Source organism: Pelobates fuscus, chromosome 6 (assembly GCF_036172605.1).
Source record: "Pelobates fuscus isolate aPelFus1 chromosome 6, aPelFus1.pri, whole genome shotgun sequence".
NCBI lineage: Eukaryota > Metazoa > Chordata > Amphibia > Anura > Pelobatidae > Pelobates > Pelobates fuscus.
In genome coordinates, this window is record NC_086322.1 from 24,809,881 (window position 1) to 24,881,969 (window position 72,089).

Below are 72,089 nucleotides of genomic sequence, written 5' to 3' on the forward strand. Positions count from 1 at the left end.
TTGGTTTAAAAAACCACGACACTTCTCAGGAGCCCCACCATAGCGTACTGGGGGGGTAATGTGAGAAGAAGCACCCACTGTGGCTACCTCTAGACCTGAACCGACAGGAGAAACAGGGGTATTACGTATCTCCTCTGGTGGGTTATTGGCACAAGCTAATAGAGCCTGAAGCGCAAGCGCCATCTGATCCATTCTGTGATCCATGGCTTCAAACCTAGGATCAGGAGCAGCCAGCTGACTGTTTGTACTTGCAGGATCCATTGGCCCTGTCGTAATGTCAGGATCGGGACAGGGATCCAACACGCAGAGTACAAACAGTAGCCAGATACGTATACCGGACCTTAGAATGGCCGGACTAACGTAAGTAGTACAGTATAGAATGGTCAAAGACAAGCCGAGGTCAAGGGTAACAGAAGACAGGTAAGCGAGAGACAAGCCGAATCAAGGGTAACAGAGATAAGCAGAGTAAGGTAAACAAGCCGGGTCAAAACCAAAAGGGATAATAGAATACACAAGCACTGAGTGACTAGAACAAGCTAGAACCACGACAGGTCAATGAGCTAATGAAAGAAGCTCTGTTAAATACCCTGTTCAGAGCAGTAACCACGCCTCCAAGGCGTCCTGATTGGTCCTGCAGCCATTGACTGACAGGTTGTTCCGGGGGAGTGTCCTGATGACTACTTCCTGCCTAGATGCTGTAAAAGGCAGTCACTCCCTCGCGGCCGGCCTAGCATGACCGGATAGACCGCGGGGAAGGGAGCCATCAGACCGTCTGGATGGAAGAACAGCTAAGTCTCTACCTCTTTCGGAGGTAGAGACCACAGGTACCCTGACAATATGTCCCTTAATTTTTTGCGAGTTGCATTTAATGTGTTATTTAATTTTCTTTTGCTCTACACATGATTGTTTGCTGCTCCGGCATCCAAAGCAATATATACTAGATTAGCCACATAGACAGATCTTGCTTTCAACCTCATTGTACTTTTTGATATCAGGATGTCACTGTAAGTTTGTTTAACATGCACCTATTTAGCAAACGCCAAGACGAATAATGCTATGTTTAACTATCTATACAAGCGAGAACCTACACCGTTATATATTGTCTTTAACATGTACCTATTTAGCAAACGCCAAGACGAATAATGCTAGGTTTAACTATCTATACAAGCGAGCACCTACATAGTCATATATTGCCTTTTCTAATATTAACATGTACCTATTTAGCAAACGCCAAGACGAATAATGCTATGTTTAACTATCTATACAAGCGAGAACCTACACCGTTATATATTGTCTTTCCTAATATTAACATATGCCTATTTAGCAAACGCCAAGACGAATAATGCTATGTTTAACTATCTATACAAGCGAGAACCTACACCGTTATATATTGTCTCTCCTAATATTAACATGTACCTCTTATGTTTACCGATCTATACAAGCGAGAACCTACACCGTTATATGCTATGTTTAACAAAGTTTTAAAAAAAATGTGCCTTTACCTCAATGCCGCATATGTATAAACCTGTGAACTTACTGTGATTATGTCTGCTGTTGTGGGAACGTACATCATTTTGTCAAACCATGCACAACAAAAATAAAGAATTAAAAAAAAAAAAAAAATACACCTACCATTAAAATTATAGACTGATAATTTCTTTGTCAGTGTGCAAACGTTCCAAAATAGCAGGGGTTTAAATACTTTTTCCCCTCACTGTATCATGTCCTTGTGATGTGATGTTTCGTATTCTTCTTGCACCATATCATTTATCGTGTAGTAAATGTGCTATAACAAACAGGTACAATGTAGGGGTGGGGGTATACCATGGACAAAAAAGTGCGAGAGTGCTCGTCTCATTTGGATAGAAGGTCTTACTCTTACCCACTAAACTGCTTATAATACTGACCTAATGATTCCAAGAGACCGCCATGTTTATTCCAGCAATGCCCGAGAAAGTATCGGTTAAAAAATAAATGGAGAAAGAAGAATGCATACTAGAATAATTTCTCTAAAAACACTGTCATTGCAAAAAAAAACTATAGAAATAAAAAAAGAAAAGAAAAAACAATTAACCAAAATATAATGTATAATGTTTTCTGTAATTGGTTATACAACTTCCAAATTATTGACAAATCCTATGAGAACGTTTCACTATCTCCTATATCTTGGTCTTCACGAGTATTTAATACCCTGAATGCAACATTGGCCATTCTAATACTTAATGGGTTAAGACAGAACTAAGAATTATTACCCAAACTTCTCCTTTCATGTGTCCATTAAACTGAGCCACACATTCCTAATCTCAGCAAGGTTAATATTTAGCATCTTTAACTTGGGCAAAACCCCTTTGACAAGCGTAGCCTCACCAGCAGGAGGGGAAGTTCGTGACCAAATGATGAGCCTATAAATAGATCTCGGGCCATATGCCTTGCGTTATACCAGTGTTGCAGAAGTATGTTTGTAATCTGTAGCAGCAAAGGTACGGAGAGGTAGTTCACTTTGTAGAAGGGAGCGATTTATTTGTCAGAATGCTTGTTGTTTTTTTGGAAAGTGTTCTTCATTTTATATTGCAATGAACCCTATCTAAATAACAAAAGCCACGTGTTTTCTATTTGCCTCGGTACAGTGTCACACAGCATGAGCCAACAAATGTAATGCGCGGCTAAGAGAGACAACATCGTTTTCTGGTTCTTCCAAAGTCCAGTGCTACACATTGAATGATAAGCAAGTGTTCTTTATTAGTTCCATGTACCGGTATTGGAAAGGTTTTGTTGAGCAATACAGAGTGGAATTGCAAATCACAGAAACATTTTTTAGGATCATTGAACCTTTCTCATTCCATGCAGGATTATCCCATCCAGTCTCATGCCTTCGGTTAGTAAGTAGTAAATGTTTTAGATTAAGGTATTGGTTTACTTTCATACTAACTTGGCCAGGTTCGTTGTGAGTCACTTGCTGCATTTTTCTAACTGTTGACGGCAATTTATTTTGTGATGCGCCTGATTCAATGGCACAAAACCCGGCTGAATTAATGTACGAAGTAAGTGCTAACTTGCAACAGATAACCATAAGCTCCGCATCAATAATTCTTTCTAATTATGTGCCATACAGTAATATTTATGCAAAATAATTAAAGACTGACAAGACAAATGAAGACTGTATTCTTCCTCTGCTCCCTTTAATTTGGGATTCATATTGCACTAGGTGGATCCTCTTTTCTTACAGACCTACCAGTGGGCTGGTTCTGGCACACTATGACCAATTTGGCTAGAAGCACAGTTTAATAACCACGCAGTGATTGGGAAGCAGGGTGATAGGTTCACCTGCTATCACTGTACGAAATTCTAGTTAAAACCATTACTCGCCTGTATTCTGAAGTGCAAGCAGTCAGAGGCTGAGTGAAGGGTAGTGAAAAGGAGTATATGTATCTTCCTTTAGTAGTTTTCCAAGAGGGAAAATGAGGACAGAGAACCGCTCTCTCGTCATCTCTCCTCCCTGAAATATTAATGATGGCAATTGTAAGCAGCCGGTCCTATCCATCTTGGGCAAGCTGCACTATCTGTCTTGGTGCTCCTCTGAGATTAAGGGTCCTGCACTGCACTTAGCTTAAGGTATCCTTTGCATTCATATTTTTTAAATCTATGGATAGGAACTTGTACATAGGAACCTTTATCTCTCCTATAATTCTTTCTCCACAGATTTAAAAAAGTAGATCCTAAGTATGTGTTTGGATGCTGGATAAGTAATGTTCAACACTTTATACAAATCTCACAGAATTAGCAATGAGCACCGGACTTTGTAGAAGACAAAATGAAACCTATTTCTAGGTGATTTTGTATACGCTGCAGGAGAGAGCTTCACTCCGGCAGTCCATGAACACCTGTCCAGCACATGAGGCCTATCTAATCAGAAGGAATGTATTACAGAGCACATCGTTAGACTTCTGAAAACAGATCCAGTGTCTAGATTAGACTGGTTTAGCCCATCTTAGAGCTAAAATAGGATCACGGTATGCTACATTTAAAAAAAAAAAAAGATTGATGTGGAGCAGCGGCGGAACTGCTGCCGGTACATTTGCACCAGGGCCGTCTGTGTGTCAGTGTGTATATCTGTGTCTCAATGTGTGTATGTGTCAGTGTGAGTATCTTAGTGTGATATTTGTCAGTGTCTGTATCTGTGTGTCAGAGTGTGTCTATTTAAAAAAAAAATACTGAAAAAAACAGACTGCGCCAAATAAGAAATACTAGATACACTAACGCTGCAGTGGCTGTGAGCTTTGGCAATCAGGTTGATAAACCCAGATGGATGGAAATAGAAGAATCCAGAATTTTACCGGTTAGACTGTCGGAATTACCCTGGTTAAACTCTAAGAAAAGACCTGGAATTACAAAGTTATTTTTATCTACCAAGACTACACTTAAGGCCTGGGATATTGTTTTTAAAAATGATCATTCTCCCAGCCTATATAGAGCAATGCCTATTGAATTATTGAAAGATTATATTCCAACCTTAAAAATAGAACTGTTGAAGGAATGCTCTATAACTAATCTTGACAATTTTTTCCACGGCAATGCTATTCTTTCTTTGGAAAAATTGAAACTTAAGTATGGATTAACGGATGTATGTGAGTTGGAATGTAAGGTAATCATTGACAAATTGAAAGAACAATATAAAGTACCTGAAACGGATAAAAACTATAAAACGCTTGAGATGTCTCCATTAGAGAAAGCTTTTTTATGCAGCCCCACTAGTAAAGGCACGATATCCTTATGCTACTCGTTTTATAACGCCAAGCCCCTAGTTAAATTAAAACACATGTTGTCATGGGAGACGGAGTTGGGTGCCCAGTACGATCTAGAAGAATGGTTCGGTTTTTTTAAAGCTTTAAAAGGTATTTCGTATTGCACCGACCACTTTGAAAATCATTATAAAATTCTATATCGTTGGTACCTAGCCCCGTCTAGATTGCACAACATGAACAATATGTATTCTGACCGGTGTTGGAGGGATTGTGGGGGTGTGGGCAATATGGCCCATATTTGGTGGTTCTGTCCTAAATTAACCAAATATTGGAAATTGATTCACGATCTAATTATTAAAGTGAACAGGACCATTAGCATTTTAACCTCGGAACTAGCCTTATTTAAAAAACTCCCGGAATCCATTAATAGAACAGACAAAATAATCATAGGTCACATTTTGATCGCTGCTACATCCTGTTTACCTAGACATTGGAAGTCCCAAGATGTGCCATCTCTCAGGGAAGTTTTTAATTTGATTCTAGAAAACAAGGCACACGAATTATCACATAGAGCTCATATGCGTGGTTTCCCAATATTAAAATATAATTGGGACAAGTGGGAAGAAAAAATCAAAACAGCATACGGTCTTTGACATATTTGTTATTAAAGTGCATTGATGTAAAAACATAATTTTTTTTATTTTTGCCATATACACTGTTATGCCTATTGTAATACTGGATGGTCATTCTTTTCCATTTCCAAGTTTCCCTTCCCTTCCTACCCCCAAATACAATGTTTATATTCCTGTTGTTATACAAATATGTAAAACTTTAATAAAAATTATTTGAAAAGAAATACTAGATAATCATATATATATTTAGGCTGGGCTTGTAGTTGTGGGAGGGGCATGGGGTCCCCCTTATAAGGGCCTCCAATCCTCTCTCACATACCGTTATTGGTATGGCTAGTTGAGTTGTGACTACTTCCGGTCACTCACAAGTCGCCATTTTTCAAGTTTACCTGTATCCTCGTGGTCCAGTCTCCTGGCCTGCTTTCCAGTTTTCTTCACTGCTTACCAACTGCTGAACTTCACCTCCAGCCTGACCCGTAAGTCGGGGCGCAACCCGTTGCGTCACAGTCGCGTTTTCATGGCATCATCCCGGTTTGGGTCTATTCCCTTCACTTATTGTTTCACACGCTTACATTCGTTTGTCTCGGCCCGTTCAGGCATATATTGCATGTACAGTTATTCTCATATGCTGAACTTTGTGGGGCCTTTTTGGTTCTTTTACCCGCACGAACAGTGACCACGTTTAGTTACTTTTTCGCATACAAATTCTACACGTATTTTTAATTCATGCAAACAAGCATTCTTTCAGTTCTAGGAGTCATACGAGCACTCAGTTGCTTAGCGTATACGCGCAAATCTTCCCGATTGCCTTAAAACATTAGTTTTATTAAATACACGAATATCAGATTGTTGTGCGAATGAGTTTTGTTATATGAAATTCTAACGGTTGTTTCAGACTTGTCCCCTACGGGTGTAGCTTGTTACTGCAGTTGATTGTGTATTAATTCTTTTACCCTAGATAATTAAGTTATATTATACATAAGATGGTTCTTCGGTTATTAAAGTAAACATACAGTCAGGTCCATAAATATTGGGACATCCACACAATTCTAATCTTTTTGGCTCTATACACCAACACAATGGATTTGAAATGAAACAAACAAGATGTCCTTTAACTGCATACTTTCAGCTTTAATTTGAGGGTATTTACATCCAAATCAGGTGAACGGTGTAGGAATTACAACAGTTTGTATATGTGCCTCCCACTTTTCAAGCGACCAAAAGTAATGGGACAATTGGCTGCTCAGCTGTTCCATGGCCAGGTGTGTGTTATTCCCGCATTATTCCATTTACAAGGAGAAGATAAAAGGTCCAGAATTAATTTCAAGTGTGCTATTTGCATTTGGAATCTGTTGCTGTCAACTCTCAATATGAGATCTAAAGAGCTGTCACTAACAGTGAAGCAAGCCATCATTAGGCTGAAAAAACAAAACAAACCGATCAGAGAGATAGCAAAAACATTAGGTGTGGCCAAATCAACTGTTTGGAACATCCTTAAAAAGAAAGAATGCACCGGTGAGCTCAGCAACACCAAAAGACCCGGAAGACCACGGAAAACAACGGTGGTGGATGACCGAAGAATTATTTCCCTGGAGAAGAAAACACCTTTCACAACAGTTGGCCAGATAAAGAACACTCTCCAGGAGGTAGGTGTATGTGTGTCAAAGTCAACAATCAAGAGAAGACTTCACCAGAGTGAATACAGACGGTTTACCACAAGATGTAAACCATTGGTGAACCTCAAAAACAGGAAGGCCAGATAAGAGTTTGCCAAACAACATCTAAGTAAGCCTTCACAGTTCTGGAACAACATCCTATGGACAGATGAGACCAAGATCAACTTGTACCAGAGTGATGGGAAGAGAAGAGTATGGAGAAGGAAAGAAACTGCTCATGATCCAAAGCATATCACCTCATCAGTGAAGCATGGTGGTAGTGTCATGGCGTGGGCATGTATGACTGCCAATGGAACTGGTTCTCTTGTATTTATTGATCATGTGACTGCTGACAAAAGCAGCAGGATGAATTCTGAAGTGTTTTGGACAATATTATCTGCTCATATTCAGCCAAATGCTTCAGAACTCATTGGACGGCGCTTCCCAGTGCAGATGGACAATGACCCGAAGCATACTGCAAAAGCAACCAAAGAGTTTTTTAAGGGAAAGAAGTGGAATGTTATGCAATGGCCAAGTCAATCACCTGACCTGAATCCGATTGAGCATGCATTTCAATTGATGAAGACAAAACTGAAGGGAAAATGCCCCAAAAACAAGCAGGAACTGAAGACAGTTGCAGTAGAAGCCTGGCAGAGCATCACCAGGGATGAAACCCAGCGTCTGGTGATGTCTATGCGTTCCAGACTTCAGTCTGTAATTGACTGCAAAGGATTTGCAACCATGTATTAAAAAGTGAAAGTTCGATTTATGACTGTTAATCTGTCCCATTACTTTTGGTCCCTTAAAAAGTGGGAGGCACATATGCAAACTGTTGTAATTCCTACACCGTTCACCTGATTTGGATGTAAATACCCTCAAATTAAAGCTGAAAGTCTACAGTAAAAAAGCACATCTTGATTGTTTCATTTCAAACCCATTGTGGTGGTGTATAGAGCCAAGAAGATTAGAATTGTGTTGATATCCCAATATTTATGGACCTGACTGTTTTAGATTTTCTTGGGTACGATTGGATCTGTATATATTATCTCTATCTTTGGACGCCCAGCAAAGTTGTAATTTCTAGGTTGGTCACAATTTTAGTATATAATCATGCCTTAATCCTACACCTTTCTTTGTTGTTTATGCTCATGTTTCACTTATTTAGGTAACATGCTTTGTCCAACCTTTTTCATGCCATGGTGCTCATCATTTCTGGCAGCATTTGCCATTATTTGCCTCGTGTCCAACATTAGGGTAGGTTACTTTAAATTTATTTGGGTCAACGTTCTCAGACACTATTCTAAGTTTTCTCAATTTTAGGTTGCTGTACCCCATTAATACTATCCTTACTCTACTCCTATCGAACCTACTTTCAGGCTTTACAGACTCAGGTATGACAAATTACTTTTTCAGTCTAAATAATGGCCCCCTATTAGTAGATATTACTGTCTATTAGGGATCTAGGTGCCCAATATAGTAAGTTTTCCGTCCTTTATGCCATAGGCTAGTGGTCCCGCGAAACCAACACCCATCCTCATACTCGGAGGTATACTCCCATCAGTCCATAGTTGCATAGTTGTAAAGAGAGGGCCTCACCTGTCATTCCCATACTAACTTCTGCTTTAAATGTCACAGAGAGGCCAACACCCTGCCACAACTTTCAGTGGCCTCCACAATCCCCCTGGCCAACACATAGTTAGAGCCTCTCAAGCCACTTGGCAACTAGCAGGGCCTCACCTGTCACTTTTAGTGGAATTGTTTTGCCACTTGGCAATAGCTTGTCTGCCAGAACCAATTGGGTTTTCACACTATATGGTACTTATATATTTCAGTATGTCCCAGGCTCCCGATGTCCCAGAAGAACTGTCCCTTCCCAGCACCCCTGCTAAATCTGGTACTCCTTCCTGCAGAGCAGACACAAATAGTCCATCTTTGCTCAGATTGTGGACTATACCACGTATCACTGCTGAACTCCGCAGGAGAAATATCCCATTCCCGGCTACTGCCAGGAAAGCAGAGTGTTCAAACTTCTGAATGTTAACACAGACAACTCTGATGCTGGGGAGAGGCCCAGCCGCCTGATGTCCAAGCCATGATGACATCATTATTATCATCCATTGGACTGCCATTGGACTGCCAGCACCCTTACCTTGCCTACTAGACCCGCAGATACTATCCCAGCTGCACCTACAATCCTGGGTAATTCTCAAGATCCACCGAGAACCCCTGAGGCTATTAACCCATCGCATATGATTCCAGGTCATCTTAAAAAGGACATCCTGGAGAGCATTATTGCTCCTAGGATGTAATTGAGAATAGGACATATGCGTGTGGGGATATTTCAGTGGTGCTTAAAGCAAGAGACCCGAGGTTGAGTAAATAATTATCTTTGCCTGAATTTGTCCTAGCTGTCGGGATATATAGTGATGTTTATTGTTCTGTTTCAGGGCCGGTGCTTGGATTTTTAGGTACATAGGCGAAGATGCATTTTTCCGCCCCCCCCCCCAAAAAAAAACATCTTCACCTATGTGCCTCTTAACCAGCCCCTCTCCCCTCCCTGACCATTAATGGTCCCTTCCCTGTGCCTTAGTGTTCTTCTCCCCTACCCCCTCTTTTCCCTGTCTCTTGGTGTTTCTCTCCCATTCCCTCCCTGTCCCTTGGTGCACCCCACACCCCTTTAGTGGTCACACTCCCCTTCCTGGTGTGTCAGTGTGTACAGAGTGTAGCGGAGCGGAGCGCGGTACAGGAGCTTCAGTTTTCTGTACCCGGCCGAACTGACAGGGAGTGCTCTCTCTGTGAGCACCTCCTGTCAGTCTGGCCAGGTACAGGAAACAGAAGCTCCTGTACCGCGCTCCGCTACACTCTGTACACACTGACAGTCACACACTCAATGACAAACACACAGACGTCACTGACAGACACAGACTCATTGATCTGACACACACTCATTCATTGACACTGACAGACCCACACTGATTGACACTCATTGACAGACACACTGATAGTCACACACAGACTCAATGACAAACATACTCTCACTGATTCGACAGACACACACTCATACACTGACAAACACACTCATCATACACTGACAGACACACTCATACACTCACATGCACACACACAGACGCACTCACACGCTGTCACTCACAGACGCACACACTCTGTCACTCACAGACACATACTGTCACTCACAGACGCACACACTGTCACTCACAGACGCACACACTGTCACTCACAGACGCACACACTGTCACTCACAGACGCACACACTCTGTCACTCACAGACGCACACTCTGTCACTCACAGACGCACACGCTGTCACTCACAGACGCACACACTCTGTCACTCACAGACGCACACTGTCACTCACAGAAGCACACACTCTGTCACTCACAGACGCACACTGTCACTCACACACAGACACATACACTCACACACACACATACACACAGACACATACACTCACACACACACACACACACACACACAGACACATACACACATACACACACTCACACACACACAGACACATACACTCACACACACACAGACACATACACATACACACAATCACACACACACATACACTCACACACATACACACACACACACACACACACACATACACTCACACACATACACTCACTAATTATTAAATAAATAAATATTTTCCACCCAGCCTCCCTACCTGGAGAGCTGGTGTGGATGAAGAATCCTTCCCTGGGGTCCAGTTGGGCTGCTGGATGGCGTGCTGCTGTGCTGAGATCAGACGCGGCGAGGGAGCTCTAACCTCTCTGCTCTGCTCCCTCGCGCGCTGCCTGTCTGCTGATACCGCGGGAGCCGGAATATGACGTCATATTCCGGCTCCCGCGGTATCAGCAGACAGGCAGCGCGCGAGGGAGCAGAGCAGAGCAGAGAGGTTAGAGCTCCCTCGCCGCGTCTGATCTCAGCACAGCTGCACACAGCACCGGGGGCCAAGATGGTGGCCCGGCAGGAGGGAGAACTTCCCTCATGCCGGTCACTGAAATCTTGCGCCCCCAGAGCCCGTGCGCCCTAAGGCGGCCGCCTGTGCCGCCTTATGGGCGCGCCGGCCCTGTTCTGTTTGTACCTAAAAGATAGATGAACTGGATGTGTACATGAATAAGCTGGTGGAGCTGGGGTACAAGTACGGTGGCTGCAGTTCTGACCCAGTTCAACTTCAGTATGGACTGGATTAGACTGGACATTGAGTTATTCTGCAGACACTTTGCAGGCCTCAGGACCCTGGATTGTGCAGTTTGCACATCTACTTATCACTCTACAAACTTATGCCCCAATTCAGCAGAAGTGTCACAGGGCCAATCAGTACCTTTCACCCCCCCCCCCCAAAGTCTACCAAGATAATCAAGGATAAACTGGGTAGGGACATTGTGTTTTTGGGCAAATCACAATAATTTCAATGCGGGTACCTGTGGTTTTTGTGCATGCAGACTGTTGCACATTTGTTCTCATTGTTTCCAGGCGCATGCCAAATCCATGTGCCCAAATAAAATGTACTCTAAACTCTACCTCACTAGTATTAATATTGTATGTTCCACCCTTCTCAACACTATTAAGGTTCCACCCTTCTCAACACTTGGTTCGCTTTTTAGTTGAGGGTTTATCACGGGTGTTTCACATGGGTATCATTCACTTGCAATCTGGTATGCTTTAATAAAGTGATAAAGACTGAATTGGAACAGGGATTTGTTCTCGGACCTTTTAGGTCCCCCCCTTTCACCTCATGGAGAACAAATCCTATTGGCATTGTCAATGGCAAATACTGACCATTGACCTATCGTCACCACATTCCTCCATTGTTCCGATACTAAACTCCCTCATACCTTCAGAAGAGTTCTCTTTACAATACTCCACCATTGACAATGCCTTCTGGGCCATTCTCGCAGCAGGGGCCGAGGCATGGCTCAGTTAAAAACAATATTGTCAATGCATTCAAATTACTTCCTATTCAGCCCTTACTGTGGCATTTGCATGGCATTAAGTGGCATGGTTTATATTATTTTTTCTCCAGGCTCACGTTTGGTTCCAAGAGTAGCCCCAAATGATTCTATATTTTTGCGGAAACCCTATGCTGGTGGCTACTAATGTGTGCAGATGCCCGACTGTTATACATTACTTAGATGATTTCCTGACGACTGAAGACAACTCTCACTCCCTCACAGTCTTACAGCTGCAATTGGTCTTTTTGTATCCCAGGGTATACCAGTCTCCCCAAAAAAGATAGAAGGCCCTGATATGGTAATTCATTTTTTAGGAATTCAACTAGACTCGGTTAATATGCTGTCCTGTCGTCCTCATGATAAATTTGAGAGAACCTTGTCAAGTATCGATCTTTACTTATGATTGGGTTCCTGCAACCGGAAGGAACGACAGTCTCTGCTTGGCTCGCTCAATTTTGCCATGAGGATCATTCCACAAGGCAGATCTTTTATTTCACGACTCCTCTGTTTGTTCCCTAACCTTCTCTCAGACAACACACGCATCACTTTGGACCCTCACGCAATGGCAGACTTACTCAGGTTGCGCAATTTCTTGCTAAATTGGAATGAGAAAGCAATATTTATCCCACCAATCTCTGACAGTTTCCCGACAATTTGGTGATGCTGCGGCCAATGCAGGATTTCCTGCCATCTGTGGCAATCACTGGCCCTGGGGTCCGTGGCCTGTTGAAGTCGAGTCCCTACAAGGTTTTTCTAAAACTTCAGCATTATTTGAACTTTACCCCACAGTGGCAGCAGCAGTTACCAGGGCTGGTCGCTCAGTCAGATGCTTCTCAGATAACCTTGCTACCTGCCACATTGTCAATAAAGTTCAGTCATCATCATTGATTGTCATGAGGGTTTTGAGGAAACTCACTTGGGTGGCAGCCACTCACCAGTTTTTCTCACATGTATTCACATCTCGGGGGTCACTAATATATCCGCTGATCACCTGTCTCGTTTCCGCTTGCAGGCATTCCACCAGACTCTACCTACTGCCTCCCGTCTAGCCACTCCTGTCCCTCCATTCCAAGACATGTTAATGGATTAAATGTATTATTGTCACACACATGAAACCTCACCCACTTGGCACTCTCAGATAGCATTAGCAAATCATACAACAGGGCTTTTCACCAAATTCACTACTGTTTTTAAAATTCATGACAAGTTTGCAATGGAGTCTTTATTAGGTTTCACTTGTTTTTGCCACCTTAAGCTAAAATTATCTTAGAACACTATCAAACTCTACCTAACAGACATTCAACATCACATGCTGGTACTGCACCCTAACAAAACAGGATTCTTATCCTCTTATCAAATTAAAACCTTGCTGAAAGGGATACAGAAATACGACAAAATATTACCCCCTAAGAGACTACACATCCAAGGTAAACTGTTCCAATCCCTATCCAATTTATTTTATACTTCTCCTTTCGAACCAAATACCAATATGGGAATCAAAACTGCCATATACCTAGCCTTTTACGGTTTCCTAAGACCAAGTAAATTCACGTCTATGAATCTAACTGACACAGATTTCCTTACAACTTGGAATATCAATAAAACCAGGGTTCCCTACATCCTGTCACTCAACCATTCTAAAACAAGTCAGATCGGACCTCCTATCAATATACCATTCTACCCTACTTATAACAGATGGAGCCCAGTTCAGGTATTAGATACATACTTCAGCAGCTTTCATAAATTATTTCACCAACCACTTCTTGAGCTAAACGGTTTCACACTCACTACGTCCAAATTTATGCTGCACAGTCGTATGCTATTAACTAGGCTTGGCCTTAATTCAAATCACTATTCATGCCACTCTTTCCGCATAGGGGCAGCCTCATCTGCCTCCTCTAATAACACTCCAGCACATATAATCAAAGCCATGGGATGCTGGGAACTTATCCAAATTATTTATGTATTGTAGAACAAATAAAATGTTGTATAGTACACTTCTTTTTTCCCTCTCTTATTACAGGTCTACTGCATTGCCGGTTCCAGCACACCACAACCGACTGGTGTTTTTAAACTGTTATTATTACTATTCATATGTTATTACTAGTTATATGTTATCTAACCATTAATGCAATGTTGCCCCTCCCACAAATTTAAGGCTGGGCCTGTAGTAGTGGGAGGGGCTTGGGGTCCCCTTAATAAGGGCCTCCACTCCTCTCAAATACCATTATTGGTCTGTTGGTCTGGCGAGATGACCCTCCCACCACTCCCTCTTTTCACATCACCCTCTATAGGTGGGCCCTCTTTTATTACAATCCTACTGCATTGTAGGTTCCGACACACCACAACCGACTGGCGTTGTAAAGCGCTACGGAATCTGTTGGCACTGTATAAATGGCGATAATAATAATGTTATTATTACTATTTATATGTTATTACCATTTATATGTTAGCTAACCATTACGGCAATATTGCCCCAACAACAAATATATATATATATATATATATATATATATATATATATATATATATATATATATATATAATTATCTAGTATTTCTTATTTGGCGCAGTATTCTTGTTTAGGTGCTGGTCCATGCTCTTGTTCTCTCTCGCCTGGACTATTGCAATACTCTTCTCAGTGGTCTTACATGTTCCCAGATTTCACCGTTGCAATCTATAATGAATGCAGTGGCAAGGATCATTTCCCTGTCCGCTCGCACTTCCCATGCCTCCCCGCTCTGTCAGTCCCTGCATTGGCTTACAGTTAGATATAGGGCTCAATTTAAAATTCTGGGGCTTGCTAACAAGTCCCTACATAATGCTGCTCCAACCTACCTATCCTCCCTAATAAACAAGGCCCCTACGCTCTGCCAAAGACCTACGTATATCCTCTGTCCGTACACCAACCTCTAATGTTTGCCTCCAACACTTTTCCAGGGCTGCACCTCTTCTGTGGAACTCCCTTCCCTTCTCCGTAAGAATTTCACCCAGTCTCCACTCATTCAAAAAATCATTGAAAACTCTCTTCTTCAAGAAAGCATATCAATTAAACTGTTAGTAGGTTTTTATCCCCCACCCCCATGACTCCTCTCCTGCAACTGTAAAAAATTACCTAATAAGCCCTCAGTGAATTCTTTTCTAACAACCTACTTCGTATCCCTACTTTTACCCTTTGTGTCACTATACCCACTCCCTCTAGAATGTAAGCTCATTGAGCAGGGCCCACCCCCTCTGTTCCTGTACATCCAGTTGTCTTGTTACAACTACATGTCTGCTACATGTCTTAGGTAAAAATAAGATAAAATACACTCACGAGGAGAGAGCTTCCAATCAGCTCTTAGATAGGGATCTGAGCGGTACAATCACGACTCAAGGATAAATTTGGAGCTTTCCTCTTTAGATGTTCACAATGTAAACGGTATATGAAAGGAATAAAACGAGATATGGTGCTCACTGTTTCAAACAATAGTACTTAATGAAAAATATATAAAATCTACTCAAAATTTCAAGAGCACCTTTTGCTCAATGATATTAGCTTGGGTGGTATGGCCCCCACCAACGATATTTGTAGGAAGATGTGGATGTTCCTTTAGATTAATAAAATAAAATGCAGGATAGAAAATACATAAAATATAAACATAACATTTTGAGGGTAAAAACAATATTTTCTGTAATATACAACACAAAATAAAAACGGATTTAAAAAAAAAGTCATTCTATATAATCACAACACATTTCACCCATAGGCTTTTTCAAATGTGTGTATATGTCAGTCTGTGTGTCATTGTGCATGTGTCAGTATGAGTAACTGAGTGTGATATGTGCTAGTGTCTGTATCTGTGCGTCAGGGTCTGTGTATATATCCGTCTGTGTGTTAGTGTGTGTGTCAGTGAGTGTATCTGTGTCTTGAGGTGTATGTGTCAGTGTGAGTATCTGAGTGAGATGTTTCAGTGTGTGTATCTGTGTGTCAGGTTTTGTGTATATGTATCTGTGTGTGATTGCATGTGTTAGTGTGTGTATCTGTGTGTAAGGTGTTTGTATGTGTCAGAATGTGCATTTGTATTTGTCAGTGTGAATCTGAATGTGTGTGTCCATGTTTATATGTGTGTATCTTTGTGTTAATGCCTGTGTTCTCTGTGTAAGTATGTATGTCACAATGCATGTGTATATGCATACATCACAGCAATCAAACACATTTCTTCAAACACCAACACCAACACTACACACAAAAGCAAACCTGCATTTAAAAGCTTACACTACATACAAACACACCTCTGCAGTCAAACCAAAAACTACACACAAGTACACTATTAAATTTAATGGCAGCAGTACATACTAATACACCCTTACATGCACACACATATTATATATAAAAACGTGTTACATTCAAACACACAATCACTGCTCACAAATACAATCCTGCAAGCATGGACAAATGGTAGATCTCCTGTTGGGCATAGTATTGTGGGAGTTGTATGACAGATGGGGATCTTTTGTCTACCCTTGCTGGACCTAATTTCTTGCACCAGGACCCTCTCTGCATTAGTTCAGAAAATGCTGTGGAGATGTGAACATTTTTGGAAAATGAAAGCAGAACCCATCAGGATTCGATGTCTTGCATTGATGGACCTGGTGAAAGTTGGAGTTAAGTAACATATGATGGCCTGTGCAACACAGTAGAAGTAACATATACATTGCTGTGAAATTATCACTATGAACAGCTATTCACTGAAGGTGCTGTAAATGTTCTTTGAAGGACCTCCTGTTCCTGCACCTCTAGTAAATGTTCTTTCAATGGCCTCATGTTCCATCTTGGCCATCCTGTTGTACTATGTAATTATGTTTATGCATTTAGTGTGTGTTACATGATAAAAAAAGTAAATTGTATACTACACACTACAGAAATCCGCTGTTCCTCTATTATTGAATGTATCTTCCTGTCCATCTTGCTCCTTTCCTTCCACTGTCTCCATCCTCCTTTCCTTAACACTGCATTCTAGTTTACTGTTGCTGAAGGACATATAAAGTTATAATATTTCTATACCATATTTACAGGCAAATACACAGCATTGCTGTCTTATAACTGGCTGAATTTCGAATGTTTTATTAGATCTTCTTCACTAGTTTCAATAGTAAATTATGTACCAGATGCTGGTCAACATGCAAATGTTTTGTTTTCAACTTTCTCATACTTCCCAAGTGCCCCTAATTTTAAATAGCATACGAGACCCCAGCATTAACATTACTGCACAATTGTCTTTATTAGTATTTAATTTACGAACACATAATGGGTTAAGACAGCTCTCTGAGTTATTACCCAAACTTCCCCTTTCATGTGTCCATTAATCTGAGACACACATTCCTAACCTCAGGGAGGTTTACACTCTACATCTGTAACAATGGCAAAAACCATTTGCACCAGCAGGAGGGAAGATTCATGGACAAATGATGAGCTTATAAATAGATCTGGAACCATATGTCTTGCATTACACCAGTATGGTAGAAGCGTGTTTGCAATCTGTAGGAGGTACGGAGAGGTAGTTCACTTCGTAGGAGTGAATGATTTAGCCATCAGAATGCTTGTCATTTATATATACCATATATATATCAAAGGCCAATATTCTTTTCTGGCTTCCTTCACCTCATGTGAAGTAGGGTGGTGGGAACTGTATATCGATTAGGGGCTTCACAATTGGATCTTACCCCATCCTCTGCTTCCTAGCCTATGTGAGGTTGGACAATGCTAACAACTTAGGAGGCTAGGGTATACTTAAGCCACTTAGCCCAATAATAAATTTACCATTCACTGCCCAAATACCAAGAAGAAACTAAGAAACAATATTCTCCCTCTAGTCACCTCCTTAAATATCCAACCCGCTTACGAAACAAAGGAGGAATGAGTTGGGGTCATTCACCAAGCATCTACCCAACATTTTGTTCCCTCCATTTGAGCACACACGGATGGGAAATTATGATCCCAGTGGATTTTGTTTTTAGAAATTAGTCTAACGTATGTAATCTATGAAGGATTGATATCAAATCTCCATTTGCTTTACCCCCAATACTTAATTTTCTCCTACAATACCAACTTCCTACTTGCATTTTTTTTTTTCTTTTGGATCAACAGCAAAAAACAGGTGTGAGGAAGGCTGAACTTGATGGACGCAAGTCTCTTTTCAGCTATCTAACTATGTAACTATGTAATATTCATCTACATCCAAATCAACTTTAGATGGTTTATCTTCTTAGTTTAAGACAAAAATGTTCCAAATTTATAGGTAACATCAACAATGGCATAATTGTGGATTGTTATTTCATCAGTGAAGATCCATGGATAGAAGGAAACAAGAAATATTCACAGGCTCGGGAGTGGCAAAGGTAGGAGGCAGAAAGTGTCTCATGTTCATGTTGACAGTCAGATTGTGATTGTTAATGCTTCTCTAGCAAGTACATTCAGCTATTAAAACTGTCTTGTGATTAATGGAATGCTTTAATAAGAGAATAATAATGTACTATAAAAAATCTACTGCTTTGAATATATGTCTACTGGTCTGTTTGCTTGTCTGTGTATCTGTCTGGCCATCCAGTTGTTATGATGTTTACAAACTGAGCATTTATGGAATGGTCATTCTTGTTCTGATTAGAACTGTTATCATCCCTCCACTTTAAGTAAGGTATGAAGTAAGACCGTGCCCACAGGTTTCAGAACTTGTTTATTGCCTAAAGAGACACTATATGCTACTAAATAGTGATGTCGCGAACACAACATTTTCGGTTCGCGATCGGCGGACGTGAACTCCCGCAAACGTTCGCGAACCGGCGAACCGGGCGAACCGCCATTGACTTCAATGGGCAGGCACATTTTAAAACCCACAGGGACTCTTTCTGGCCACAATAGTGATGGAAAAGTTGTTTCAAGGGGACTAACACCTGGACTGTGGCATGCCGGAGGGGCATCCATGGCAAAACTCCCATGGAAAATTACACAGTTGATGCAGAGTCTGGTTTTAATCCATAAAGGGCATAAAGCACCTAACATTCCTAAATCACAATGGATATGGATTGACACCTGACATATGATATATTGACACATTGACATATGGATTGACACCTGTCCTCAGAGCCCCTGATACACACTGACACAGAGCAGAATAGGGACTGTTCCCCCTACATAGGGTCACTTGGCAGATATGGATTGACACCTGTCCTCAGAGACCCTGATACACACTGACACAGAGCAGAATAGGGACTGTTCCCCCTACATAGAGTCACTTGGCAGATATGGATTTACACCTATCCTAAGGATCCCTGATACACACTGACACAGAGCAGAATAGGGACTGTTCCCCCTACATAGGGTCACTTGGCAGATATGGATTGACACCTGTCCTCAGAGACCCTGATACACACTGACACAGAGCAGAATAGGGAATATTCACTAAATGCCAAACATTGTTATACAGGAGAATATTCAGTAAATAAGGATAAGGGGGGGGTACTGTCCTCCCCCCCAGCCCCCACCCCTGCGCGGTGGGTTGGGGCCATACATCACAATGGGGGGGGACCTACTGTCCTCCCGCCCACCCCCACCCGTGAGCGGTGGGTGGCTGCCATAAAAAAAATTAGAGGGGGGGCCTACTGTAAGGGTTACGCCCGCTTCACAGTGACAGACCAAACTCCCCGTTTAACGCACTGCAAACAACCGCAAACAGTCCATTTGCACAACCGCAAACTCCCCATTTGCACAAGGTTGGATAACAAGCTAGCCATGTCCGTTCCTTGTCCTCACTGATGTAATTGAAGGTCTCTTCCTCCACCCAGCCACGTACAACACCAAGGGTCCCCGAAAGTATACTAATAAACTGAAAAAAGAAAAAATCTCCCAAGAAGGAGATCTAAAACTGGCATAGGAAAAGGTTAGACAACTATAATAAAGTGATACCTACAAATCCTAGTGAGCATAGGTGTATAATAGAGGGTGAAAGGGAAAGCAGAGTAATGCTTCCTAATACCGTGGTTAGTACCCTTTGTTAAAGTAAGTTGAGTAATGGACAAAAGTCTTTATTGTATCATTTATAAATAACAAAGGGATACTATACTCATTCCCCTATAGTGGCTAATTGTGTAATAATGGTAATACTATTACCTGTTATATAATATTGGCAGGGGCAAGGAAATTTCCTCTAAATAGATGGGTATAGGCAGAGAGTATAGAGACCGGAGTGATAAAGTGTCAATAAGGTGATATAAAGTTAAATGTATCACAGACACACAGACACCCTTTCTCTTAGCTAGTTTCCAGAAATGCTGGATAGGTAGAAGGGCTATAAAGACTCAGAGAGGTCTAAGAAGAATCCTCTAAACTAGCCCTAATCTCCTTAAACACCTTCAAGGGTGTTCTAAGCTAAAGCTCAATCTAAACGTTTAGATGACTGCCTGATTTCCCATCACAGATGCTGGTTAGGAATAACAGTGTGCAAGACAAAGAGTGGTTCTAAGTGCCCATAGTGCAGTAAAGTGTCCCTAGTGAAGTGAAAAAGAGAATAACGAGCTGGTGCCCAAGAGACTAACGAGCTGGCGCCCTATCAGGGGACGTGTATATGGCATCGATTTTAGGAACCGGGAGATGGAAAAAGATGCTTGGTCGGTCCTCCTACTTCAAATTTGGGGCACTGCGCGTGCAATCTAATGTGCCACCAGATAGGAGTGGTGTGTTAAGTAGTACTATTCCTATCAGTTTAATCCCTGTTATGTGCCTTTTTTTTGGTTTGGTTTTTGAAGCTACAGTGCAGCACCAGAGGGCAGAAAAATTCGGCATGTACACATGCCTGAAAATTAGGTATTGTTGCAGCCGCTGCTATAGTGTAAAGCATACTTTTTAATTTATTTTGCAAATGATGCATCCTTTCCGACTTGTTGTAATTTGGTAACATTTCCGACACTTTCTGCTTATACCGGGGGTCTAGTAGCGTGGACACCCAGTACAGGTCATTCTCCTTCAGCCTTTTTATACGAGGGTCCCTCAACAGGCACGACAGCATGAAAGACCCCCTTTGCACAAGGTTGGATGCCGAGCTACTCATTTCCCGTTCCTCCTCCTCAGTGATCTCAATGAAGGTATGTTCTTCCCCCCAGCCACGTACAACACCACGGGTACCAGATAGGTGACAACGAGCACCCTGGGATGCCTGTTGTGGTTGGTTTTCCTCCTCCTCCTCAAAGCCACATTCCTCCTCTTACTCCTCTTCCTCACAATCCTCTTCCAGCATTGCTGCAGGTCCAGCAAGCGATGCTGATAAGGCTGTTTCTGGTGGTGATGGTGACCACAACTCTTCCTCTTCCTCTTCATGCTCATCTACGGCCTGATCCAGCACTTTTCGCAGGGCACGCTCCAGGAAGAAAACAAATGGTATGATGTCGCTGATGGTGCCTTCGGTGCGACTGACTAGGTTTGTCACCTCCTCAAAAGGACGCATGCGCCTACAGGCATTGCGCAAGAGCGTCCAGTAACGTGGCAAAAAAAATTCCCAGCTCCCCAGAGGCTGTCCTAGCACCCCGGTCATACAAATATTCACTAACGGCTTTTTCTTGTTGAAGCAGGCGGTCGAACATTATGAGTGTTGAATTCCAACATGTCGGGCTCTCACAAATCAAGCGCCTCACTGGCATGTTGTTTCGCCGCTGGATATCTGCGAAGTGCACCATGGCCGTGTAGGAACGCCTGAAATGGCCACACACCTTCCTGGCCTGCTTCAGGATGTCCTGTAAGCCTGTGTACTTATGCACAAAGCGTTGTACGATCAGATTACACACATGTGCCATGCACATGTGTCAACTTGACCAACTTCAATGCCGCCAACAAATTTGTTCCGTTGTCACAAACCACTTTGCCGATATCCAGTTGCTGCGGAGTCAGACACTTTTCCACCTGTGCGTTCAGGGCGGACAGGAGTGCTTGTCCGGTGTGACTCTCTGCTTTCAAGCAAGTCAAACCCAAGACGGCGTGGCACTGCCGTATCCGGGATGTGGAATAGTACCTGGGGAGCTGGGAGGGTGCCGTTGATGTGGAGCAAGATGTAGCAGCAGAAGAGGAATCAGCCGAGGAGGTTATGGAAGAGGATGTAGTAGGAGGAGTAGAGGAGGTGGCAGCAGGCCTGGCTGCAAGTCGTGGCGGTGTCACCAACTCCTCTGCAGAGCCACGCATTCCATGCTTGGCAGCCGTCAGCAAGTTTAACCAATGCACAGTGTAGGTGATATACCTGCCCTGACCATGCTTTGCAGACCAGGTATCAGTGGTCAGATGGACCCTTGCCCCAACACTGTGTGTCAGACATGCCATTACTTCCTTTTGCACAATCGAGTACAGGTTGGGGATTGCCTTTTGTGCAAATAAATTTCGTCCGGGTACCTTCCACTGCGGTATCCCAATAGCCACAAATTTTTTGAACGCCTCAGACTCCACCAGCTTGTATCAGAGGCAGACACACAAAAAAAAATGCCACACTGCTGAGCTCTGCAATGACAGCATTCTGGTGGTGGACACAGCATGCGTTGATTGGTGTGCTGTCGGGCTGACCCCGGGTGCCGATGCATGCTGTCTGACTGTGCCACTAGGTCCTTGCGACGACCTCCCCCTGCTTCCAACTCATCTCCTCCTCCTCCTCTCTGTCTCTCCATCTGAACTTTCGCCCTGTTCTTCTTCTTGCCGAGCGGGCACCCACGTGACATCCATGGACGCATCGTCATCATCAACCGCTTCACTTGTATCTGACAACTCAGCAAAGGAAGCAGTGGCAAAGTGCACTTGCAGAGGTTGGCAGAGTACACGCTGAAGGCCTGACACCCGCTCTAAGGACACTGACTGCTATTAGCTTACAGTGAAAAACTTTTTTTCTTTTTAAAGGCATGCTATTGTGACACCAGATATGAGTGGCAAAGTACACTGGCAGAGGTTGGCAGAGTACACGCTTGCAGACAACTAACTGCTATTCAATCTATTACAGTAATAAAAAAAAAAATTGTAAATGCAAGCTTAAGCTATTGTGACACCAGATATGAGTGGTGGCACTGGGCAAGTGGGCACAGTATCCACTGTGAGCCTGACACAGAAGCTGGCAGGCAGGCAACTGCAATTATATTACACAGAAGAAAAAAAAAGCAGACTGATGTTCTAGCCCTAAAAAGGGCTTTTAGGGTCCTTACAGCAGAGATCAGATTAGTCCTTCAGGACTGTAGTGGACACTGAGTACCCTAGCCTAGCTATCAATTTCCTTATCAAATGAGCAGCAGCTACACTTTCCCTCCTCTATCTAAGAATGCAGCTTCAGAATGAATCTAAAATGGATGCTGTACAGGAGGTGGGAGGGTCTGGAAGGGAGGGTCTGCTGCTAATTTGCTGGAATGTGTCTGCTGACCGTGAGGCACAGGGTCAAAGTTTACTCAATGATGACGAATAGGGGGGCGGATCGAACCGCGCATGTGTTCGCCCGCGGTGGCGAACGCAAACACGCTATGTTCGCCAGGAACTATTCGCCAGCGAATAGTTCGGTACATCACTACTACTAAAACAACTTTAGTTTAATGGAGTGGTTTTGGTATATAGATAATGTCCCTTGCAGTCTAACTGTTAAATTCTCTGCTATTTAGTTGTTAAGGCACTTTGTTTATGCAACCATAGTCACACCTCTCCTGCACGTGACCTACATACATTTCATGATAGATCATAGAAATCTAATGTGTAAACCTTTATTGTGCATTCTGTTTAATAAAAAAAAATTAAATCTCCTGCTCTGTTAATAGCCTGCAGGAGTCTACTGTGTGGGATTTCAATTAACACAGCAGGAGATAAAATATTCTAAAGTAAACACACTGTGCTGTAAGATCTGATTGAAAATGCAATAATTTTTTCCTGCAGGTTGTGTGAGTCACAGCCAGGGAAGGTGTGGCTAGGGCTACAGAAACAAAATTGATTTAACAGAGAACTGAGTGAGACTGTAAGAGCATAATCTATACGCAAAAACTGCTTCATTGAGCTAAAGTTGCTCTGGTGCTTATGATCAACAAGGAGATTTGAACAGCTGAACGTCTCACCAGAGGGCAGTCATTCTCCTGGAGGTATATATGGTTACATCATTACGTAACATAAGAAAATGGATATATTTCAATGGCTGTACGTTTTTGCAACTCAAGTTAACCACCCAAATTGCAAGACATAAGCAAGACCTTATAATTTTTAATAAAAACTTCCTTGCTCCAGCCAAATGATAACAGGACTGACCACCTCTTTTTTGTTATCTTGAACAGCTTCATCCTTATGAGCACTGCTGCTCAGAACAGTAGTTGAGGGCAAGAGTTTATTTTGGAGGACGATGTGTGTGTGCGTGCATGTTCTCGATTAAATTATGAGTGTAGTGGTGAGTGTGTAGAACATTTACCAAACTGAATGATGGTATTGTCATCAGTAGTGTTGCAGTAGGCTAAAGAAAATATAAAACTACTAAAAATGGAAGCATTACAACATCAATAGATTTGTACAGACAAAGGTAGGATTTTTAAGATCGAAACTGCTGGACAAATGACCTTTTTTGTACTTACTGGCAAAAAATAAAATCTATCCATATGCATATTGAGATCGTTAAAAAAAAAGGGCTGAGGTTTGTTTTTTGTGGTAGAACCTTACTGGTCTATTCACACCACAAAGTCTATGAGTTGTTTTCAGAAAATAAAGACTTTCCTTACCAGAAGTGGGATTTACTCATAAGAAGAGGAAATGTTTAAGCATTAACTATAGCACAAGAACAGACTTTATTCTCAGATATTGTGTTTCTGTAAATGCAGTGTGTATACTGATTAAAATTACTTGGACCTCACAAGATCCACTTCTGGCTTCAATACAAGGATGAACCTTTACTCTGAGCTAGTTATCCTTGAAATATATAACATTTAGTAGAATTGTAGAATTTATTCATCCTGAAAAAATTTGGTTCAAACAAACCAAATGTCATCCAAGTGTTGTTTCGGTTCAGATGAATTTCATCCGTATATTTGTTTTTGGAAAAATAAATCAGGCAAACCAAAATGATGCATAATTGTGTCTATGTGGGGTTTTAGTAGTTGAGCAGTAGCTAGCAAAATACCAGGAGGGGCTTGTCACTGTCCCCACATGCCCAATCTGTGGGCATTGGGTGGTGGTACAAATTAAATAAAGGGTGGATATGTTACCGTCTAATCCATGTACCCAACTGATAAAACGTTGAAACGTTGCTATATATCTGCTGTGAGCTTTAAAAAAATGGCCACATATAAAATGTCCTCTGGAATTGCCATAAATGTTGCCTTATCCATCTTTTCATTAATCTTGACCAGTTTTGCGTTCCCTGCTAATGAAAGCAGTGAAGTTTGGTGCTACCAACAACATGGTTCTCTGGATGATTAAAAATGTTGGCTTGGTGCCGCACATAACATTTTGTGCTGGAATTCATGAGTTCAGTTTATGGTCTCATTAAACCAGAACACCATTTTTTCTGCATTATTTCCGTGTCTTCCATATGTCTTTTGGAAAACTCCAAATGGGATTATTTTGGATTCAATGGATTTCTTTTCTATGTGCTTCAATAAAGACCACCTTCATTGAGTATCTGTATTCTAATTAATTATCCCATGAACTCTTTCTTGCATACAAGCTCTCTCTCCACCAGTTACCATTGGACATTTGATTGGTACTCAGACTAATATTATCCTACTGTTTATTGAGTTTTAGTGGTAAGCCTTCCCTAAGTAGAGTCACAGTTATACCATATAATTTCCAATTTTTAATAGATCTAATGAAGGATGTTTACTACTTGATTTTGTATTTTCATTATCCAACCTTCACAGATGCTTCTCTTTTATCCTGAATTAAATTCCAGCTAGGGACTGCTTTGTCTGATGTATTTTGCTATGCTTGACAAAAAGGCAGAGTTACCTCTGTCAATCTTTATCAAGCCCTGAAGAAGACCCTGCAGAAGAAGACGGTGACTACCATGAGGGACAGGTTCAGGTAAGTAAAACTCACCTTTCCTTGGCCACTTTAGTGCAAGCGGCAAAGTCACCATCTGAGGACTTTGCAAAATATTCCTAGACACCCGTAAAGCAAAGTGCGCCTCTATCTATTATATTGTTAAGATCATTTTGTTTGGTCTACTGTGATACAAAATATACATTGCAAGGCTCTTGCTGACAAGATCTCTCGCAAATTTCAGACTCCTCTTACCATCATAGAATACAAGTAAGGAATGTTCAAGGAGGAAGAGAAAAACATTACCTAACAAGTAGACCAGGTAAACAAAGCATACCGAGAACTCAACAATAGACACACTTAAACAATATTAATATGTGATGACTGAATCTTTCATATGTTCATTGTTTGATTAATGCTTTATATGTTTACACATTCAGTGAATGCTATTGCTATGTGGATGCAGCCAGATTATTCACTGCAAATATATGCTGCAAACGCCCACCTATAGACTCCATCAGAGCTGTGAAGGAGAAGGAGCATGGCCTGATACACTAGTAGTTACAGAGATGTCAGTAAACTAATAAGAGCAGATAAACCCCTGCCCAATAGGAACATCACTTCCCGGTGTAGTGAGAGATCGCTACCGAAGCTGCAAAGTCCTGGAATCTGCAGTCAAGGAAAGTCGCGAAGGGAAGGCTGCTTAGTATTTTTAGTAATACCTTATCTATTTCACTCCAACATGTAGTGTGCCTTTAATATTGTTTTAATATTTAGCTTAATAAAAGTTTGCCATAAAACGTAAACAAATGGAATCTGCACACAAAGAACGGGAAGTAGCTGAACGGGAAACATTCTCCCAGTCAGCTTTCAGTTCGGCTAATTTTAATTTGAAATTCACTTTGCACTGTGAATCTCACTTTAATTAATAACTCTGTTGCTCCACTATTACAATGGAAGTGCCTGCAAAATGGCAATAGTTTCAGCTGTAGGATGAAGAGGTCTGAGTGGCTACAGTGCTCCTTTAATCACTATCCCAAAAAATAGTATCCCCTAGTCAGCCCCTCTGAGGCCCTACAATTTGTTCCCTGTTGTCTGCCTTATCACACACCTTTTGTGCCTTTCACAAACTACACTATATCTAGTTCAATACACTATATCTGGTGCACTACACTATATCTGGGTCACTACACTATATCTGGTTCACTACACTATATCTGCTGCACTACACTATATCTCGGTCACTACACTATATCTGGTTCACTACACAACACTACAGGTCTGAGTGGCTACAGTGTTCCTTTAATCGTTATCACAAAGTATTATTCGCTAGTCAGCCCCTCTGGGGCCCTACAATTTGTCCCCTGTTGTCTTCCTTATCACACACCTTTTGTGCCTTTCACAAACTACACTATATCTGGTTCAATACACTATACCTGGTGCACTACACTATAGCTGGGTCACTACACTATATCTGGTTCACTACACTATAGCTGGGTCACTACACTATACCTGGTTCAATACACTATATCTGGTTCACTACACAACACTACAGGTCTGAGTGGCTACAGTGTTCCTTTAATCACTATCACAAAGTATTATCCCCTAGTCAGCCCCTCTGTGGCCCTACAATTTGTTCCCTGTTGTCTTCCTTATCATACACCGTTTGTGCCTTTCACAAACTACACTATACCTGGTTCAATACACTATATCTGGTGCACTACACTATAGCTGGGTCACTACACTATATATGGTTCACTACACTATATCTGGGTCACTACACTATATCTGTTTCACTACACTATATCTGTTTCACTACACTATATCTGGGTCACTACACTACATTTGGTGCACTACACTATATCTGGATCCCTACACTATATCTGGTTCAATACACTATATCTGGTTCACTACCCAACACTACAGGTCTGATTGGCTACAGTGTTCCTTTAATCACTATCACAAAATATTATCCCCTAGTCAGCCCGTCTGCGGTGCTACAATTTATTCCATGTTGTCTTCCTTATCACACACCGTTTGTGCCTTTCACAAACTACACTATATCTGGTTCAATACACTATATCTGGGTCACTACACTATATCTGGTTCACTACACTGTATCTGGTTCACTACAATATATCTGGTTGAATACACTATATCTGGTTCTCTACACTATATATGGGTCACTACACTATAGCTGGTTCAATACACTATATCTGGGGCACTACACTATATCTGGGTCACAACAGTATATCTAGGTCACTACACTATATCCGGTGCACTACACTATATCTGGGTCACTGCACTATATAAGGTGCACTACACTATATCTGGGTCACTGCACTATATCTGGTTCAATACACTATATCCTGGTCACTAAACTATATCTGGTGCACTACACTATATCTGTTTCAATACACTATATCTAGGTCACTACACTATATCTGGTTCACTACACTATATATGGTGTGCTACACTATATATGGTCCAATACACTATATCTGGTTCACTACACTATATATGGTGTGCTACACTATATATGATTCAATACATTATATCTGGTGCATTCCTGCTCTCTCCCTCTAGTTCAATTTATTAAAAAAAGGACATCACTTTTCATTGCCACTATGAGTCTCAGATGTCTCAACATTACTGCCCCTGTTTCTCTCCAAACTACATAAACTGGAATGAGTAATGCATTGCTCGCCATTAACTGTAATACGTGTAGAAAGGGGGAATCCCAAATAGTCTAACACAGCTGCTACTTCAGAGTTATGAGCAAAAATCTACTTTCCAAAAAACATGTTTTCAGTATTCATTCTGCTTTTTCTTTTTCTTTTTCAGGGTTAACCACCACCCATTTAGGTCAATTATTAATTAAAGAATATCTGCACATTACATCAGCTGCAATCATTACCTGTAGTTTGTTAAACTAAGCCCAACAAATAGCTATCACGTTTGTTCAACTCTTGAAGGGCAGATTCCTGGGGAAAACCTTAGGTCCTACAAAAAACCTGGCTGGCTCTTATTGTTTAGATGAAAAGTTTCTGCAATTCTTCAATGTGCGCTAAGTAGTAGATTCCTAAATAAACTGTCTAAATATCTCTTTTAGAAACTGCAGAAATGCGTATTAATATATAATTTTAAAGAATGCTTTGAAAGAAACTCATACGGAATTCATACTGAACTCATCAAATGTCACAATTACTATTCTATGAACTGAATGTTGTTAAGAGGTGGTTTTTGCAGTGCTCTTCATTCACCACCTTGACACCACCTTGACTCTATCGGAGAGAAAGGTTTTGAGATCACAGTTATTAGATGCACAGACCACATCATAGATAGGCTCCTGGCTTGTATATCTATTCCAAGTCCAGTTACACAAAAAGCTTAAAAAGTTCACACTTAGCTACGTTATTCCTTAGCTTTCCATTACCTTCTTCGGTTTTTAGCTTGTTTTATGGTCTATGTGTTCTCTTTTTTAATCAAGTAGAAGGCCTTTTTTGATTTCTGTTTCAAAAAACTCCTATGTCATGAAGACAACGAAGTACTAAGGGGTCAAAAGCAAATCCCTATTGAGGAAGATGTAGTCAACCTGTTTGTTTGTTTTTTCTTTGAGTCTAACACATACATTTTCCATTTGCTCTTCACTTGGCCGTTCTACGCACAATTACAATCATCTTTATAATAAAAGAGTTCCAATGGAAACCAACGGAAGTCCTTTGTTGATGTGAGAATTTAGTGATTTTATCACAGCCAAGAACTTTTCCCTTAGAATTAGATTATTTGTTTATGTTTTTTTAACTAAATGTTGGGTTGACCTAAAATATTAACGAGGTATATCTGGACACATCAAAAACTACACGTCATTTTACAGTAAGGAATGAAAGTCCCAAATGCAGAATTTAGCTTTTTAAACTGTTATTTTAGTCTGATAGCGTGACATCTGTAATATATTACATTATGGAAACTGTAGCAATCATCAGATTTTATCTGAAGGTTTCTTCTAGCTAACGTCTCAATGTGTATTTGTCTGCAGTCGAGTAAAAATGGGTAAAATAGGACAGATATCGCAAGAGGTACGCTCGATTCTGACTGAATTGAACTAACCTGTTCATTTTTTACATAAATTGTGCATTAATAATGTTGAAAAAAATAAATAAATTAGAACCAAACAAGTGCATGAACTATATATTTTTTTGGCAGCCAATTCCAATTATTTGGTTGCCTCCTCGCTATTCCTTTAATAAGTAGGACGTGCCTAAGCTTTCTCGGCCAATCCTAGTTCCCCCATTTCATTCCTACAGGAGACTTATAAAGGATATATAAATTGACTTTGAAAAATCTCTTCAAATATAATTTTCTCTTAATAAATTTATTTTTCCCTATTGTGTTATTGGGTTCTGAAGTAACAGTCTCTCAATCTTCCACTTGATTAAACTCTACTAAATCATGTACTTGGTGGAGGAGTGTAATGGAGCTAAGCATAAAACGCACTTACCTGAGCATTATTTCTGGGGGTGGGTGACATCAAGATCAGTGATGCACCCAGTGCATTGATGTATCATTGGGCATCTCTTTGATGTTTGAGTGCATGCAACACTCCGATATTACTTTCACAATGCCGTACGGTCGCGTGATGTGCCTACCAAGGTGATAAACAACAGCTGGGCAAACAATGAATATAATTTTATAAAGAACAAAAACATTGTTTTACTTAGCTATTGGGGAGTGGATAAAACTGTAACAGTTCCACTCTGAGACTGGTAAAAGGTACCAAATTAAACGTCAGTACGGCTGTAACTTCGGCATATATTGGTCACTGCAATTCACGCCAGGCGTTGTAAAGCTTTCAGATATTTGTTATATTATATAGAAAATAACTAGAACGTGCAAATGTAAAGAAAAAATACTCGAGTTGAATAATACATATCCCAACAGGATTACCTCACTTTATATTGTTATGAACTTAATTTGTTTGTTTTAATAAAATTAACTAGTCTAATAATTTCAATAATTATTGGTTTCATTAAAATTGTTAGCTTGTTCTTCCCACACAATACGGCTACACCCCTACAAAGTTACAGGAACATGTCTCTTGCCAAACCTTTACTGTATGTCACATGCAATGAAAAACAACCTTTAATTCGATTAGATTGCACTGTTTAGATAAATTAATTATCATTTAAAATGTTGTGGCGGAGGGGTAGATATGCTGTAACTCAGGCCATATAGGATTCTCCTTTTCAAGCTGTGAATATATAAGTTAATTAAAAGAAATGAATTACCTAAAACTAAACCAGCTAAAAAAAACTTTATAACGTATTTTTTTGTACTATATTTACACTACAAGTGCAATGACGTTCAGGATACCCTATTGAACCGCATTCGGGCTCAAACTGTGGGAATTGTTTAATTTTTTTAGGTAAAATAAACCAGCAGATTTTTAGTGACAGATAGATGTCAATGTATATGTAAAGGCATATATGCATGAAATTCCCAGATTTTACTAGTAACATGACGTAAAGTCATGATTTTATTAAAGACACGGAGGCGAGTATTATGCATAACTCTTTCTTTATTTCCTCAGCAGCAAAGATAGAGGAATATAAATATTGTCAAAATGAAAGAAAAAACTGTATAGGCATAACAGGCAGCCGATCACATGGTAGAGGAAGTAGCTATATAAGTCCTGTGTCTCCCACAATCCCCCTCTTTCTTGCGAAAACCGAAGACCAGATAAGAAGAACGATGTCCCACTTGACCAACACAGGAAACAGGAACAATGCGATAACTTCAAGCTAAAAAAAGACAGAGAAATATGGTAATTTCCAAACTCAAAACTGTAGACTTACCAAACATCACTGTGAGGAGTCACAAACAAAAAACTGGATTCTGAAATATAAAATATAAATAATTAGTAACCATAATAAGACGTACAAAACCATCCAATCATATAAATAAATACATACCTAATTGAACAACAAACCCGTAGAGTCTCAAGCATCTCGTATCCCAAATCCACACGGGAGGGTGGGAGGGAATAATACTCGCCTCCGTGTCTTTAATAAAATCATGACTTTACGTCATGTTACTAGTAAAATCGGGGAATTTTATTAAAGACACGGAGGCTCATATTATGCAAGTTCAAAGCTGTGCTACCACTCGAGATGCGATGTGTTCAATAGGTCTGAAATAGAAGTCTCTAAAGGTCGATTCTCGGGACCAATCTGCCGCCCGCATAATATCTTCCAGACGACATCCGACTGAGGAGGCTTTTGAAGCCATCGCGCCTCGTACAGAATGAGGCGTAAATACAGAGGTGTCTATACCCGCAGAGGATAACAGTCCACGCACCCAACGTGCCAGGGTAGGTGTCGAAACCGGCCGATGAGGCGACTTAAAAGATATGAACAAATCGTGTAGATCGACAGAGCGAAGGGAACGCGTAACATCCAGGTAAACTCTGATGCAATCCACTGGACAGAGCGCCGGACAACCAGAAAACCTGGGATATGAAAATGACTTGGATGCAGATTTGGTCCTCCTTGATATGTCAAAAATAACACCCTCCGGGGTGAATGCAATGGCATCCCAATCCAGGGCCCTGACGTCAGAGACCCTCTTGCAAGAGATCAAACAGAGTAACATTACCAACTTGGATGACAATCATTTCAAAGTCAGCTCTTGGTTAGGGTACCATGATGAGAGGAACTGCAACTGCATTACGTTAACGTCCCAAAAGGCAGAGAAGCGAGGCCGAGGAGGACGAGCAAGGCGAATACCCTTGAGAAGACGACAAACAAAAGGATGTCTGCCGACAGGGGAACCATCCAAACCCCTGTGTCCGGCCGAAATAGCTGAGCGGGAGAGGTTAATCGTGCGGTATGCCTTGCCTGAGTCAAACAGGAACGTGAGGAATTCCAGGATCAAAGGTAGAGGGGCAGATACGGGATCCACTGCCCGTTCCATGCACCAACCAGACCACGATCTCCATGAAGTTCGATAGGCAGTTCGTGTGCCTGGGGCCCAGGCGTTATCGAGGAGCAGGAGAGTTGTCTGCGGAACGTCTGGGACAATCCAAGGTCCCCTGAAAGGAACCATGCTATCAGGGGCAGCTGGTGTTGCAACACTAGCCCGTGTGTCACGTCTAAACATTTGTTATGAAGGAACACAACTGCAGATTTCTTATAGTTTGAATATTTATTATCAAAAGTAAAAGGTATTGACTTTAAGTCCAATTACAGGTACTGTAGCTTTAATTAATAAACGATAACTGAAGTCCACAATTACAGGCACTGTAGCTTTAAGTAGTAAACGATAACTGAAGTCCACAATTACAGGCACTGTAGCTTTAAGTAGTAAACGATAACTGAAGTCCACAATTACAGGCACTGTAGCTTTAAGTAGTAAACGATAACTGAAGTCCACAATTACAGGCACTGTAACTTTAAGTAGTAAACGGTAGTAATTAGCAAACACAGAATCAGAAAGAGTCTCTTTAGTAGTATTAATGAATTAGGTGATAAGAAGTTACAATAGCTGTTCCATAGACTTTAACTGAAGCGATATAGATGCAGCTAACTGAGACAAAGTATGAGTTGAAGTTAGCTGTAACGGTTTTGTTTTATCGAAGGACTTTGAAGACAGGAAATAACAGCTTTGAAATGCAACGCTTATCACAGAGGTTTTACTTAGCTTCCGGCACATAGAACACTGGTTCCCGAGATCTCCTCAGAGGCGGCTATCCTGGAAGGAGAGAGTTCAGCTTTAGTCGTGGAAGAGGAGAGGTGAAGGGAATTTGAAGTCTTCTAGTCCGGTCCGGTAACAGAGGGTTTTCACAACGATGTTGTAACCGGTTCGTGAGTACGGAACGTAGTTCAATAATCCAGCGTCGATCAGCTGGTGCGGTCAGATTAAATAGGGAGACCGTGTCATAAAGGGGTGTGGCTAAGCTCCGTGGAACCAGGAAGTAAGAGGATACCATAGTTAAGGCATGACAGTACCCCCTCCTTAATGAGCAACCTCTGGGTGCTATTGACTTGGTTTAGAAGGGTAACGCTTGTGAAATTTGGAAATCAATTTGTCAGCATGAACGACAGAGGAGTTTTCCCATGTATCTTCATCAATTCCATATCCTTTCCATCTGATGAAGTATTGTAAAGAGCCACGATGGATCCTTGAATCCAGTATACTTTGAATTTCGTATTCTTCTTCGCCCTGGACCAATATGGGATCAGGAGAAGTAGTGACATTTCTTTGGAAAGGGTCAGGATGATGAGGCTTTAGCAAGGACACATGAAAAACAGGATGTAGCTTCAAAGTAGGTGGAAGTTTCAATTTAACAACATTACGGTTGATAACCGATAGTATCGGAAAAGGACCAAGGAAAAGGGAACTTAACTTCTTTGATGGACGGTTTGTAGAGATGTTCTTTGAGGAAAGCCAGACAAGATCACCGATTTTATAAGAGGGTGAACGTTGTCTTTTTGTATCAAAAAACTTCTTTTGATTGGAGGAGGCCAATTCCAGATTTTCATGTAATTTCTTGAATAAAGAGGACATATGAGAGATTTGATTCGAATCGGAGAGATTAGATGAAGAAACTGTCTGAGCAGGAAATGAGGAAGGATGAAATCCATAATTGGATAGAAATGGAGTCATTTTGCTGCTGGTATGAAAAGAGTTATTGTATGCGAATTCTGCCATGGGTAACCATGTTATCCAATCGTCTTGTAAGTGCGAGCAATAACAGCGTAGATATTGTTCTAAGCATTGGTTGACTCTTTCAGTTTGTCCATCTGTTTGAGGATGATATGCAGATGATAGTTTACGTTGGATATGAAGAGTGCACATAATGCATTCCAGAATTTGGAGGTAAATTGAGTTCCTCGGTCTGAAATGATATCGTCTGGCAGTCCATGAAGTTTAACTATGTTGTCAAGAAATATTTTTGAAAGTTCAGAAGATGAGGGTAACTTCTTTAAAGGAATAAAATGAGACATTTTCGTGAAGCGGTCTACTACCACTAAAATGGTGGTATGATGATGAGAAGGAGGTAATTCCACCATGAAGTCCATAGAAATGGATTGCCAAGGTCGTTCAGGAATCGGTAAATTCAATAATTGACCGAATGGTTGTTGATGGACATGTTTGGATCTTTGGCATACAGAACAAGATTTGACATAAGATTCAATAGTTTGGTCTTGACGAGGCCACCAATAGTATCTTTTAGATAATTCAAGGGTCTTTTTTATACCTGGATGACCTGCCAGAGGAGAATCATGAATAAATTCGAGTACTTTAGTTCTGAAAGAGGGAGGTACGTAAATCCGGTCTTTAAAATAGTAGAGACCGTTTTTCTTGGATAATTTAATTGATTTAGGAAGTTCAAGAGCATCTTCACTGAGACCTTTAATGTCGTCAATAAGAGAAGATAAGATTCCAATAACTGTAGACGGAGGAGGTTCAATTTTAGTGTCTTTATGGATCCTGGAAAGGGCATCAGCCTTTTTGTTTCTAGACCCAGGTCTAAAGACTATTTGGAAGTTGAACCGGGAGAAAAAGAGATTCCATCTTACTTGTCGAGCAGACAGTGTTTTATTGGAGTGAAGATATTCGAGATTTTTATGGTCAGTATATATGATTAAAGAGTTCTGAGCACCTTCAAGAAGGTGTCTCCAGGTTTCTAAAGCCACTTTGATACTTAATAATTCTTTTTCCCCTGTAGGATAATTCTTTTCGGCAGGAGATAATGATCGTGAGAAGAAGGCGACAGGATGAAGAGGTTCTTGAGGAGTTTTGTGTTGAGAAAGGACAGCTCCAATTGCAAATTCCGAAGCATCCGTTTCAAGGACATAAAGATATGAAGGATTTGGAAGTCGAAGAACAGGAGCTGTTGTGAACTTTCTCTTTAATTCATTGAAGGCAGTTTGAGCCTTCTCGTTCCAATTGAAGGGATGTTTTTTACTGTTAAGTTGATTGAGTGGGTGAGCTATCTCAGAGTAGTTTTTAATAAATTTTCTGTAGAAGTTGGCGAACCCTAGAAATCGCTGTAATTCTTTTATTGTAGAGGGAACAGGCCAGTTGATGATACAATCAACTTTTGAATTATCCATACCTATTGAATGAGGGGAAATAACATAACCTAAAAAGGTTATTTCTTTGACGTGAAATATACATTTTTCGGGTTTAGCGAATAGTTTGTGAGTTCTGAGTCTGGATAACACCCATCTGACATGTTTTTTGTGTTCGTCAGGGGTGTTGGAGTATATGAGAATATCATCTAAATAAATGATGACACAGACGTCCAATAAGTCTCTAAAGATATCATTTATGAAATGTTGAAAAGTTGCAGGGGCGTTGCAGAGGCCAAAAGGCATCACCAGATATTCAAAGAGGCCATATCTTGTTCGGAAAGCAGTTTTCCATTCATCATTAGCCTTTATCCTGATGAGATTATATGCCCCGCGAAGGTCAAGCTTGGTGTAGATGGTAGCAGTTTTCAATCGTTCAACCAGTTCATTGATGAGGGGAAGAGGATAACGATTTTTAACTGTTATTTTGTTTAAAGCTCTGTAATCAATGATAGGACGTATCGTCTGGTCTTTGTTTCTCACAAAAAACATACTTGAGGCAGCAGGTGAGCTAGAGGGTCTAATGAACCCTTTCCGAAGGTTTTCATCCAGATATTCTTTGAGAATTTGCAATTCAGCCTCAGAGAGAGGGTAGATGTGCCCAAAAGGTACTGGGGCACCAGGTATGAGGTCTATAGGACAATCGTAGGAACGATGAGGTGGGAGCGTTTCAGCTTCTTTTTTACGGAATACGTCTGAAAAGTCTGAATAACAAGAAGGTATAGTTGGTTCTTTGGAGATCTGAAGAATAGGAATTTGCTGTAAACATGTTTCTTTACAATAATGTGAGTTAAAGGTGATAGAGAAAGGAGACCATGAAATTTGAGGGTTGTGGTTCCTTAACCAATTGATCCCTATTATAACGGGATAGAGAGGTGATGGAATAACATCAAATACTAGAAATTCAGTATGAATATGATTGGTGGTTACCTTTAGAGGGATGGTTTCATGAAGAATCGGTCCCGAGGATATAAGGGAGCCGTCAATCACTTTAATAGGAACAGAAATGGCTTTTCGAACACAAGGAATTATATTCTTTGTTACAAAGGTTGAATCGATGAATACTCCATGTGCACCAGAATCGATGATAGCTTCAGTCACAATTCTCACCTTGTCCCACTGTAGTATAAGAGATATAGGAGTGAACGGAGTGGTTGGTGTAGAAGGGAGCGCACTGAAGATCGCAGGGGTATAGGCTTGCCTACCGGTCTTTGTCCGTTTTAATAAGGGACAATCAGAAACCAAATGATCTTGAGAGGTACAATACATGCATAGGTTTAATTGACGTCTTCGGTTCTTCTCTTCGGGAGTGAGAGGACTTCTTATTACCCCTATTTCCATAGGTTCACTTGATAAGGAAGTCTTTTCTGGAGCTTTTGAGGGAGTGAAAGGTTTGCGGTCTTTAGAATGTAAAAGGGCTTTTTCGGCCTTTCTTTCTCTTAATCTTCTGTCAATACTGATTGATAAGTGAATCAGAGCGTTCAAAGTAGTAGGGAGTTCTGTTCTAGATAGTTCGTCTTTTACAGCTTCAGATAACCCAATCCGAAATTGGTTGCGCAATGTGATGTCATTCCATTGCGTTTCTACTGCCCATCTTTTAAACTCAGCAATGTAATCTTCAACGGGTCGATGCCTTTGCTGTAGTGTTCTGATTATTAAATCAGCTGTTGCTTGTTTGTTAGGATCTTCATAGAGAAGAGACATGGCTTCAAAAAATTCATCCAGTGAGTCTAAGATGGGGTCATCGTTTTCCAAAAAGGAATGGGCCCATGACATAGGTTCACTTCTTAGAAAGGAAATAACCGAACAAACTTTAGTTCTTTCTGTAGGATACGATTTAGGTTTCAAAGCAATTAATAGTTTGCAAGAGTTGAGGAACTCCCTATATTTGGAACGATCTCCAGAGAACTTTTCAGGGTTACATACAGCAGGATCACTAGCCGAGTGCAGAATGGTTTGAGGTGTATGAGTTTGTAGATCTCTGACATAAGTAAGAATTCTTTCGTTAGTAACTTGCAGGTCTTGCACACCTTGGGCTAGTGTATTAACTCTTTGATTCAGCGTAGTTATCGTGGAATCGAAATCTGCTGGATCCATTACAATGGCTGGATTATTCTGTCACGTCTAAACATTTGCTATGAAGGAACACAACTGCAGATTTCTTATAGTTTGAATATTTATTATCAAAAGTAAAAGGTATTGACTTTAAGTCCAATTACAGGTACTGTAGCTTTAATTAATAAACGATAACTGAAGTCCACAATTACAGGCACTGTAGCTTTAAGTAGTAAACGATAACTGAAGTCCACAATTACAGGCACTGTAGCTTTAAGTAGTAAACGATAACTGAAGTCCACAATTACAGGCACTGTAGCTTTAAGTAGTAAACGATAACTGAAGTCCACAATTACAGGCACTGTAGCTTTAAGTAGTAAACGGTAGTAATTAGCAAACACAGAATCAGAAAGAGTCTCTTTAGTAGTATTAATGAATTAGGTGATAAGAAGTTACAATAGCTGTTCCATAGACTTTAACTGAAGCGATATAGATGCAGCTAACTGAGACAAAGTATGAGTTGAAGTTAGCTGTAACGGTTTTGTTTTATCGAAGGACTTTGAAGACAGGAAATAACAGCTTTGAAATGCAATGCTTATCACAGAGGTTTTACTTAGCTTCCGGCACATAGAACACTGGTTCCCGAGATCTCCTCAGAGGCGGCTATCCTGGAAGGAGAGAGTTCAGCTTTAGTCGTGGAAGAGGAGAGGTGAAGGGAACTTGAAGTCTTCTAGTCCGGTCCGGTAACAGAGGGTTTTCACAACGATGTTGTAACCGGTTCGTGAGTACGGAACGTAGTTCAATAATCCAGCGTCGATCAGCTGGTGCGGTCAGATTAAATAGGGAGACCGTGTCATAAAGGGGTGTGGCTAAGCTCCGTGGAACCAGGAAGTAAGAGGATACCATAGTTAAGGCATGACACCGTGTGAGTTCCCATCCGGGTCCAGAAGGAGGTCCTGGAAGACTGGTATCAACCGAGGATAATCGATCGACAACTCCATCAAGCGAGGGAACCATGGTCGAGATCTCCAAAGCGGGGTGATCAGCGCTACCCGACAGTCGTGGCGAACCAGTTTCGAGATCGTGCGCGCTATCATGTTGAATGGGGGAAAAGCGTATAGGAGACCCTGCGGCCATTCTTGAAGGAAGGCATCTGTCGCCACCGCTGCCGGATCCGGCCTCCAACTGAAGAACTTCGGCAGTTGAGTGTTCAGTCGAGATGCGAACAGATCCATCTGGAATCTTCCCCACAACATGTCCAGGCTCTGGAACACCGAAGCGTGTAGACGCCAATCTCCAGAGTCTCTTAAGTGTCTGGAATTCCAATCCACTCCCGAATTGTCCAGGCCCGGAATGTGTTCCGCTGTTACCGAGACGTTGTTGAAGAGGCAGAACTGCCAGAAGTCCTTCGCTAGAATTGCCAACATCTTGGACTTCGTACCCCCCAGGTGATTTATGTAACGGACGGCCGACACGTTGTCCATCTTGAGGAAAACGCAGCAATTCGCCCGTCCTGGGGTAAGGCTGCGGATCGCGAAAGCCCCAGCCAGGAGTCCTAAGCAGTTGATGTGCAACGACTTCTCTACGTCGGACCATCTGCCTCCTGTGGAAACGTCGCCACAACGAGCACCCCAGCCGTGTAAGCTGGCATCGGATTCGATCACTACGTCCGGGATGGAGCCGAAGATGGCTCTCCCGTTCCACGCCTCCATGTGTGCCAACCACCACACTAACTCGTCCCTGGACTCTGCGTCCAAACGTATCCGAGACTCGTAGGAGTGACCTGACCGAAGGTGTGACCCTTTGAGTCGTTGTAGGGCCCGGTAATGTAGCGGGCCCGGGAAGATCGCCTGAATAGAGGCCGCGAGAAGGCCAATTATTCTCGCCAGCTGTCTGATGGACTAGTCTGAGACACGCAGAGCCCTTCGAATTTCCTTCTGAATGGCTCTCACCTTGGAACCCGGTACAAACAGAAACTGCTGGACGGAGTCCACTCTGAATCCCAGGAACTCTATGGACTGGGCGGGATCTAGGACCGATTTGTCCTAGTTGATCAGAAAGCCCAACTTCTGTAGCAGGGTGGTAGTCCATTCTAGGTGTAGAAGGAGATTCTCCTTTGATTGGGACAAAATCAGAATGTCGTCCAGGTAAATAATGAGGCGAACCCCTCGGGTTCGGAGGAACGCCACCACAGGCTTCATAAGCTTGGTGAAGCACCAGGGAGCCGAAGAGAGACCGAAAGGCAGGCAGGTGAAGCGCCAACGCCGCCCGTGCCATGTGAAATGGAGATAGTCTCTGAATTCCAAAGCAATGGGGACCGTGAAATAAGCGTCCTTCAGGTCTAGTTTGGCTAGCCAGTCCGACTGGCGTAGAAGGTCTCTGAGGCAGTGTATACCTTCCATCTGGAAGTGTTAGTAACGTAGGAAGGCGTTGAGGGGACGAAGATTTATTACAGGGCGAACTCCGCCTCCTTTCTTGGGCACCAGGAACAGATTGCTCGTAAAGCCCTTGGCGGCGAACGGCAGTTCCTCTATAGCACCCTTGGAGAACATCTCCACGACCTCCGCGGAGATCATCTCGTCCTGATCCTGTGGAAGGGACAGTTCTCTGGGGGAATAAAACTGGACAGGCACTGAAACAAAATCTAGGCGATACCCCTTTACACACTGCAGAACCCAAGCATCCGAGGTGATATTTGTCCACTCTCGGTAAAATAAAGCCAGCCTCCCCGCTACTTGAATGGGAGGGAAAGAAAGGGTACTCACCGTAAGGACGTCTGCTGGGGGTACCACCGCGGGGGTATCTGGAGCCCCAAGCCCGACCTCTGGCTGGGAAGAAGGGAGGGGTTCTCTGGTCCTGAAATCCCCGGGAGGGAAAAAAGGAACCTCTGGTAGCGCGTAATGCGCCTCGGAAACCCCAGCCGGGTGGACGGTTCCTGCTACGCCCGGCCCCTCCGAAAACCTTAGGCGCGAACACGCGTTTCATGCTCGCCTGCGCCTTGTCAATTGCCGTGAAGGTCTTGACATATGACCCCATGTCTTTAACAAAGGAGGTGCCAAACAGTAAACCCTCCTCTGTCGGGTCAGGCTCCGCCACAGTCATAGTGGCCAGTTTAGGGTCGATTTTCAATAATATTGCCTTACGCCTTTCCGTAGACATTGCCGTATTGGCGTTCCCCAGTAAGCATATGGCTCGTTGGACCCAACCTATGGCCACGCCCACGTCCAAAACTGAATCCCCAGTTTTAGCAGCATCTAGAAGCTCATAGAGTTTCGAGAGGGGTCCCAGTGTATCCAGGATCTTGTCCTGGCATCCCTTCAGGGAATGGTCAAGGCCCTTTTTGGGCTTCCAGCCCGACTTACCCAAGAATTGGGCAATCTGTGGATCAATGTCTGGGGTCTTACACGCAGCGCCCGGGAGGGAAGGGCGTGGGCATTCGGCGCGCAGTTTATTGCGGCCTTCTCTAGAAAGGGGCGTGCGGATGCGCTTGGCCACATACTGGGCAATATGATCCGGGGGAACCCATTCAGCGGACCGGGGGTGACGTAGGTCGTCTGGGTCAAACAGGGGATTACCCTGCGGATCAAGGATCGCTTTGTCATCCCCAGAGGGGCCTAATACTGGACCCCGGGCCTTGGCAGAGGACCCCGATGGGTTAGCGCCCGTAAGGGGCAAATCCTCGCCAGATACATCATCATCAAAGGAGTCATACTCCATAGCGTCAGATTCCTCCTCCACACTCCGGTCGGTATCCGACCCATCATCAAGGGCTCTAGCCCGTTTCCATAACCTAGCCTTTTTAGCCCGGCCAGGGGCTCTTTTGTGCGTGGGGTGCGCGCCATCTGTGACCTCCTCTAGCGTGTCAGTCATGGCAGGTAGAACCTGCATCGAGGAGTGGGAGCCGACATGTTTGGACTTGGCCCTTGCCTTACGGGCTCCAGGCACAGTCTGAGCAGGGGAGGGGGACCCCACACCCGAAGGGCGGGGGAGGCCAGAGCAGGCAAAACCAGGGAGTGCATGGATTGTGAAAACAAAGTAGTAACAGCTCCCATGGCCGAGGCGATAGCCTTCTGTATGGAAGAGGCCATAGTGGCTTCCAGCATGGCCTGAAACTCTTGGGAGGCCATAGCACCCTCAGCATCATCTGAGTGAAAATCCCCAGGGGGACCTGTAGGCCCATCCTCCCTATTCTGCATGATGTATAGCTGTAATAGGGTAACTAAAGAAATTAAATAGCCCCAAGCTAAATGACACTCAAAATGACAGAAAGGAGAGCAAAGGGTTGATTAACCCACAGAAAGCGATACACACAGACTGTCTAGCGTTCCCAGGGGACCCGGCAAACTAAGGTGACCGCACGGCAGCACAGGGAATGGATCGAGGTCCGCCCAAGATGGCCGCTGCACTTGAGGGAAGGCGCACGCGACCAGGCACCCGGCGGGGGAAGGGGCTCGTGCACCCGACCCGCCGAGCCCGCCCGCCGAGCCCGCCTGCCGAGCCCGCCCGCGAGCGGGGAGAAAATGCGTGCACAGCCGCGGCCGAAAGATAGAACGGTCGCGGCAGAAAAAACAGAGGCGGGACCCGTGCGGAAAGCATGAGGAGGAGGGAAGGGCAGGGAATAGGAATCCCCCGGCAGGGAGTAGAGCACTCAGGGGGAACGCTAGCGGTAACAGGTTAAAACAGTACAAGCTATAAGCCAGTATCACAACGAAAAATCAACACAAGTAAATGAATATCAAACTGAGTAAGAGAGAAGCAAAACACTTATCTGTCTGAGGAAGCAGCAAAGAAAGAGGGGGAGACACAGGACTTATATAGCTACTTCCTCTACCATGTGATCGGCTGCCTGTTATGCCTATACAGCTTTTTCTTTCATTTTGACAATATTTATATTCCTCTATCTTTGCTGCTGAGGAAATAAAGAAAGAGTTATGCATAATATGAGCCTCCGTGTCTTTAATAAAATCCAGTTATTGTCTTTATCACCATCATGAATCTCTATTTTTAACAGTATAATGTTCCTTTTTTAGTTTAGATTACTAATATATATATATATATATATAAAGTAGTTAAGGGGACACTATAGTCACCCAGTGGCACCTCGGTGTCCTTTGAACCCTGCAATGTAAAATATTGTTAAAGTTAGTTCATCTCTGGTAGCTGTCAGTATTAGTAAGGATTAAGTAAAACTCAGTCACCTAACATGGAAGCCCCGTAGTAAAGCACTGATTCATTGCGGTGCAGGCCACACAGACACTTAGGTCCCTAATGCTCCTCTATGAGAAGCATTAGATTGAACTTCGGAGGAGTAGGTGATGCCTCCTCGGTGACGTCGCTGGCAGTAGAGAAGTTAGCATTGCTGAGGGAGTCTTGTGCTGGAAAAGGGTTACTACCTTTTACTTTTTAATGCACCATGTGGGGTGGTCATTAATATAAGCAGGTACAGCGACACTACAACAAGATTACCATGACTGATGATCTCTGGTCCAAACAGAAGCTTCTTAAAGATTAAAGACCTACAGGGTATGTGCTGTACCACAGGAGGAGCAGGCCAGATCTTGGGATCCCTCTGAATCACCAGACAATGAGACTAGAAACCATGTCACAAAAGATCAGGAGGAGTCTGTCAAACTCACCCACCAACTCACCCTGTCATCGTCGCCTTGTCTTACTCATACCTCCACACACACTTATACCCCACACACAATCACCTCCACTCACCCTATCACAGACACCCAGTAACAATTTAACAATTATCCTACAAACTTATCCTGCCACAGTCAAACTGTCAGCTGAAGACAGCGATGCCCACACACACAGTTACATCCCATACAAGCAACACAACCTCACCACAAGCAGCCCCCCTTACACACAGCACACCACAAGCAGCTTCTCCACTCACATATTCCACCAGACACTGAGACACATATGCTCACAAACAACATAGATATAACTTCACATGCAAGGATACTCATTGCCAGACAAGCACCCTTAGACACATACACAGGTACACAATGCCAGACACATACACAGACAAACCCAGTCAGAAATTAACACATTCAGATACACCCTGCAGATACAAAGTGAGTGTATGTTGTTATCTATCAATATGTGTTTGTCTGTGAATCAGTGTGTTTGCGTGTTTATTGGTGTGCGTGTATAATATTGTGAATGTGTGTGCACATATCAGAAATATATATATATTATATGAGATCATATAGCATAATCTATGATATATATTCAAATAAATAATGTAATGTATTTAATAGATACGAGGGATGATTCTAGAATATGTGGCAGAAAAATCTGTTTCATATTCAAAAACACTATTTTCTTATCTGTGACTTCATTATTCGGTAAATGTTTTTTCTGTGCACTAAAATTTTCATTTTTGTTTCCATTCATGCACTAACTATGCATTCTGAAATTAAATATATTTAAGCATTATTTTCTAGAACACCCAAAATACACAGATTCTGGAAGTTTTTGTTTGTTTGTTTTTTACAAACTGCTTGGCAGTGAAAGTGTAAGGATCCCGCGGGCGGCTGCGAGGGGAGGCTGCAATCCGCTCGCGGCACTCACCCTTCAGCCGTCCACGGTCCCCTTCCTGCCAGGTGTTCGGCGGGCGGCATCCTCCCGCGTCTTCTTCCGGGTCCCCCAGTGGCAGCATGCATGACGCTGCACGCTGGGAGACCGGCCAATTTGTTACACGCCGGGGTCAGTCACCTGACCCGGCGTTAAAGGCACAGTGCCTCAATCACAGTGGGAGGTTTAGATATCTCCCACGTGTGATTGTTAATTCTGATTGGAAATTAGCCAATCAGAATTAACCTTCTGGTTTATATACTTACCTTTCCTGTTCCTCCCTGCCCTGTTGTGGTCTTTGCTTTATAGTATTGATACTGAACGTGTGCTTTCTGGTTACGTACTCTCTGGCTTGTTATTCTGACTTTGTGACTTTCTCCTACCCTTTGACCTCGGCTTGTTTCTCGTTATTCTGTTTTCTGGTTCCCCTTACTTGGCTTGTCTCCTGACTATTCTGTGTGTGCTTAGCCCGGCCACTCTAAGGACCGGTACGGCACACTTTCTGTGTGTGTGTCTGTGTGTGTGTTGGCGTGTTGGGTTCCCCGAATCGTGACATTACAACAGGGCCATAATGGAACCTGCTGACATACCACAGCTCCTAGTTAATCAGGAGGCTAGAATGGATGGCTTGGACCATCGTATGGATCAGTTTGCTCAAGCTTTGCAAACCATACTGGCTCGCACTGCACACTTGCAGCCTGCCGTTCAGGAGGTTGCTGCTGCTGTGCCCGAGCCCATTCCCACTCCGGCACCCGTTCCTGCCCATGTAGTGCATATGACGCCGCCACAGCGCTACAGCGGTGACCCGGCATTGTGTCGTGGTTTCCTCAACCAAATTGACATCCATTTGGCGATGAATCCACGTTCCTATCCCACTGACAGATCTAAAATAGCCTTTTTGATAAACCACTTGTCAGGGAGAGCTTTAGCATGGGCTAATCCCATGTGGGAGAATGCTTCCCCAATGTCCTTTGCAGACTTTTTGACCGCTTTCAAACGCACATTTGATCAACCCGGTAGGGTTGCTTCTGCTGGCAAAGCTCTGCTTAGGGTACGACAGGGTAATAGATCTGTAGCGGATTACACTATCGAATTCCGCACTCTAGCAGCTGAAGTGGTTTGGAACAATGACGCCCTCGTAACAGCCTTTCAGGAGGGTTTGGCCGCTTACATACTGGATGAAATAGCATCCAGGGAATTGCCTGTTCTTTTGGATGATGTTATAGACTATGTGATCCTTATTGATAACCGCATTAGAGAGAGGCGTAGTCAAAGACGCCTGGATACACGGGTGTTACCTGCCCTACCCAGCACTGCATTACTAGCACTACCCGCTCCTAGGCCACCATCCCCTGAACCCATGCAATTAGGCGCTATGGGGGTAACTGAGGCTGAAAGAGCGTACCGTAGAAGGGAGGGGTTATGCCTTTATTGTGGTAAGAGGGGGCACCGCTGTAATGCATGCCCTAAGGTACAGGGAAACTACAGCACCTAAGGCCTAGAGAGGGGTCGGCCTCGGGTGTTATGACCTTGTCCCCTCATGTGTCCATCTCCAGACCATTTATTACGGTTTCTCTTTTGGTCAATAAAACCACCATAACAACTAAAGCCTTGATCGATTCAGGTGCGGCAGACAACCTTATGGATGAGAACTTTGCCAAAACCGCCGCCTTGACTTTGATCCAAAAGGCCACACCCTTGGCCGTTGAGGCCATAGATGGTAGACCGCTTGAGAAACCTCTGGTAACCCATGAAACCCAAGAAATCATTATGTCTGTGGGTGCTTTGCACAAGGAAAGGTTAACCTTTCAAATAATTGACTCCCCTACTGCTTCTATCGTTCTGGGTTTTCCCTGGTTAGTTAAGCACAACCCGGTACTTGACTGGGGTTGTTTAGATATACTCTCCTGGGAGGAATCTTGTCAACAAGACTGTATGGCTCATGTACGTTCTGTTTGTTCACTCAATGTGCCCACGGCTAAACCACTTTCTGTTTCTGTCCCTTCTGTGTTTGCAGACCTTGCATTGGTTTTTGAAAAAAGGGAAGCAGATAAACTACCCCCACATCGGGAGTATGACTGTGCCATAAACCTGTTACCGGGTACTATGCCTCCTAGGGGTAAGGTCTACCCTCTTTCTGAGAAAGAAAACCAGATCATGGAGGAGTACATACGGGAATCCTTAAGTAAAGGTTTTATTAGAAGGTCCTCTTCTCCTGCTGGTGCTGGTTTCTTTTTTGTGGCAAAGAAGGAGGGCGACTTGAGGCCATGTATAGACTACAGGGGTCTGAACAACATAACGATTAAAAACGCCTACCCTATCCCCCTCATCACTGAGTTGTTTGATCGTGTGAAAGGTTCTAAGTACTTCACCAAATTAGACCTCAGGGGGGCTTATAACCTCGTCCGTATAAAGGAGAATGACGAGTGGAAAACAGCGTTTAATACGCGCAGCGGGCATTACGAATATATGGTCATGCCTTTTGGACTGTGTAATGCTCCTGCTGTGTTTCAGGACCTCATAAACGATGTCCTTAGGGATCTTTTGCATGTCTGTGTCGTGGTGTACCTGGACGACATACTTGTGTATTCCCCTGATTTGAAGTCACACCATAATCATGTTAGGATGGTGCTCAAGAAATTATTACAGAACGGACTCTACTGTAAGTTAGAAAAATGTTTGTTCGATCAAACCTCGGTGCAATTCCTTGGTTATATAATTACTGAACAGGGTTTCAGTATGGATCCTGCTAAATTGGAAGCCATACTGTCCTGGCCACTTCCCCAAGGACTTAAGGCTATCCAGCGTTTTATAGGATTTGCCAACTATTATAGGAAATTTATAAATAACTTTTCACCCCTTATCTCTCCTATAACGAAGCTGACTAAAAAAGGTCTACACCCTAGGGTTTGGACTCCCGAAGCCCTTAAGGCCTTCGAAACTCTCAAGAAGGCATTTGCCTCTGCTCCAGTACTGCACCACCCTAATCCTTCTCTTCCCTTTGTTATGGAAGTAGACGCTTCTGAGTCAGGTGTGGGAGCAGTACTGTCACAGAGGTTATCGCATGACGAACCCCTCCATCCCTGTTGTTTCTTTTCAAAAAGGTTGTCCGATTCAGAAAAGAATTACGATGTTGGGAACAGGGAACTATTAGCTATTGTGTTAGCTTTTAAGGAATGGAGGTACTTATTAGAGGGTTCTAGACACAAAATCATGGTTATTACTGATCATAAAAACCTCTCCTATATAGCTGACGCTAGAAGGTTATCTGCCCGGCAGGCTAGATGGTCCCTATTTCTTTCACGTTTTCAATACGTTATTACCTATAGACCTGGTTGCCGTAATGCCAAAGCTGACGCTATCTCCCGACAGCATGAACCTTTAGAATTTGTTAACCTGACTCCTGTACCTATTGTTCCTGCGTCTCAGATAATAGCTGCTACCCGTTTGGTTCTTTCATCTCCTTTTCTTGATAGTATTAAGACATACCAAACCCAAGCACCCCCTGAGACGCCGGCTGGTAAACTATATGTTAAAACAAAGGACAGAAAAAAGCTGTTAACTTTATTTCACACCGCCAAAACTGCTGGTCATCCGGGAGTAACCAAAACCTATAAGGGCCTCCTTCAACAGTTCTGGTGGCCTTCGCTTAAGCAGGACGTAGTAGATTTTGTACAGGCTTGTCGGGTCTGTACTCAGTGTAAGTCCCCTAATGTGAGACCCCAGGGTCTACTCTTGCCTCTGTCTATACCAAAGAAACCATGGACCCACTTATCCATGGATTTCATTGTAGACCTTCCTCTTTCTGATGGTCAGATGGTGATTTTGACTGTGACGGATAGGTTCTCTAAAATGGCGCACTTCATTCCGCTTAAAAAGCTTCCTTCTGCGAGTCAGTTGGCTCAGGTGTTTGCCAAAGAAGTGTTCCGCTTGCATGGGGTTCCTCAGGATATCGTGTCTGACAGGGGTCCTCAATTTGTCTCTCGGTTTTGGAGGGGCTTTTGTGCTGAGATGGGGGTCTCCTTGTCGTTCACTTCCTCCTATCACCCGCAATCTAATGGTGCAGCCGAACGTGCTAACCAGTCTGTGGAATTGTATTTGCGCTGCTTCACTAATGCGCACCAGGACGACTGGTCTCACCTCCTTCCGTGGGCTGAGTTTGCCAGGAATACGGTGTCTCACTCGTCTACTGGCTTAAGTCCTTTTGAGGTTGCTTATGGGTTTCGGCCTTCTGTCCTTCCCGGTGCGTTCTCCGACAAGGGAATGCCCGCCTTGGACCAGCACCTCGCCTCTTTGCGGAAGATGTGGGATCAGGTCCATGTTGCGCTATCTCGTTCAGCTGCTGCTCAGAAGAGGTTTGCTGATTGCCGTAGGGTTGCGGCCCCTTCTTATATTCCGGGTGATAGGGTATGGTTGTCCTCCAGGAACCTCCGTCTCAAGGTTCCCTCAATGAAATTTGCTCCCAGATTTCTGGGTCCCTACAAGGTGTTGCGTAGGGTTAACCCCGTTTCCTACTCCCTTGACCTGCCTCCTTCCATGCGTATTCCGAACACGTTTCACGTCTCGCTTTTGAAGCCCTTGCTGTGTAACCGGTTCTCTCGTCCCCTCGGGCGGCCCGTTTCCCCTCGCGCGGTCTCCAGTGGCGTGTACGAGGTGGCTGCCCTTCTCGACTCTCGTGTTTCTAGGGGTCGGTTACAGTATCTGGTGGATTGGAAGGGGTACGGCCCTGAGGAGCGGTCTTGGGTTTTGAGCTCTGATTTGCACGCTCCCTCTTTGGTCCGCTCCTTTCATGCCCGGTTTCCTTTGAAGCCTTCTGCTTCCCGCCCTCCGGGCGGTCTTCGAGGGGGGGGTAATGTCAGGATCCCGCGGGCGGCTGCGAGGGGAGGCTGCAATCCGCTCGCGGCACTCACCCTTCAGCCGTCCACGGTCCCCTTCCTGCCAGGTGTTCGGCGGGCGGCATCCTCCCAGCCACGGATGCCGCCCGCGTCTTCTTCCGGGTTCCCCAGTGGCAGCATGCATGACGCGGCACGCTGGGAGACCGGCCAATTTGTTACACGCCGGGGTCAGTCACCTGACCCGGCGTTAAAGGCACAGTGCCTCAATCACAGTGGGAGGTTTAGATATCTCCCACGTGTGATTGTTAATTCTGATTGGAAATTAGCCAATCAGAATTAACCTTCTGGTTTATATACTTACCTTTCCTGTTCCTCCCTGCCCTGTTGTGGTCTTTGCTTTATAGTATTGATACTGAACGTGTGCTTTCTGGTTACGTACTCTCTGGCTTGTTATTCTGACTTTGTGACTTTCTCCTACCCTTTGACCTCGGCTTGTTTCTCGTTATTCTGTTTTCTGGTTCCCCTTACTTGGCTTGTCTCCTGACTATTCTGTGTGTGCTTAGCCCGGCCACTCTAAGGACCGGTACGGCACACTTTCTGTGTGTGTGTCTGTGTGTGTGTTGGCGTGTTGGGTTCCCCGAATCGTGACAGAAAGGTGTTAAATTAGATTGAGACCATTAAAGAAAAAAAACTACCTTAGGCTGAGTTTAGAAACATGTATGGAAAATAAAGAGCAATACCTGAAAAATGCAGTTAACCTAACACAGTCGAGTTTAGCCCAGTGAACTGGTTGGTTCTGATTGCAAATAAATACCAAAAAAACTAAATGAAAATTTTGTTTGGAAGCATGCAGATAAGTTGTCTACAATATATTGTGACAATTGCAAATACAACGATTTTAGATTGAAAGTCCTTTATCAACGTACAATCGACATTTGTAAATTGATAAAGGGCTTTCCACCCAAAAAGTTTGTGTTTGCATTTGTCACAATAAATCATGGGCATCTAACACGCACCTCTGAAAATTCTCCAAGCTTAATTTTTCTAATACTGTGTTGGAATGTCTTATACAATCATATCAAAAATATTTAACCCCTCTTGAAAATTAGGTTTATTGTCAAAATGTACAGACTCACAGCTGTTTGCAATGAACAAATCAAACAATAGCAATTGAAATAACTCAACACAACGAATGCGTTACGTGGTTTCCCCAGGAAAAATATATAGATGTTGATTACCATTCCTCATTTTTCCTTCTCTATTGACCACTTCCCACTTGACATTTAGTGGCTGTCCCCTAGCCAGAAATCCTAATTTTTCTCATTATTTATCTCTTTATTTGGGGCAAAATTCCAAATCACATATTAAAATAAACATGTCCATTGCTCCATTCTTTTGGTTCGCGATTCGGATACATTTCGTCTCGGGGGGTAAGGAATTATACAATTTTCTAATTTTACTGGAGTTAACACACTGTGGAGATGTTAATAATATGTGACTTCGGACGAAGTAGTGCTCTGTTCCCTGGAAATATCTGTCTAATGCGCAGCTCAATACTCAAAAGTCTTTAGTCATTCTTTAATTAAAATTTACAATTAATTTATCTGAATTGCCTTCAGACAGTTCTGCTCCTGATGCACTACACTTGTTTATAAATCTCGCAGACCTGTTTAAGGACAAAACAATGTTTAAAAAAAAACTAAATTTATTCAGTTACACTGTGCAATATTTGCCGAATTTTTTAATATTTTTTTTATGTTTTCTTGTAATTTTAATTTTTAAAGACTTTAGTTTCTGCCAGTTGTACATACCCTATAAACCATGTAGCTAATTCTCTGTGGCACTTTAAATACACTGACTGCTGTCTCCATAGTGCAGAGGGCACCCTTCACTTCCCTTCCAATGATATACATACACCCAAGGGACATATTCATTACTGGCTTGAAATTTCTCACAGTTGAACTGTGAAGCAGTTGCAAAAGAGTTGACATGGGAAATAATTATCATTCATAATGTTTATGTGAGAGTATGGAAAATGAATGAATATTCATGAGCTCATAATCATGAGTTTTAACTAAAGAATTGCACAATTTATAGGAAACACACAAGTTATGATTTACTGCTGATGTTAAAGTCAATAGTTCATGCATTATAGGACAGAACTAGACTGGATTTATTTAACTAGGTTTTCATTGCCCTCGATGTGATCCTTGTATGGTTTACTATTGCCCTGTCGTTGATATATTGACAGCTTCACTATTTAAAGTTTCAAGGAGAGGCATATCAACAAGGAAAAGAAGGACCAATGTGGGAAAACTGGCCAATATGTCCATCTTTCCTCAATACATCCTTCTAAGGAGCTTAGATATTAGGGAAAATAAGAGAATAGATAGCCCCTTTGGATTCACCAAACACAAGATGGGTCATCCACCCATTGCATGGATGAGGAATAAGGAAAGAACCTATTGGACTTCTGTTGAAAACCACTGCCATCACATCTTTGTAAGGAAAACCCATTATCTTCTGGAACACCAAACCTACTTGTCTCCCTTCTCCTGAATGAACCTGAAGTCTGCTCAGAAAGTCAATAAGTAAACCTCCATCCACCCAGTTCTTGGTACCTTCCTGTGATTACTAGTTTAATTGTTTAGACAGCCTGTCTGGGTTTGGAGGGGTAGCTGATAACCAGCCACATACCTACAACGGTCGCAGGGGTCGCAGATGTGAGGGTTTAATTAGGGCTGGATGTGGGGTGAGGTGGGTAAATTAGGGCTGGATGTGGGGTGAGGGGGGTTAATAATGGCTGGATGTGGGGTGAGAGATGGAGTGAGGGCTGTATGTGGGGTGAGGGGGGTTAATGAGGGCTGGATGTGGGGTGAGGGGGGTAAATGAGGGCTAGATATGGGGTGAGGGGGTATCATGAGGGCTGGATGTGGGGTGAGGTGGGTAAATGAGGGCTGGATGTGGGGTGAGGGGGGTTAATAATGGCTGTATGTGGGGTGAGAGATGGAGTGAGGGCTGTATGTGGGGTGAGGGGGGTTAATGAGGGCTGGATGTGGGGTGAGGGGGGTAAATGAGGGCTAGATATGGGGTGAGGGGGTATCATGAGGGCTGAATGTGGGGTGAGGTGGGTAAATGAGGGCTGGATGTGGGGTGAGGGGGGTTAATAATGGCTGTATGTGGGGTGAGAGATGGAGTGAGGGCTGTATGTGGGGTGAGGGGGTATCATGAGGGCTGGATGTGGGGTGAGGGGGATAAATGAGGGCTGGATGTGAGGTGAGGGGGGTAAATGAGGGCTAGATATGGGGTGAGGGGGGATCATGAGGGCTGGATGTGGGGTGAGGTGGGTAAATGAGGGCTGATGTGGAGTGAGGGGGGTTAATAATGGCTGGATGTGGGGTGAGAGATGGAGTGAGGGCTGTATGTGGGGTGAGGGGGGTTAATGAGGGCTGGATGTCGTGTGAGGGGGATAAATGAGGGCTGGATATGAGGTGAGGGGGGTTAATGATGGCTGGATGGGGGGTTGGAGACGGAGTGAGGGCTGGATGGGGGGTGAGGGGAGATAATGGGGGCTGGGTGGGGGTCAATGGGGTTAATGAAGGCTCAATGGGGGTGAGAGGGAATGAGGCAAATGGAGAAGTAATTAACTTGCAGAACAGGCTGCAATTTAAGGGAATCAGTAGTTTAATAAATAAGAGACTACTATCTCTATGCTGTCTCCTTACTCCTATGGGTTTGTGATAAACATTACAATGTTTGCTTCTGTGCTCATTTTTCTGACTCAGTCTGAAATATTACATGATAATGGATACCATATAACAGCACTTCCCAATTGGTGTTCCAACCCTAGGGTTCTGCGAGAACAAAATTGGGGATCCACGGCATTTCGCCTCATCCAAGATGGCCGCCGCTACCTGCTGTTTCCGGAAGGTTGGAAACAGCAGAGATTGCGCAACAGCGATCCCATAAGAGATCGCAGGAGCGAGATCTTAAGCCCCCCCCCCGCCATCAGCCGCCTTGCCATCAGCATGCTGTCAGCCTGCCGTGCCGTCAGAGCCCACCCTAGTGCCCGCCATAGGCGTGCGCAGCCTATTGTATAAGGGTGTGCACCCTAAAGCACAAAAACACACGCCGCATATATATATATATATATATATATATACTGCTGTGTGTGTGTGTAGACGCTGTGTGTGTGAGGGCGATGTGTTTAAGGAGCGCTGTGTGTGTAAGGGCGCTGTGTGTGTAAGGGCGCTGTGTGTGTAAGGGCGCTGTGTGTGTGTGTGAGGGCGCTGTGTGTGTGTGAGGGCGCTGTGTGTGAGGGCGCTGTGTGTGTGTAAGGGCGCTGTATGCGTGTGTAAGGGCGCTGTATGCGTGTGTAAGGGTGCTTTTAGTGTGTATATGTGAGGGTGATGTGTGTGTGAGGGCGCTGTGTGTGTAAGGGCGCTGTATGTGTGTGTAAGGGTGCTGTGTGTGTGTGTAAGGGTGCTGTGTGTGTGTGTGTGTGTGTGTGTATATGTGAGGGTGCTGTTAGTGTGTGTGTGTGTGTAAGGGTGATGTGTGTGTAAGGGTGCTGTTAGTGTGTATGTGTAAGGGTGATGTGTGTGTGGGGGTGCTGTTTGTGTGCTGTATGTGGGTGCTGTGTGTGTGCTGTATGTTTGGGGGATTGTGTGTATTGTGTGGGGGCTGTTTGGTAAATATCCCCCCTCCCTTCTTACCTTATGTAGGGAGGGGGGACCTTGCTGCTGCTGCCTTCCCTGGTGGTCCAGTGGAGGTGGGTGCAGATTTCTTAATATCCCCCCTCCCTTCTTACATTATGCCTGGGAGGGGGGATCACTTCTGCTGTTGCCTTCCCTGGTGGTCCAGTGGAGAGTGAACTCTAGCCTTGCAGGCTAGAGTTCACTCTCGCGAGATCTGAGCGTTGCCGCGGTAACCGCGGCAACGCTCAGAATCCCGCGAGAGGACCCGGCGGAGCTGCTGGCAAGAGCTCCCCGGGTCCTCTCCTGCCTCCCTCCCTGCCTGTGGGTCGGTGGGGAGGGAGGCTTAGAGCAGAGCCGGCGCTCGGATAGCGCCGGCTCTGCATGAGCCGACAGGGGAGATCCCGAGATCTCCCCTGCCGGTCTCAATACATAGGCGTGCCGCGGGGATTAGGGTGTGCCCAGGCACACCCGGCACACCCTGTGCGCACGCCTATGGTGCCCGCCCTGCCTCTCGCCCTGCCATCAGCCAGCCACTTAGCTCGTCCGTGAGAGAGCCCGCCCAGCCAACAGCCAGCCTGCCCAGTTGTCAGCCAGCCATGCCATCAGCCATTATATATCACTTGTGGTAGAGGAGTGATAGAGAGTGGAGCTGATAGTTAAAGCTCTGTTAGACTATCTGAGCGGCATTTATTAGTTTCATCAGGTGAGCTTGAGTTGGAACACTTAAAATACCTTAACTGGCTAAAGAAGAGAAAAGATCATCACCCTTCACAAACAAGGAACAGGATACATAAAGATAGTAAAGGCACTGAATGTTCCTAGAGACACTGTTGGAAGCATAGTTCAAAGATGAAGTAACAGTGGTTACACTACATGGACCGGGTAAAAAAAAAAAAGAAGCTATCAATGGCTACAACCAGATTTCTGAGAAGACAGGTTGTGAAAAACCCTCAAGTGACTCCAAAAGACCTGCAGCAAGACTTGGTAGCAACAGGCACTGAGGTTTCAGTGAGCAGATTAAGGCGCATACAAAATGCAGAAGGTTTCCATGCCAGAACTCGAAGACATACACCACTACTGACCAAAAAGCAAAAGTGAAATCATATAAATAAGCCACAGAATATTTGGAATTCTGTTCTGTGGAGAAATGAAACAAAACTGGAACTTTTTAGCCCAATGCATCAGCGTTATATCTGGAGGAAGAAGAATGAAGCATACTCTGAAAAGAAGAAATGAAGCATACCGTGAAAACAAGACTCTGCCTACAGTTAAGTATGGTGGTGACTAGGTGATGCTCTGGGGCTGCTTTGCATCCTCTGTCACTGGAAACCCGCAGTGTGTGGAAGGAATCATTGAAGTATCAGGAAATTCCGAGAAAGTGGCATGCCGTCTGTGAGGAAGCTAAAGCTTGGATGTCATTGGAACATGGAGGGAAAAAGTCTATGCTACATATTCAGAAATGTTAATTATTTACAACTCTGTTCTTATATCTAACTTTATAATAGCCCCCTAATGCCTTTACTGCATTCAATGCCATCCTGCTTTAAATGGGCTTAAAAGCATGGAACGTTGTAATTGTTTGCAGCCTGCAGTAGCCGGTATTACCTACCCTGGCGATCCCAATTGGGGGGTCTACCTGATAACCCAGACAGGCCCCCTGCAGCAAATCGGGCCCTTTGTCTAAAGCATTGCCTGCAGGGGCACTGACTGGTTTGTCAGGCAGTCCCCCAAAATGGAAATAAAGAGCAAAACATAATTTCATATATTTATTTGATGTGACATGAAAGCTCTGTTTCTCCTGAACAAAACAATGTATAATACGTGTGGGTGCACTTAGCATGAAATAAGTAAATTATGGTTTGTTTTGATTAGAACCTGTACAATTGCCTCCATCTTCCTCCCTGCAAAACGCGTATTTCATAAAGATAAAGTAATTATGAAATCCTCATATTGACTGTCAGGGAAATTCACCGAAATTCCAACTTAGCTCAAGACCCAGTTCAATAGATAATAGATACTTTATCTCTGTATATTTCCTATGCCTGACACTTCTAGACACTGGGTGAAGCTACCACAGTCTACAAGTGTCAATTCCCCAGCCGTCACCAGTGGCAGCTGCAGGGAATTACCTTTATCTATGGAGGATCCCACGGTCTTGAAGAATACTCCATGGACCTCAATGCTGTACTCTTGCGCGTGCAGTTCAGCAGTAAATTCAACTCCTGGTACTGAAGCTCCAGGAGCTAAAGAGGACGCACCAGAAGAAGATGGCGGCGCCCACAAAGGAAAGGTTCTGGTAGGTCAAACTTTTTCAGTGTAATCTGTGGTAAATTGGGGCGGGTGGCCACCTTAATGGTAACCCTAATGAACTTAACTAAATGAGTACCTTTGACCTAGCTGGACGAGTCTGGCCTTGTTGGAGGGCCTTGTTGGAGGGCCTAGAATTAAAGTGGAGTTTTATACTACGACATGTACTGCACACGTATCCAAATTAACATGCCGAACTCACACATAACCAAATCACATTGAGACTTTGAGGCGTTTTCTTTAGTTTCCTTCCCAAAGCCTTTGGGATTTGGGTCCCTGTTTTGATTTCCTTTAACCAAAGGATTGACACGGGCTACCCCAGTGACCCTGAGACATTTGGTAGTCTTTTCTTTATCCATTTAATCTGTAATACAAGCTGACAGGAAAACGATGGTTGTTCTGTCAATGTTAAAGAGGGCTTTCAGCAAATCTTTAAATCTCTCTGGATGTTTGGAAGAATGATCCCTTAGCCCCTGACTTTTTACAAGTTAACACAGCATGTATCGAGGAAACGTAAATAATAACAAATACTCTCCTGGCTAATGAATGAAGCAGTTATGTGTTTTACCAAAGTTCTGTTTTTAGATTTCAAATATTGGAATTTGGGTTTTTAGAAGAATTGAGAAAGGTAAGCTTACTATAGACATTCTGCAAAAACAATGCCTTAATTCATGATGGTAAAACGATCAGCCTTCCTAGGAATATACTGTATAATGTAATCTTTATCTAACTGCAAAATCTATATACAGAATAGAAATAGATTAATGAATACATAGAACATTGTGTATGAGCATGTGGGGGATCTTTGTATAAAATAAATACTGTCATAATTTTTGAATGTCAGTTTTTTGTTATAATGTTATTTTAATAGCTTTATATAATCTTTATGTTTACCATTTCATTAATTGTGTAGACTACATATGTTGATTTTTTTTAAAGAAATATCTTGCCTACCCTTCCCATTGCCCCATTCGGACCGCCGTCTTTATGCACATTTGGCCAGATTATCAGTTATCTCTGTCAATAACCACTATTTTGCAATTTTCCATCGATTTTTTAAATCTTTTTGAAAAGCTCCTTCTGCCTGCAGAATGTTCTGTCAAGTGTTTTTCAAAAGCAACAGATTATTGCAAAATAGTGAGCATAGGTTGAAATAACCCGCAATCCAACTAAAGGAGCATGCAGAGGGCTGTCAGAAAGGGGCCGTGAGGCAGGTAGGCAAGAGAATTTACAGGCCATATCTCTATAGATTTCGAGCAACTGAATAACAATAGCTGCTCAGTTGCTAGCGTTTTGTTAAACTAATCAACTGCTAGTTGCTCACTGTTTAGTAGATATGCCCCACCCACCCCATGGCAAGTGAGGGCATATGGGAGGCTAACAAGCACTGGCCAACCACCACAGGACTAACACTCATACTATTGGGCAGACTAGATGGGCTGCATGGTTCTCATGTGCCGATTTCAAGATCAGAGAAAACATGGATTTACTTCAGGGAGATCATGCCAAACTAATCTTATTGATTTTTTTGATTGGGTAACTAAAATTATAGATCAGGGTGGTGCAGTAGACATTGCTTACCTAGATTTCAGTAAGGCTTTTGACACTGTTGCACATAGAAGGCTTATCAATAAACTGCAATATTTAAGTTTGGATTCCAATGTTGTTGAATGGGTGAGGCAGTGGCTGAGTGACAGGCAACAGAGGGTTGTAGTCAATGGAGTATATTCGAAGCATGGGCTTGTCACCAGTGGGGTACCTCAGGGATCTGTACTTGGACCCATTCTCTTTAATATTTTTATTAGTGATATTGCAGTGATATTGCAGAAGGTCTTGATGGTAAGGCATGTCTGTTTGCTGATGATACTAAGATATGTAACAGGGTTGATGTTCCAGGAGGGATAAGCCAAATGGCTAATGGTTTACGTCAACTAGAAAAATGGTCAGAGTTGTGGCAACTGACATTTAATGTGGATAAGTGCAAGATAATGCATCTTGGACGTAAAAATCCAAGGGCAGAGTACAGAATATTTGATAGAGTCCTAACCTCAACATCTGAGGAAAGGGATTTAGGGGTGATAATTTCTGATGACTTAAAGTTAGGCAGACAATGTAATAGAGCAGCAGGAAATGCTAGCAGAATGCTTGGTTGTATAGGGAGAGGCATTAGCAGTAGAAAGAGGGAAGTGCTCATGCCATTGTACAGAACACTGGTGAGACCTCACTTGGAGTATTGTACGTAATACTGGAGACCATATCTTCAGAAGGATATTGATACCTTAGGGAGAGTTCAGAGAAGGGCTACTAAACTGGTTCATGGATTGCAGGATAAAACTTACCAGGAAAGGTTAAAGGATCTTAACATGTACACCTTGGAGGACGAGACAGGGAGGATATGATAGAAACATTTAAATACATAAAGGGAATCAACACAGTAAAGGAGGAGACTATATTTAAAAGAAGAAAAACTACCACAAAAAGAGGACATAGCCTTAAATTAGAGGGACAAAGGTTTAAAAATAATATCAGGAAGTATTACTTTACTGAGAGGGTAGTGGATGCATGGAATAGCCTTCCAGCTGAAGTGGAAGAGGTTAACACAGTAAAGGAGTTTAAGCATGCGTGGGATAGGCATAAGGCTATCCTAACTATAAGATAAGGCCAGGGACTAATGAAAGTATTTAGAAAACTGGGCAGACTAGATGGGCCGAATGGTTCTTATCTGCCGTCACATTCTATGTTTCTATGTTTCTATGTCACATTCTATGTTCCAAGGGTTATTTAACTATTTCCCCCAGCTACTAGTGCTGACAGCCTGCAAATATTACTTCAAATTATCATTCACTTACCAAAATATTTATATTACGTATATATTTTGCAATACACTGATTTTACACCCATTTTCGCAACATAATTTTTTCGGCTGATCCAAACTTTTCCACCATGTACAAGTCTATTATGGGCTCCTTTTTAGATATGAGAACACAAGCAGTGAACATCCAGCCCATATTGTTATTCATCTTTATTTATTTATTTATTTTTTTTAAATCAAATTATTTGAAAACATTAGGAATGGTCACTGTAAGTCATTCGTGGACGGAGCCTTGTGCTATCTTATGGAGAAGGATTAAGATAACCCACAGGGCCCAATGCCGTTTTCTTTCCTTCTTGGAAACTTAGATAAAGAGATACAAATTGAAAAACCTCATAGGGAAATTCCATAATGCACATTTTTTTTACAAACACAATGTTACATTCATGCATGCACTAAACAGTATCACATACGTTCTAATAAATGCAAAATAAGTTCAGAAGATAAAAAAATTAAAACTCAATATTAGTGTATTACAATTACCACAAGTGTACAAAGGTTGTGTAGTTATTCATCCAAACACATTATTCGAGGCAAAAAAGTTGTCCTATTCTATAGCAGTATTAATCAGTCATATGTAAAACAGCAGTAGATATTTAAAGGGTTACTTTAACTCTATTGACTCATGAGGCCTCTGATTGGACTGTTTCTCCAGCCAGCTAGGAGAGGGAAGATTGGGGAGGCAGAGAGTGATTGAGGGATTTCTTTAAAATCATGGGGTGTTTGTAGGGTCCACACAGGGGGAAATTAGATTAAGCTGCCTGCAAGGGGGAAGATTGTTACATCGGTTGCCATTGTGCAATGTAACGTGAATTTTGAGTTTCATGTAGCCCCAAGAATAAAAGTGCAGCTTAGTAGAGGGGGGCTTGGAGGCGGGCTTAGGGGGAGCAGGGTGGTGATTGGCAGCTCAGGATTCTGGGTAGGCTGATATAAATGTCGCCCATTTTAGAAATCCCCATTGCTAATTGACTTACCAGGCTGAATTGGTCCCTCCTTTTATTATTGGGTTTGTTTTTTTTGCCCACTTGGTCACAGCGGCGGACTAGTAAAAGGAAAGTTAAGGGGGTAACGGGCCTGCTTAAGGAAGAGAAGAGCAAGAGTAGGGAGTTGGATGATTTGATATGGACTGGTTACCTGTTGGTAAGATGTTGGTGGGTTTCGAGCTCGTTGGTAGCGCAGAACCCGGGTGGTGTAGGGGTATCAAGGTATCCCCCTGCCAGGATCGTTTGGAAAAATGTTGGAACTTGTTGATGTTATACTTACGTATTGTTACACCATGTTATGTTATGTATGATGGGTCATTGCCTTGTGATTTGATATGTGCGGAAGTGATAATGTTGGATGGCTGGGGATTTGGGGGTGGGCAGTGACTTTTAATGTTATTTATATGTTATTGTCATTAATATTATTATCATACTATGAATATAATAAATAAAAGCTGTGGACATATTAACCCATACCCAAAGTGTCAGTGTTTCATTAGGGGTGGGTTGGGATAAGGTAATAGACTCCTCCAGCCCATATGGCGACAATGCACCTGTCATGCAGAAGCTCTGAACATCTAAACTCCTACCACCATGACCACATTTAATTGTCAGCAGCAGATCCCCTGTGACTTATGTAGTACCTGGTCCATTTTGTGTTAATATCGAGGCAGATGATAACAGCATAGTTATTAATGCAAGCTTTTAGCATCCTACTTATAACTTAAGGATGACCTTACAACCCCGAGAAATATGTCTCATCCAAAATATCCCCACCCAAAAACTGAGAATTTCAGGGAAATAACTGCAATAAAATGTGCATATAATTTATTCTCTTAGAATCTTCTACCAAAAGAAAAAAGTGTATTAATTCTAAGTCTGGACAGTATCCAGGAGACATAGTTGGATAGATTCATCATGAAACTGTTCAACTGTAAGACAGAAGGTACAATCAAACTATAGATTTTGTAACATGTATCCGTCCATCCAGCTCCCATGACATAGAATTACCTTGATTTAATTCATCAAAATATCTGTATACTTAGGGATACCTTGAAGGTTGCAAAATATTATTTTTACATAATAGCTATTAAGCTTTCCTCCAAGACACTTAGCATGTCCCAATCAAGATTTTCCCAGGATGTGATGATGAGAAAAGAAGTCTGTCTGTGCTTCCCCTAACACTATTGGATTGTAGCTGGAGTTACCCAGCCTCTGGCTGTGTTGGGTGTAGTTCACTATTTGGTTTTCGTGGAAAATTTCCTAACAGGGCAAAACATAGTTGCTAGTCAGAGCAGGCTTTTCTAAAATGAGGTCTTAGTGTTCAAAAGGGCAAACGTGAGAGTCATTCTGCACGTACAGTACCCTTCTTAACCAGAAACATGACTCGAATATTGTTGTAGATAATTAAAGGAACACTATAGTGTCAGGGACACAAACATTTATTCCTGACACTATAGTGGTAAAGACACATGAGGAGCACTATTCAAGCTCCAAGATTTTTGGTTCTTGTGCTGGTTAAAGGGATACTATAGTCACCAGAACAACTACAGCTTGAGGTAGTTGTTTTCAGAGAAAACTCAGTGTTTACATTACAGCCTAGGTACACCCCCTGTGGCCACTCCTCAGATGGCCACTGAAGGTGCTTCCTAAGGGAGTGCTGCACAATTCTGGTGGATCAAAAAGGTGGATCAGGAGGAGGCATTCATTCTCTGGATAAAAATAATAAATTTGCTCTCCTTACAAATCATACCTTGAATATGCTGTGCAATTTTGGGCACCTGTTCTAAAGAAGGATATTATGGCACTAGAAAAAGTGCAGGGGCAGGCTAAAATTTTAATAAAAGAAATGGAACATATTAGTTATTAAGAAAGATTAACAAATTTAAATATGTTTAGTTTGGAAAAACAGCCCCTCAGAAGGAATGTGATAGCATTATACAAATATTTACTGGGCCAATACAAACCATTGCCTGGAAATCTATTCATAAGCAGGAGTATACAAACAACGCAAGGTTGTGCATTTAGACTGGAAGAAAGGAGATTTAGTCTAAGGTAAAGGACATGTTTTTTTTTTTAAAGTAAGAACAATAAGGATATGGAATTCTCTGCCTAAAGAGGTGAGTTTATCAGTCTGTACAGATGTTTAGACAGAAATTGGATGAATATTTGCAAAAACATAATATTTAATGATACATTTCACCCTTTTAATGCTCTCCTTCGCTCTGTTGCTCCCCTCTTCCCACCACTCTGTCCTCTTCAAAATTTGCAACTCACTTCACTGAGAAGATTTCTACAATCAGTGAAGAGATCTCTAACCTCTCTCCCTCCCCTTCCAATATACCTTCCTATACATCACCCAACCCCACTCACTCCACTGTACTAAGCTCATTCGCATCTACTACAACAGAAGAGGTTTCTGCTCTGCTCTGGTTCTCCTGCTCCACCACCTGTTCCCTCAATCCTATTCCCGCATATCTCATACGCACTCTATCTCCCTCTCTTGCTCTTCCTCTATTTTCAATCTCTCCCTTTCCCCCGGCACATTTCCTTCACCATACAAGCATGCAACCATAACGCCAATTATGAAAAAGCCCAACCTTGACCCCAACTCCCCATCCAACTACCGCCCTATATCGCTACTGCCATTTGATTCCAAAATCCTTGAGAGAGTTGTGTAGGTGAGATTGACAAACTTCCTCGAATCCAACTCTCTGCTTTACCAGCTTCAGTCTGGATTCCGCGCTTGTCACTCTGTTGAAACAGCTGTAACCAAAGTATTCAACGATTTAATCGCTGCTAAATCTCACGGCCGCTACTCTATCCTAATTCTTCTTGAACTTGCTGCTGCCTTTGACACTGTTTATCATCAACAGCTTCTTCTCCTTCTCCATAATCTCGGTCTACGAGATACTACTCTCTCTTGGTGCTCATCCTACCTCTCCCAGTGCTTTTTCAGTGTTTCTTTCTCTGGCTCTGCCTCTTCTCGCCAACCCCTCCCTGTTGGCATTCCCCAAGGTTCTGTCCTTGATCCCCTACTGTTCTCCATCTATATTTGCCTCCCTTGGTAAACTCATCTGCTCCTTTGGCTTCCATTATCATTTAAATACAGATAACACGCAAATCTACCTGTCCTCTCTACCTGATCTCTTTCCACCCATCTTGACACTTGTCTCTGTCTGCCTCTCTGCGATTTCCAACTGGATGGCTGCTCACTTCCTTAAACTCAACCTGTCCGAAACAGAACATCTGGTCTTTCCTCCCTCAAGTGTTGCTAATCCCATGTCTGTCTGTCTCCAAGTCAACAGCGCCACCATCACCTCTACCTCGCAGGCTCTCTGCCTAGGTGTTCTCTTTGACTTCAACCTGTTCTTCACCCCTCATGTCCAGTCGATTGCCAAATCCTGCCGCTTCCATCTCAAAAACATAGCTCGGATCCACCCCTATTTAACACCAGACGCAGCTAAGGTGCTGGTCCACGCCTGCACCTACCATGCCTCCCCCCTCTGTCAGTCCCTACATTGGCTTCCAGTTAGATATAGGGCTCAATTTAAGATTCTGGTGCTTGCTTACAAGTCCCTACATAATGCTGCTTCAACCTACCTATCCTCCCTAATACACAATTATGTCCCATCAAGACCCCTGCGCTCTGCCAAAGACCTACGTCTATCCTCTGTCCGTACTCCCACATCTGATGCTCGCCTCCAAGACTTCTCCAGGGCTGCACCTTTTCTGTGGAACTCCCTTCCCTTATCTGTTAGACTTTCACCCAGTCTCCACTTCTTCAAAAAATCGTTGAAAACACACTTCTTCTAGAAAGAAAGCATATCAATTAAACTGTTGGCAGATTTTCATTCTCCCCCTCCCCCCCAATGACTCTTCTCCTGCAACTGTCAAAAATAACCCAAGTTCTCATTGAATACTTTTCTAGCAACCTATTTCATTACCCCTACTTATACCCTTTGTGTCACTATACCCCACTCCCTCTAGCATGTAAGCTACACCCCTCTGTTCCTGTGCGGCCATTTGCCTGGTTACATGTACGTGTCTGTTAGTCCACCCATTGTACAGCGCTACAAAGTTTGCTGGCGCTATATAAATAATAAAATGATAATATAATTTTCAATATGTGGGGTAAAAGCTTCTTCATCCAAGGGGAGATCTGACTGCCATTCTGGGGTAAAGAATGAATATTTCTCTAGTTTGTTGCAAAATTGGAAAGCCCGTTAAACTGTTTTCTTTTGCCTTACAAAAACAGATGTGAGAAAGGCGGAACTTGATGGACATACGTCTCTTTTCAGCCTATGTAACTATGTAGTTGTAATGCATTATCAAGCTATCTTAACGTGGAATATGATAACTGAGGGTCCATAAAACTGTCCAATAGAGAGGGATCAGTCCTGTTCTTATGGATTTCTAAAGACTAACAAACTTATTTCACTAAAAAAAGGAATGTTTCGGGTTGACCTTAGAAGTTAGGTATAAAGAAAACATTTAGTCCACTGACTGTATTTATTATAGTCTCAGAACAGTATTTTGTTATATGAAAGAAATGGTCCAAGTCTTTGTTGGTAGGAAAACAAAATATAGCCGCTGTCAGTATAGTGTAGATTCTTACAACCATCAGTTAAGTGTAGTCTGATTGCTGGAAGACTGATGGCCTAGCTCGCTCTGTTGGGTTGATATGAGCTACTGTTCTGAAGAAGATCTAATACAGTATTGACATCCTCCCAAATATTACATTAGGGTGGTTCTCCTCCAATAACAATGAACACATATATCTTTGTAAAATGTAAGATTTGCTACATTTGGTGCATTCACATTCAGGTATAGGTATATTGAAATTTATAATTCATAATAGAAATCAAGATATCTAACCTTTATGTGTATTCAATGATTTGGCATCACCAGTGTTCTCATTGCTTTTTGAGCTGTGTCTGTCTATCCACAATTCAGGTGCCACCCATAAATCTAAACTGTTCACCTATTGGAGGTCCATCATGTATAAATATAAAGGACTGCCAGATTAATTTATTGTGGGGGATGCAGCTCATGCCTCTATCTCTCGATGTCGCACTTCTTTGACTTCATAGACAAACTGTTCACCTGTTGGAGGTCCATCATGTAGAAATATAAAGGACTACCAGATTAATTTATTGTGGGGGATGCAGCTCATGCCTCTATCTCTCGATGTCCCACTTCTTTGACTTCATAGACATTAGCAAACATTCTTCAACGGTTCACAAGTCCTCCCTGGAATTGTATTATATAAATAAATAAATAGATAATAGCATATAAACTACTGCTCAGAAGTACTGTATTTACTGAATTTGTTGTCTATTGATTCAATACACAATTACTTCCTTTTACCTAAATGTCGTTGAATGGCAATGATAAATGAAAGTACGTCTGTGGTATTTTTGATAGAAGTTAAAGGGTGATTCTTTTTCAGGTAGCCAAAACATGATTGCATATAAGTATAGACAATTCTCTTAAGACATTCCATGTGTCCCAATCAGTATTTTTCCAATTTTATTACGAGTAAAGTAATTCATCTGTGTTTCCCCTTAGCAATCTTGGAATCGTAAGTGGAGTTACCCTGCCCAAAGCCGAATTGGGTGTAGCACAACATTTTTGTTCTTGTAGCCAGGAAAAGCAAAAGTTACTACAGTGCTTGGAACAAATTCAAGTTTATTAAAAAAAAAAAAAAAGTCTAAGTATGGTATTGCATGTACGATGACCTTGTGAACTAACAGTGATGCAAAACGTTTATTGTACATTGAGGAATTATAATTAGTCCCTGTTCATTTCTGAATCCCCCTAGCTCTGCGTGTATGAACATTTACACATTTTAGCTCAGTTTACTGGGGATTTTACATCCTCAGATCTGCCACCAAATCTTTCCATCCATTCCGTAGTCGAATGCATGCAATACATTCTCGCAGTTCGATGCCATGCTGGACGTATCCCATAGAAAAACAGATATCTGCCCGTCATTTTTTTTTTTTTTTTCAAAATTAGTTCATTTCCATTGATGTGTTCATGAAACCTGACCCATTCTCAGGTGACATTACATGAAGTCCATTTTTATAGAATTTTATAGAAAAGCTGGCATTTTAATACGCCCAATGCATTTGGTTAATGAAGGCTTTATTATATTTAAGTTAAGCATTGAGGGCATATTTTCACTGCATTTATTGAAGAGAAAAAGAGTCTTCCATATTTATTTAATAAGGAACAGTTGTATGGGCCCTTCATAGCATCAAAAATGTATTTCTCTGTAGCTTTAGCCATGATTTGCCTCAGGAAATAAATATAAATATATAGCAAAATGAGATGTATATTTATAGCTAAAAGGAAATAAATGTGCATTTCTTGTTAAGGAGATGCCCTTACACTGACCCAGTTTGGTCCATGTGCTTCTTGGTCAGTTTACTGGAAAATCCAGCCATCATAAATTCATTAAAAATACAGAAATGTCTTATTCCTGAGTACTGCCCTAGCACTCTAAGTTTCATCATGGTGTTTATTTATTTAAAAACAATGAACTGTGGTTTATTCACCAGTTGAGTAGAAAAAATCTTCCAAGCCAGCCATTTTAAAAAACAAGTAACTACTGAATCGACCTGTTTTATGTGGACTTTTAAAGGGTTAATGTTTTGATGTGTGTAACGTATTAGTGTATTTCATTTTTATGTGTTTAATTGTTTTGCAAGATCATATATATTTATGTGTCCCTACATGCGTGAGGCATATTCATGGAGATTTAATGTTTTTATTTTTTTATTTTAAAGGTTAATATGAAGAAATAGTTTTATGAGTCATATGGTGAGCAGAAAAATTCTTTCTAAAAAGTTGAATGCCATCTGTGAGCCTTTCCTTCGTTAATTCAATTTTACTATTTAGTAAATAATTTAAGACTGGACCATATATTTTATTTTCAGTTTGAGAATCAAATGTATAAATGAGATATTATTACATTACGTTTCAAGCATTCAAGAACGTCTGGATTCTATATTGTGATGGAAACATCCGGCCCTTAACCCCTTAAGGACACATGACGTGTGTGACACGTCATGATTCCCTTTTATTCCAGAAGTTTGGTCCTTAAGGGGTTAAAGGTCTGATTTCTATTAAGCAATATAGGCAGTTGATGATCTTGAACAAGGTTTACCACTTAAAAGCAACATCATTTGATAATATGGTCAATGTGATCATAAACATCTGTCCCTTAAAGAGATAGACAGACAGACAGACAGACAGACAGACAGAATATGGTGTACAGTGTCTAGGTGCTGGATTTCAGGTGGAGTCCTCCATTCAGTGTGAGAAGTTTCCAGGTCTTGACATCAATGGTGACCAACTTTTCTGTTGGCCAGGTTATTATTCCAGCTGGATACTTGATGACTGGTAGAGCAGATGTGTTGATGGCTTGGATCTTGTTATTGCCATTGAGTTGGGAACTCGGGACCTGTCTGACTCTCTGAAGCTACTTGGATGTTGCAATTCTCCTTGCCTATTCCTCACAGTTGATATGTGTTTGAAATACCCCAGGTACTTTAGCTGTTCTCTACATCTCCTATTTGGCCTTCTGGCACTTGAACTTCTTCTGTCTTGATGATAAATAGATAGATAGATAGACAGACAGACAGACAGACAGAAATTGTTATTGGCGTGACTTTGCAGATTGTTGTAAAGACGACACGCTGTAACATGGGGCTTAACAATGTTTAATCATATCTAAGATCTCTCATTGCAAATCACTGACTACCCTGTGCTCCACTGTACAGGGCACCCATTAATGTGTGCAACTGACATGACTACAGAGGAGAAGACTATTTACTCGAGTATGTAGAGACTATAGCAGTACCCTACAACTTGACTGACTGCGTATACAATGGAGATAGCTATTTACTAATGGCATTACAACGCAGTTCCAAGATACCATAAGAAGAAGTAAGGTAAGTATACATACCTTCTACTGTATCCCACGGCCACCCTGAAAGTGACAGACCCACTTTAAAACATGTGATGCCCCTTTATTAATGAAAGCCGGAATGAGACAGTCTACCCATAATTTCCCTTCTGAAAATAATAAAGATTGTAAATAACATAAAGAAAGAAAGGAAGAGGAGCAAACACTGGGTTATTAGAAAGTTATATTTCAAGTCTGAACCCCCACATCGGAGGGTATTTCTTGGCTGGAAGAAACTACATTCTTGTAGCACTTTGAAGAGAGGTCACATGTGGGCTTTCACAATATAAAGGGCAATTTAGAGCCATGGTAAGGCAAGGTGTTGTATTGATTTATTTACTTTATTTACTTTAAATATTAAATAAATAACTGAAAAACATATATTATATATACAATACGAAAAACAGTCACCTCATGCACTATGAACACAAAGGTGAGGAACACTTATCTTAATAGACAGTGGTTACAGCTTCCTCCAGGGATATCCCAGCAATAATCCCTCCGATATAGAACAGATATGTACAAAAAAATGAGGATACAGCTGTGGATTTACAAAAAGAATATAAAACAAATGATAGTGTAACACTGTATAATAAACAATATGTGCGCTATGTAGATTATAACTCACAGGATGGATGAATAAATGGCGCCAAAGGGTGCCTCCCCTGATGTTGATGGGGGGGCAATAGCACTGCCTCTAATCCCAGGAAGACAAAATTGGACTCAGTACAAGGAGTAGAAAAAAATGTTTTTATTAAAAAAGTAAGTAAAATGTGATATACATAAAAAAGCTGTTATGGTACCAGGTCCTACGCGTTTTGTCCAGATGGACTTCCTCAGGAACCTCCTGGTATTCAAGTAGTAACAGCAGTAAAAACAAATACAAATGTACAATCAAAGTAAGCAAAGCAAAGTAATGCATTACGTTGCATTACACACATGGGTGGAACTATGGACTATACAGAGATCCCATAATAAATGCTATGAGTTTCCTGGAGAACATGGACATGAGTCAAGATTAGTCAAAATGGTGGTTTTATAGACGTTAAACAGGCATACTGATTCATATGGAACACATTAGCAAACATCCCCACTGTCCATATTTAGGAGGCACAGTCATGATTTTGGACTTAAATCCCTCTGTTATTTGTAAATCAACAAAAATTTCTCAGAACAGCCCCGCCCCTGGCCACACCCCCCCACAATACCCCTAAAATTAAAGCGTCCATATTTATTCGTCTGACATGTTGGGAGGTATGCATTAGTACAGTGGTTCCCAACCCAGTCCTCAAGTACCCCTAACAGTCCAGGATTTAGGGATTACCCACTCGTGTCTAAGGTGTTTTTAGAAGAAAAAAAAAAACACTTTAGACAAAACAGTGTAATCCCTAAATCCTGGACTGGTAGGGGGTACTTGAGGTAGCATTAGTAGAACTATATTTCCCATGATTCATTGTGTCCAAGATCATTTAACAAGTGGTGGAGCTGCAAACTGACCACTTTTTGTCCAATGTTGTGGCCCATAGCAGGTATACTTTTTCTTTAAGCGGACAGTCCACACACATAAAGCATTTCAGCTTGCTGTCATATTTGTGACAGTTTATAAACGTGCAGATTTCAATAGAAATCAGAAGTTTTATAACTGGGGGCTGAAACACCTCCCTGGCTGTCAATCAGATTTTCTACCACACAAATTAGCAGAAGCTAACAGAAGCACCTACCTTCCCTGCTACAACTCATTGAGGAAAATAGGAAATCCATGGCCAGGTGCACATGCACACTTGCGACCCCAGCATATAGTCTAGTGTTCGTTTAAGCTCTAATATACCAAGAATATGAGTGGGGTGTGGGGGGAGGGCTGTATTCTGAAATAGTATATATATGTATTTTCATGTGAGTAAATGGATATAAGGTAAATATCCACATATGGATATGGATAAAAGAATTGTTATTTCTTGTTTATAGACAAAAAATCGAACTGTTAAATGTGAAAAAACAGCACATTTTAAATAGATAATGCAGTGCTACATAGATACTGTATGTAACATAAGTATCCATTTATTTTTCAAAATTTTTTTATTGAAACAAAGTTTTCAAATTATTACATAACTACACATATGGAAGATGGAACCAAACAGCACACCATACCGCGGCAGCACACACACCCAACGGGGACCGGTAACACCAGGCCAAGACCCAAACAGATAACACAACAGACAACACACACTGAAAACACACCTGAACAGGACACAATAATAACAGACGGGACAAACAACAAGGGAACTGCATTAAATACACCAGTAGATGAGTCACATCACGACATCACCGGAGAGAAAAAAGCACAGACAAGCCTGCACCAGGACGCAGCGATACCAAATACCCTGTACACACAAGACATAGTGATAACCCAAACCACGCACATGTGCTCATGGCGCAACATACAGGGTAGACATACACAATACATAGACAACCAAAGGAGACAGGTAGACAAGCACACCCTAGACACACCTAGCTGCAGAAAGCACAGGACAAGTACCCACTCAGGATGTCTATAGATAAAAACAGCAAAGATAAGCAAATTCCATCTAATAACAGAGGCCCCACAGCAGAGGCACAGCCAGAAGGCCAAAAAATCGAATGCCACTAGCAAAGAAGCAAGACAGGTGAAACACACAGTCACATGCAAACTAGGTCTAGTTACGCCACAAAGTATCAGCAAAAAGACACAAGACCGACTGGCGCAAAAGCGAATATGCATAAGGCAGGAGCCAACAGGGTCACACAAGTCGGCTCAATTGCATCCACCATGCAATACAGGTCATACTGAGGTACAAAAGTAAACAAGTAAACAAGGAAAACTATGCTATAACACATATGCAATGATAACAATGCCTCTGCGCAGGCGACACAATGCAAACCTGATTAAATACGAAAGCATACGCCCCTGCGTTGACGGATACCTGTTTTATCACGAACAAAATTGCTAATTGCATATATGTTGTGAAACCAATAAAAATATTCAAAACAAATTATTAAATAACAAAAAAATTACTTATTCAATTATATACAAAGTAACACAATATAAAACCCTGGGGGAGATAAAAATGGGAGGAGGCATCCATACTACATAAGAAATTACAACTCTGTTCTGAGGACATACATCTTAACATTGTTTTCTTTGTTAGTACTATTATATATCATTGATCGTCACATATATTTTCATATTGTTTATTAAAGAGATTGGCCGGAAGATGGCACAGCGATCTTGAGTTTTTCACTGTTTCAGCAGGGTGATCGTTTGTGCACACAGAGACTCCCCTGGCATCGTTCCCTCAAACCAAAATAGGTTAAACAGTTTTGTCAGATGGGGCAAAAGTATACATGAAAAGGTTTATTTTAAAAAATCATGAAGCCGTCGGAGCCTGGTGCTTTACTACCTGGTAGTTTGTTGATAGTGTCTAGTACATCTTGTAGGGATATGACCGAATTTAGAGAATCCAATTTTTCAGGGGGAATATGGGGTAGGTTAGTTTTATCTAAAATGCCTTTATTTTTTCAGAAGTAGGTTGTTGAGTTTTAGGTTCAGACGCCAAATTATATAGTGCCTTGCAAAATAATGACAGATTTTTACAGG